A 72,089-nucleotide genomic window follows, 5' to 3' on the forward strand; every position below is an offset into this window, starting at 1 on the left:
GCATAAATTTTTGCCAAAGCTACGAAGTCAGATTCAAAGTCGGGAAGTCGGAGTCCGAGTAATTTTCGGGCACAGGAGTCGGATTCGGAGTCAGGAGCACCAAAATTATCGGAGTTGGAGTCAGGAGTAGGTCGTTAAGAGCTATTTCCAACAAAGTTTGTTTGAAGTAAATCCGCCTTTAAGTTCGGAAACTGTATTGACTTTCAGTTTCCCCGTAGGCGCTAATGTTAAGAGATTTGAACTGTTCAAAATTGAACGAAAACTTGTTCAAATCAAAAAGATATTTCGGATACATGTTTTCCATCAAAAACTTTTCCCTACAAAGTTTGTTTATTGTTTGCAGCCACTTCGATTCTAAGTTCAAGATTTATTTTTGCCTCGAATTTCCCCGTAGGCGCTAATGTTAAGTTTTTTTGAACTGATCAAAATTGAACGAAAAATTGTTCAATTCAAAAAATGAATTATGGGAATGAGTTGTCCTTGCCGAGATCTTTCTAACAAAAAAAAAATTGTTCGAATCGGACTATTCATTCAAAAGTTATTAGGGGGGGGGGGGACAGACCGACAGACATTTTCCCCCATCTCAATATCCTACTTTCCAATTTTTAATTTTTCAATATTTATCTAACTATTTTATTTATTTTTGACTTTTTTTCGTTTTTCGGGATATTTTTAAGATGCATTAAGCCTTCTTTCATGCTTTTTTCTTCTTTCTCTGACTTTTACTGGGAAAGTAGGCTAAAAAGCCAGTGAATACCGAAATTGAAAACGAATTCGAAACCGATTGTTCAGCGTTCAAACAAGGAATCACAAGTTAAAAAAAGAGCAAATTGAAGTTCAGGAACTTTTTCCCACATCTCGGTCGAACCTTGAGGTAGTATTTCGTCATCCATCGCCAAGTTGATAAGTTTTCATATTTTCAATACTTGTTAATGATATTGTATTCAGTTCCCCCACATTAAATTTACAGAAATAAATAATGTCACAAAAAATGTACCTCTGTTTTAGAAAAGTATTTTGAAAAGACAATGATTATTTTTTTTTTAGTTCAGTTATTTCCTTCCAATACTATCAGTTCGTTTCGTAAAAAGAAATGAATGACAAAAAAAAAGAAGGCTATTTCATTTATTTACCTTTATTTTAGTTTATAAGTGATTGGATGAAATAGCTTTATTATATTAGGGGTGCCCCCCCCCCCTCCAAAGTAAAAAATACCTCTAAAAATTTCAATGGCGCAGTCTGCCCCCTAGGTGGGCATCGCAGGTTATTTAAGATTTACTTCAAATTAAAATTAGGTATTTATATTTTTAATGCTATCGATGTTCATTAGAGCCAACTTATGGTTTTTTCATAGAAGAAAGGGAGTGGGTGGGTGGGTGGGGGGGGGGGTGATAGGTGTCAGTCAGTCTCTAGGAGGGTGTGATGGGCTCAAAAAGGTTGAAAAACCAATGGACTAGATTGACTTGCCTACCAAAGTGAAATGCACCCAACAGCTTTTTCAGACTTGGCAGCTTTTGTTCTTACTCCTGATGCACTGGATTCTCAGACAGGAGAGGCCTGACCTGGGAGGAGGTATTCTCAATTTACCGAATTATAAATACGAGAATGCTCACATACTTGCATCTGTTGAAGAATTGAAGCAGGGATGATAGTGGACTAAAGTAAATTTTTCTGAAGACTGAAATTTTTGGGAACTATGAGGAAGTTTGACTCCTCCCCACCCCCATAAAAAAATTCAAATGTGCACACAAAATCGTTGAAGACATTGGGAAAAAAAAATATTTTTTTTTTTTTTAAATTTTAATTTTTAGTTTTTAAATGTGTTATCAGCCCAAAATTTTCGGAAACGGCAACCTAAAATTTTCGGAAATTTTGGGTTACAAACACCCTTGATTGAAGTCATTAAGCATAATTGAAGAAAAAAATTCAATATTACACTACTGTCGCAAAATTTGCCAGATGAAATTTTTTGGGAGGTCGCAGTCACCTCCCATTAGAGCGCCCCGGCGCTCAGATCGTTGATTGGTTTAGATCATCTGTTCACAAACGGTGCTGGTGGTTCGCGAGAGGTATAAAGGGGTGTTCGCGAAAATATTATGCATTTGTTTCTTACTTCATTCAGCCCTCGACGAAAGGTTTCCAGTAATCAAAGATCACCAGAGGAGAACAAGTTGTAATAGCCCTTACCCCGTCTTCGTGTTGGTCATAACAGATTTACTCATAGGCATTTGCTTTAGACATCTGTCATAGACATATCTTGTGTCAGAAAAATACTTTTAAATTTTATCACCATTTTGAACAACGTTTCAATGTGAAAAAGGATTAATACAGAAGCAAATTAAATGCTGCACTTGATGCATAGTTGGCTTATTGGGGGGGGGGGCAGCTACCCCCTCACTTCCAAAAGTAAAGGAGCCTTGTCCCCTCACTTTCCACGGTTAAAAATTGATGATCGATTGAAATTTGATTTTTTTAGACGTATTGGTTTATTTGACGAAAGTAAAAAAGTAAGTCTCCTCTTATTTCATAAGAATGGAACTGTAAAATAGAAGAGTAAAGTCTGCGGTGACCATTGGTCTCGATTTTTGATGCAATCTTAAACAATTTTAGAAGTTATCAAATCAGTTTTTTTTTTTCAAAGCCAGTAATGTAGTCCAATTTTACCAAAAAAAACAAAAATAGCTCCAGGGGCCGTGCCCGCTAACCCTTACACTTCTTTTGACCCCCTACAAAAAGTAGGGGTTTGGTGTACCGCCTGTGACTTGATGTAAAACTGGCAGATATTTGAGCTAAACTTTTTGAACTTCTTTATTCCGCAAATATCTCATTAAGAGTTTCTGACTGAATCTCAATGAAGAATAATCACTGGGTTTGTTCTTTATAGAATTTGTATTGAACTATTTTTTCTTTTAGCTTGTAAGATATATTTGTGCTTTATATTTTGCAATTATGTTTTCATTCTTTTCATAAACTCTGTGAGGAATGTTACTATAAAACTCTCCCAAATTTCATCGTGTGTTTGATTCACTTTTTTAAAATGCTTGCTACTTATTACTTAATCCACAGGGGGTTCGCAAACTTGAAATGAAGTATGATGCTTTGCGATAACAGGGGGGGGGGAGGTCAAAAATGTTGAAAAAAACGAGTGACATTGGTGGACAGCCCCTTTAGTCCGGATAAACAAGGTTGTATTGTATATTCAAAAAGAAATCATTTCAAAAAACGAGTACTTGGTATCCTATAATGAAAATTGTTTCCCTTTTCCCTATTATATAATTTTGTACGATTGCCATTCGTGCTAAAAAATTAACACCAGTTCATTGTGCTCTATTTGTGTTTAAATTTCTATTTGATTCTCAGGCTTAAATCTTCAGACAGACTTAATTTATAAAAAAAACTGTGCCGCCCCCTGAGTGATTGGTGTCAAAAAGATCACACCAGTTCCTATCAGGAGACATTTTTGAATAACTGTTGAAGTTTTTAATTTAGAGGGACTCTAATTTTCATAAGACAATCCAATTCGCACAAATTTAGGCCTTGCTAAATATTTTTTATCCTTATTTCTTTTTGTTCATATAAAAATCACGTAATTTTCAGATCGCAAAATCACAGATATCTTCATTTTCGCGAAAATAAGTGCCTTTACAATATTTCGCCTATTCTATGCAGAACTTTTTGAGCTATGAATGTCTGAGAAAGTATTCACTCCCTCCAATTCTAAGGAAAAATAATCTTAGGAGGTTCAGCAAACAAATAAGCCCATCAAAACTCGAAAATAGTCATGAATTTGATATTGTTTTTGATATGCTTTAGAGGTCAAAGAAAGTATGAATTGAACATGAACAGTTGGTATTAAAAATAATTTATTCACATACAATTTAACAATATAAACAAATAGAGTATAAATAGAAGCTTCTCTTTACCATTCCTTTCTTTTTATTATGCAAAAACAAATACAGTAATTTTCAACAATCTGCAAATAAGGAAATCTTTTCACTCTCTAATGTAAAATAAAGTGATTATGCTTCAGTTATAAGGGTTGCTGCCAAGGGCAAGCAGGGTAAAGTTCTCTGTGGGACAATGCAGAAAATATGTCTACTGCACTTCATATTTTACTGAAATAAACAGCAATTTCATTTATTTCCACAAAAGATGAAAATATACACCAATTTCACATTAATACAATAATCTTTACTACAATGTTGCATGAACTGGAGTAAAAAGCTTTTCATGATGCAAAGGACTGTTTGTTTCATAGAGTATAACAATATAGTGGAAAAAATTTCACTTAGCTCCACGCATATTCCAATTTTTGTTTGAATCTTTGCATTACTTCTTGAGATATATAGCAGTTACACTGAAGGGGTAAAAAATCAATGGCATTACTCTCCTTGAAGTGAAAGAAGACAGAAACTAACTTTTAATCAAGAACCATTTTTATACCCTATATAATTGGATTCCTTGCACTACTTTCAAAATTAAGTGTCAAGAAAAAAAGAATAAATAAATAAATAACAAGTGTTAGACACAAAATCACCAACATCTTTATAAAAATGTTAGAAACCAGTTTTAGCACCAATTAAACATCTATATCCATCAAAATTCAGAAACTGTCATGAGTTCAGTACTTTCTTCTATATGTCCTAAACATAGAAATAACAACAAATTTCGTTAAAACTCCCCATTAGAATGAGAACACTTTCCAAAAACAGTCGAGTCCCGACTTACGCGAGGGATGCGTTCCAAGATCCCTCGCGTAAGTCAAAATTTCGCGTTGTGGAAAAGGGTATGTGTACAATTTTTTTAAATATTCCCGATTATTTTAGACATTTGTAAATACCACCTCCAACTGTTTTAATCCATTCCTTAACTCTACATTACTGTTCCTTACATAAAGCAATAAATTTTAACTGTTTTTTTAAAAGATGTTTTAGTGAACCTAAAATACTGTTATGCTGCACGAATGATCAATGGGAAAGAGAGACATAAAATAAACCAGTACAGTATGTAGTAATAATTAAATAATGCACTATAACATTAATGCGCAGTAGATTCAGTAATAATATTTGTAACTTAAAAAAGTGCAGAAGATGATGGTTTATGCTGCGTATCAAACCGTACTTCTAATATATTTCTTAATACAGTTGTTTCGCTAGCTCTTTTATAATGTCTCTATCTATGGTAACATTCCTCTTCCTGGTCTCTTCAATCCACAATACGAGAACAGATTCCATTTTCATATTGTTTTTTGTATTTTGCTTACTCTGCAAACTTTTGCGGATTTTCTTTTTCTTGACTTTTAATTGTACACATAAAAGATTCATTTATACCTAATTGTCGTGCTACCTTCGACGCACTTTTTAGTTGCTCAAGCTTGTCGAGAATCTTTAGCTTTTCTTTAATTGCTAGAAACTGTCTCTTTTTATATCTATCTCCACAAACTGTAGATGAAATAGCATTTTTAGGTGTCCTTAAATTTCATCAACTTTTGCATTTAGAATGAAAAAAAGAAAAATGAGGAGTAGCTATTTGTGTACACTAACAAAGCGATTTTCAGACTAGTACGATGTGGGAACTTCCGCTGTCAGTGATGCTAAAGGGATGAAAGTCTATTCACGTAAAGACAATTTTTAGTAGCCAATAACAAAACCAAAACTTACATACCGTGATTCACTTCCAAAAATTTTTGTCTTGCGGGCAAGGAATTCGCGTTAGGTCTAAAATTCGATGCTGGTGAAAAACTCGCGTTATAGCCATTTCGCGTCAGTCGAATCACGTTGCAACGCGAGTCGACTGTAGCTGGAAATAGTCTATGAAAATTCCCAGCAAAATAATGACACAATAGTCTCTAGACTCTCCATCAGCACTAAAGTTATTCCTAAATAACATCAGTAGTCTCTAAGAACAAAAATATGATTCCTTCATCGATTATTTGCAAGCACTCATAGTAACATCTCCCCCCCCCCCCCAACACACACAAAAAGGAATAAAAGGTAAGACAAAGAATTTTGAAAGTGAAAAAAACATATGATATTCAAGATAGTCTCCAAAATTTAGGAAACAGAAATTTCATTTGTCTGTTTCAGACGTTTTGTCTGCTCACTTAGACTGCTTAGCTTTAGAATAACATTTTTAAATTATAAGGTCTTTTTTTTAAAAGTGGTTTTCAATTAATATTTCTACTAATTAAAGCAATACAGATATGAAATAGGATAACATGGCTTCCCAGGAATGTTCTAATACCTTTAAGATCAGTGGCGGCCATTCGGGGGGGGGGGGGAGGTGTCCCACTTTTTATACGAAATTTATTTTAATTTTCAATTTAGAAACCAAAGCTAAATATTGTGAAAAAAGCAAAAATGTCAAAATTTTCAGATCATAATTATTTGTTTCACTTTGTATACTTATCAGGTTACAGAACATTATTTAGCACAAGCAATAACTTTTAGTTTATGTATTCACTATTTAGATATTGGTAAATCAATTGTTTTACTTAAACAACCCATACGTGCTTAATGACATTATTACCAAGTGTTTGTGACATCTCAAAATACTTCGGGGTAAACAATGTAAGTCTAATTCATGTCTTAGTGTTTCTTCAGGGAAAGTTATTGTGTACATAATTCAACAAAATCTTAAGAAGAATGAGAGTTAAGCTGCTAGGTTTCCATCAATTACCACTCATATTCTCCCAAAATCAGCCTTGGCGAAAGATCGTAGTTTTCCCCTCTTCCCTTCTTTTTCTTTCCCTTTTTTTGCTGCCGTTAAAAATCCAGTGGCTTTTAGACATCTCAGCCCCCCCCCCACTCTTCAGCCCCAATCGCAGCCTCTGTTTAAGATCAATCTCGACAACAGTCTCCCAACAGTTAAAAGAAAGCTGAACAAGTACATATATTTACTCTTGAATTCTAATGATGTAGATGTATATATAGATAAGATAACCATACAGCTTCTATACTTCTCCACAGAAAAAAAAATCAGTTTGCTCCACTTAAAATGCTTATAAAAAATATTTTCAGTTAGTTTTTATCTTACTGCAATTTCTGCTGGAACCTTCTGTAATTGAAGAGTATAGAGGAGAAGGGTGAAATGTCAATCTTTTCAGTGTTCGAGAAAATTATGTTTCAAAGTTCAAAACTCCAATCTTTCTTCATTATATCGTAAAATTTTGTGTGATTTTCTGTCTTGGTCCTTCTTTTTTCTTATCTGTTTAAATAGGGCAACAATTTCTACTCAAAATAACACTTAGTTGCCATATTGAACCCCATTCAAACAAAAAATTAACATTTCACATTTCTTTAGCCTATTTTTCAATTTTCTTTTTTTTTTTTTTTTTTCAAAATGTAAGCTGAAAGGATTGGCTCATTCATATTTTCCAAGCTTGCTTTGGAGACGTTTTAAAATTGGAAGTCAGTACATTTGCTTCAACAAAAGATTATAAACAGGTATGCAGCAAATTATGCCAAAATGCATAATGCAAAGGAACAAAATGGAGCAAATACTTTTACAACATGAGATTTCAAAATTATGGTGATATCAATCAATGCTGAACAAAGTTAACTGCTGAAGTTTATACCTGTAAAATAATTTTTTTTTAATGAAAGAAAGAAGGAAGGAAAAAAAGCTGCACATTTTATCATTAAAAAATTTTTAAGCTGAAGTAAAACAAAGTGGTGTAAGGATACAAAAGAGCATTTATGTAAAACATTTTGTATACAGACAAAAATATATACAGCATTTTACATATATACATGTTTTAGGCTGAACCGTTAAAGGTAAATATTTTACTGATTAACATACAAGGGCAGTTCTCAAAAGGTGGGAGCAAACACAAACTTCAACTTTGAAGCTTCAACACCAAATAACTTTCATTTTAATTAACTCTAAAATTTTTGAAGTAAATTATAATGCTGTATAGAGACAAAAATTGACATAAATTATGGAAAAAAAGCTCTTCAAATGCCCTTAAAAAATATTTTCTTTGCTAAATGGCACAATTTTGGACATACCAAAACGTTAACTGAGCAAATGTACCATTGAAAAATTTTTTTTAAAATTATTTCCATACGTTTCAAAAAAAAAAAAAAAAAAAATTAAAGGCATGAATCTTACAGTGAATAATTTTTTGTTAATATTTTACACAAATAACAAAAGTAAAGACAGATTATTTACTTTGTAAACGATTTTAGAAAAAAGTAAGTTTGAAATTTGATGCATGTCCAAAAGTTACGATCTTTACAATGCTATTATTTGAGATTTAAGTATATGATGTTTTCGTTTTAAAGGTATTTATCGATCCTCAGAATCAGTTTTTAATTGTTTAAAAGTGTTTTCATAAGCTTTTATGCAGTATCTTAAAAGAAAAATAATTTTTCTTAAACATACATGTGAGATGTCCAAATGGCGTTTCGATCTTGACGCCGATAATTCTGTCCGTTTATTTATAATTTTTTTATAATCCACTGTCTTCTAACATCAATAAAAAAGATTATTATGATGTTATCTTCTTTAATCCATTGGTATTTTGCATAATTAATACGTTACACATTGAACAATACATAAATTACAGTAGAAACATGGCTGGTTATGATCGAACGTAAGCCATTTTGCGCGAAAATCGCCAAGCAAACCTCCATTGGCGACAACACAGTATATGATAAGCTAAAGGTTACCAGAGGGGGATTCCAGTTTGACAAATGTAGTTAATTGTCAGCTGCACCAGTTTTGGCAACTTTATCACCTGCGCAATCAATTTTTTTTCCCTGCCGCTTTTATAATTTTATAATTTTTTTTTCTCTTTCTTTTGGAAACATAATTTAACGATCTCCAAATAGAAATACGAATTTCTTTTTTCAATAATTTTTTTTAGACATCGTTTTAATTCTTATGACATTAGAAAAAATATTCATTATTAAAACTGATGTCACTTTTTACATTCTTTCTTAAAGCATATTTTGTTTATTTTTCCTTTAAAAATATATATGTCGTATTTATTTGTCTCTATTTTTATTCCTTATTTGTCCTAATAAATCAAACTACAAGTTTGTATAATTATTTCGATGAAGCTTTTTTCTACCTTTCATCAACTTCTTCAAAATCATTCCAAAACTTTATTATATGTAAAGAGCAGTATGTATAGCCATTCAAGTACTTCATTAATATCCTCTTTATCATTAAATTGCAAAATTCAAAAAGTAGTAAATAAAATTTTCATTCGAAAAGTTAAAAATCAGATTAACAGTTGTCAAAAATGGTGAAACTTACACTATGATGATGTCCAAAATCCGTTACCTACAGGACAACAATGTCCAAAATCTGTTACCTACACACTGCTAATTTAATTTGCTAATTAACAATTTTTACAAATACCTGCTGTCTTTTCATGTTCATATATTGTGTTCTAGGTATGCATACTATAGAATAAAAGCAAAATTGATATCAAATTCGAAAATTTTTGAAATTGCTCAAAGTTAACTTTTTTGTTCCCACCTTTTGAGAACTGCCCACAACGTTTTGGAACAGCCATAAACAACAACAAACATGAATTAAAATCATAGGGAAATTGTTCACCATATGCTGAAGAAAACTTTTATAAAACAGCTGATTTATTTTTATCCGTTTTAATATGAATATGTATATATATATATATACCTATAACAATTTCAAAGGCACTGGGGAACATTCATTCGAATATGCACCATACATTCATTTATTAAATAGTTTTAAAGATACACATCTTTCTACTCATTATAATCAAAATAGTCTATTTTCTTTTTCTGAGTTGCTGCTGAAAGGACTGTGGTAGTGGCTGGCTTAGAATCTCGCTGAGACACCAGTGGCGCGGGTCCTTTGCGCATCCCCATGTCTCTTTGGACAATGGTCATTACACTCACAAAAGGAAGCCAACATTTATTTCTAAAGCAGAAAAAGTAATGCATCAAGAATAGTCACTTATCTCAGATCAGCTAGTTGAATTATATTGTATGCAAAGAACATCTTTAAGTAAATAACAGTAATGCACAATTCAATTTCAGCTTGTGTTTGTTTAATTTTAACCTGTAACGCCTAACTTAAAGCATTCTGACAGTTAGAAAACAGAACTTAAATTTAGGCACGATGATGACACTTAGGATAAGTTTTTAGGCGGTGAAACAAACAAGCAAGGTGCCATTTTTAATGAACCAAATGTACAGTAGGCGCCGCTTAATGTGATCACTTTGGGACAAATACAATTTGATAACAATAACCGACTGATAACAATAACTGAAAAGAATCCAGGAGACACAAAATAATGAATATTTTTCCAATTAAGGTTCATTTACTTTGGCAATATCAAATTAAAATCACAGTGACTCAACTGAACGCACTTTCAAATTATAAATTATTAAATTAACAGAATGGAAATATCTGAATTATAAAAAGTTAAAGCTAAATTATGCAATTTTTAATCACATAGTAATAGGTGAAGTAAAATATGACCGTTTTCCCTGACATTCATAAACCAGTTTCAAAGCACATTCAGCTTTTCTATCTTTTCCAGCATGATTTTGCTTATTGTTTAAATTTTAATTTAACTTTGCTTTGTTTTCAATCTCGACACAATTCTTTAACAGCTTACAAAGTAATAGAAACAATGGAGATCTTACATCAATGCCTGAAACATATGAGAAAGTGATAACAATAAATGAAGAAGCTGATTACAATATCCGACTGTTTTAACGTGTGTTAACATACAAGTGTTCCGGGACTTTGTGATTCTGATAACATTAAGCGAATGATAACATTAACCGTGATCACATTGAGCAGCGCTTACTATATACATCTCAGAATACAAATTAAAAAAACACAACTAAATAAATCTTTATATATAAATGCTAATAAGCTGTGGCTGTCAGCAAATAATAAAAAAACTAAAATTTACAGAAGAAAGGGGTTTTTAAAAACAAAATTGTACCTTAAAATTTGTTTAACAACTCGATTTTTCAGGTCAATTGCAGGTCTCAATCCTGATGAGTCAGGAAAGAAAAGCTTTAATGTAATCCAAAACTTTAGATGTTAAATTTGGTGCCTAGGTTCCAGGGTTGGATTTAGGGGAGGGCAGGCGGGGCTACTGCCCCGGGGCCTCCACAACAAAGGGGTCCCCACAGTAAAATTTTTACAAAATATCCTAATTTTCACGGGTCAGCAAATTTTACATTTTTTTTTCTCCCAGACATGTTTTTTTGTCTTTTGTATTTCTACAAAGAATGCTTGCACAAAAATAATATTATTATCGATATATCAGACAGCCCTGATTGCAAGTATCCATTTACTATCAATTTTTTATTTGATCGAGTATTTCAGTGGCAATATATTTTTTTATTCATTTAATTTGTACCTATGAGTTAAATAGAAATAAAGTAAGTAAAAAAAAATCCGAAAAATGATTAACTTTGCAGGTCATCCTTACAACTTCTCGCTTCTTGAGCTCAAAACTTCAAAAATTATTTGACGAAATGAATTGAATGGAAAATTTTTAAATCGAAAATATCGGATATATACATATATATATCAAAATCTTCAGATATATATCAAAGTATCGGATATGTTCAAAAATATGATGATCTTTTCAAACCCTGATTAGGGGCCTCCACTCTTTTGTTGCCCCAGGGCCTCCACACTTCTAAATCCGGCCCTGCTAGGTTCCTATATCTTAGTGTCAAATCAAAATTCTTGGTCTAATGACGGTTTTATTCTAACACTGATTTCAACCCAGGAAAATATTTTGAGGATCCTAGAGATAGAAAAACCCCACCAATTAGGCAACTATTCACAGGGTAACTTTGTGTCATTTTTTGATTTTTTATTGCCTCAATCATATTTCAGCAATTTAATTATTTTTGTTGGCGTTAAACTGAACAAAAACTCCATAAGCGCTGTTTTCCAAAATTAAGAAATAATGCTTGATGAATACATTTAAAATTGCATTAGAAACTTGCTTATCTGGATCAAATTTGTAGAGTTGAAAAATATAAATTCACTTAAATAACAATTCTAAATTATGACAGCAGGAACAGAACTATAAATGTGCCAAGTGTTTGCTCTTTATTTTGATAAAAAATACTTAATTCTAGCATAGGTTGCACAATAAATTATAGTAATCTAACAAACAACAAGGCACATTTCGAGTGTCAGTCCGACACCACTGCAGTTCAATTATAAATAATCAAGTGTTTGCGAGTAACAATCCAGTGTAATTAAGTTACAAAGCAATGTTTTTCGCTGTTATAAAAGATAAGTCTGCTTATTCATGAATGAGTTTTACTTATAACCCAGACTTTTGTTTATCAAGATTGCCTTTGGTTCCAGTTAGTCCGGATGAACGAGGTTGTACTGTAATATCATGGTTCAAAGGGATCCTGCTATTGAGTGACTGTGAGCCACATCCAGAAATAGGAAGCAAAATAAATTTAAATAAAAGAACTTCAACAGAAAAAAAATCTTCAACATTTCAAAACTACCTCTTTGTTATTCACACTATGAAAAGATTTCTTATCATTTATAACCTTGCACAAAATATTAAAATGTACAAGGGGAATTTCAACAACTTCTAAAATACATCCTAACAGTCACTTCAGAGTTATTCACTGATGTAATGAGCTGTGTACGATGTGACCAACTTTGTTTTTTGCACAATAAAGATTACAAAACTTCATAATTCTGCCAGAAGAGTGCAGCACTGGACTTTTTTTTTAAAGTCAAATATGCTAAAAAATGTGAAGTGGAGCAAAAGTACCCTAAATGTCCAATCAATAGAGCCCTAACTCCTATCCCAAGTCGACCTCATCCCCTCTCCCCAATTTTGGAAAACGGGGTGGGGAGAGATACATTGATCTAATCTGAAATCAAAAGTTTTTGAACATAAAAATCAAAACTTTAACTAACATCTTTATCTTTTAATGGTTTACATTCAGGGCATTATTTGCATTGGAGATCATGGGGGTTTAGCTCCTGTACTTGTGCTCAATTTTATGTGCATTTTTATACGAGATAACATTCAAACAATTTAAACAGCCAGAAAACTAGAAGGCTTTTGCACTTCTTTTCTTAAAAACTAAGCTATTTATATTAATAATTTGAAATATATACTCAAATTTATAAACGTGTTACTTATTTAAAATTATGCATTTGCACAATTTGAATTTTTTAGATATTTTGAAAAAGAAAGAAAGTTTTTCTCTTGGTTTGAAATTTAATTTTGCACCACTAAAGTAAACTTTAAAATTTTGCCCATGCAGGTTTTTTTTTTAATGCTTAAAGATGATTAAAATTCCAATTTCTTTAATATGTTTTAAAATATGTATGCATAAATATTTTAACCACTTAACAAATGAAAAATGCACAAAGAACAACAAATCATGAACTTTGTCAAAATACTAAGAGTTTTTGTACTTACTTAAATGCAGTGACAACAACATTTTTCTTAGGTTCTTCATCATAACTCTGTGTTTCACAACCAAAAAACTCTGCCAGCTCATGAACAATTCTCCTCTGATCCCGATTCATGGGTGGGAAAGAGTGACTCCTGCATTTCTGTTTTGACTGAAAGTAAAGGTGAGAAAGTTTTAAATTTGTAACATAAACATACGATTTTATTAACTATTAAAACAGTTGAAGTGAAATAAAATATGACAATCATATTTTAAAATTCTGCAGATAAAGTCGCAATTCATAAATGGATTTCAAAGCGGTCAACTTATTCAGCATGAAAAATCAACTTTCGTATTAAGATCAATCTCATAGTAAGTTACTAGATAAATTTACATCAAATATAACTAATAAATTTAAGGGGCTTAGCGGGCTACTGGTTTTTCCTGCAATTGTATAAACTCTCTAGTGATTCAAAACCTTTACCCTAAAACATCACTTTTTTTTCCTGTATTTTCAACCATTTTTAGGGATGTTATCCACATTAATGATTTTGAAGACTTTGTGTTGGCAAAGTTATATAAACTTTTACTCAGACTGTGACTTGGTGAAAACAATCAGCGTTCACTCCCTGCTGTAATGAATCAAATACACTGATACAATGACCAACATTAATGTAGTTAAATTTGATACAGCAGTACACAAATCAAAGACGTCACATTTGTCCAAAATTTGCAGATCTTGAGCAAAAACCAAGCATGATTCCCGTAAGAAAGAAAAAACACTAGAAAAATTATTAGAAGGTCATGAGGTTCGTGGAGATCTTTTGCTAATTGTTCACAATTATTTAAACTCTGTAAAACTAACTGCTGTGGAGCCATAGTCCTTGATTCATCAATCGCATTACTTTTTGGGCAAAAATCCTTTTCCATCTCATCCCATATGAAGCGAAGGGTACACTTTTGTATACTGAACGATAATTGCTTATTATGTGTTTTTGCAGTACTCTACAAATGGTGTACTGAAAAAACCTCCAGCAAAACTCATGCATCTTTTTAGAGCTGTTGAAAAACAGTAGTATGGAAAAAGTTTGATATAATATGACAATGCACATAATATTCTACATACCGTTTGGGGTTTAGTTTTTTATACTTAATTCTTGTAATAACATAATAAAATGAAAACGATGTTTGCAAGATTATTTTAAAACCTTTATTATTTTTTTAACTTGACAAAACTAATCCTACAATATAATCAGAAAATAAATTCAAATAATATTTATCTCTTAAACATAAAGATTTGTATCAAATTCATTATTAGCAAAGAAATTTTTGAACCAACATTTGCAAAAAAAAATTTTTTAAAGCTAATACATTTATATTGAGAATTCTAACTTGAACTTTTAAAAAATCCTTATTTTTGCATGCTATGCCCTAAATGTTACATGAGAGCAAAAGCTTTTATTTGACAATAATTTTCGGTTTTATTACGCACAATTTTAAACTAGAAAAAAAAGTTAACATTTTTTCTGTTATTAATAATAATAATAAATAAATAAATGATTTTTTGAAGAAAATTATAAACTTTAGGCCTTGTGTATTGATTCGGATAAAATTTTTTTATGTGAGATGTGGGTCGCTAGGGGCAACTTTTTATCAACTTGACTAATTGAATTTCGAAAAAAAAAAATTTTTTCAATACATCCTAGTGCATTTATGGTGTGGACTTAACTCTAAGTACATATTTGCTATTGCACTGACAATAACAAAATATTAAGTTTTCAAACCTTATTAAAATAGATTGAATACAAGAATATGTCATTGCCTCAAAGCAATAGTTGGATGTCTTACTGTTATTCCTTGGATTAAAAATCCTACTATTGCTCTGAGGCGACAATATCATAGGTATGTCAACTTATTATCAAAATAAAATAGTTTTAAATTTGTCTCATTAATGTGCCAATGGTGTCAATAGTTTTAATTTATTTGGTGAGTTTTTTGTCTATAATACCTACTTCTCAAAATTTTACAGTAATTAAATAATTAAGATGGAATGCCTTTATCAAGTCTATGTACTCTCTGATCAGTATTCAAAAACATTTTACAAAACACAAATGAAATGTACTGTACCTGTTTAGCAAGTTGAACAAGGTCAGATATTTTGTCGTAGACATCAGAGACAAAATGAGGATTCTTTTTGGTTTCATCTTTTAAAAACTCTGAATAGTTCGGAGGGCCTGGAGAACAAGACAGATCAGGATTTTGTATTTGTAATGCCAGAGCCAAACGTTTGTTTCTTTCGATTACCGCACACTCTTCACTGCATTGCAACCTGTTAAAAATGCTCTAATTATCATCTTATACAAAAATAAATAAATAAATAAATAAATAAAAATATCTCACTTAGACTTTAATAAACTAAAAAGGATTAATTAAAAAGCTTTGAACACCAATTTAAGCAGACTTCTACTTTAAAAGCCAAAAACACCCACACATAAAAACATCATTCAAACAAAAGGGAGTGAGATTTGAGACATAGTTGATTTCTATTTTAGACTTGTTTTGAAAATGGTAAAAAAGTTTTCATGCATTTTTAGCTGGTTGGCATACCATGGTTGGTAGAAATGAATAACAATAAAAATAAGTTGAAGTTTTGAAATCTAATTTTCTGAAAGAAGTCTGTTTGTTTGTTCCTACCAGAGCTGGGTATTGGCTCCTTGTAATTAAGAGAAGTTACCTTTACTATTTTGACAGAGCATACATTTAACACTTTAAATGACACAAAAGGAACTTACTTGCTATTCTTTGTTTTTCTACCTAACACATCATTTAGGTTCACCGACTGCCCATCTTTGATTTCTTGCATTTTGCTTGCTAACACAGAAACGGACATCAGCCTATAGGACCTTGTGCTGTCATGGCAAGTAGTATTTTCAGAACGATGCCCACAAGGACAAGTTAACTGAACCTAGAAAAGCCAAATTCCAAATTAGCAGCTTGTTCACCTACTTCATATAAACGCTGGGATGATGAACGGGTGCAGTCTGCAATGTCACTTGTACAAGACTAAAATTTATGCAAGAACCAGATTGCAATTTCAATGCAAACTTATGACTCCCAAGCAATGTCAGTTATTGAATGATACACAGTCATCCTATAAAAATTTAATTTTATCAATACAGCTGAGTTACTCTAATTCTTTGATTTTCTGCACAACTAAAATTTCAGAATGCTTAATTTGTTAAGCATATATGGTACATCCAAGGACAGCCAATCAACATGATGGAAATTTCAAGGTTGAACTCTCTTCCCCTCTGACAAAAAGCTTTAGGGCGATTCTCGAAAAAATGTCCCGTGCGTAACGCTAAGTTTTTTTTATTTTTTCCAGCTTACCAAAGCCTTCAAAAAAAATAGTGCTATTAGGGAATAATACATGCTTTAATATACTATCAAGGCATAACAGTTAATCAAATATTTAATTAATAGTTACTTGAATAAAATAAAAAAATTTAGCGTTACGCACAGGACATTTTTTCAAGAATCGCCCTTTAGAACCTTAAAAAAACACATTCAATAATTTTTCTTTCTCTCCCCCCCCCCCCCCAAAAAAAACAAAGCTTACACCAACATGCATTTTTTGATGCTTTACTTGTTTCTATCAATTTGACAGGAGCTTTCTCAATTCATGGAGAAAGATAAAAATTCTTAAAAAAATAAACAAATAAAAAATCTTCCTACGTAAGAGAAAATTGTTAGTTAATTCCATCTCCCAACCTGCACTCCCCAATCCACTTTGTTTTAGCTTGACTAGTTATGTAATCTTTTAAAGAATCACTGCAGTTAGTAATAACAATAAAATGCATAAATGTTTTTAGTTACAAAATCAGTATTATACATCAAAATGCATCATCAACATACCTGAGTTCTACAAGGAGTATCAGGACAGGGTCCACTATGACACGGGTTACTACAAGGATGACCGCAGGATGATCTCGTCAGTGAACATAATTGAGTGCACTTTGCACCTTCTGGCAAACATGGATTAGCATGGCAAGTTAGTTGACACTTGTGAAATCCACATGGCAATGGCTTATTACACGGCATTCCGCAAGATATACCATCGAGGAAGCACATTACACTACCACATTGCTAGATAAGAAAGAGAAGGAAATCAAGTGAAATTCTGCAGTTTTTCTTTAAATGTTATGCAAAAGAAAAATTTGAATTTGTTCTAAAATATTTTAATACAAACATAAAAAATCTGGTGTGGACCTCACATCCTTTTTCGTCTACTAAATCATGTTTTTTAATCACTGAAAAAAATGAGTGTGTATGCTTAAACACAATACTTCTTAAATGAAAATCTTTTTAGACATTTTCCTGCACATAAAAAAGTCTGATAAACAAAGAATTGTAATTTCAAATGTATAGAAAGTTGATGTTGTAATTAGCCCCTGTGATCTAAAATTGCATAAAGCTATATTTAATGTGTATAAAGAACAAGAAAACAATATACTAGAGCCTTAGAGTGACCAAAAACACTTTAAGTAATTGCACCAATAATTTGTCCAATGGTGCTGTTTCACCATGTATGATGAGTTTACACAAAAGTCAAATGAGTCAACACAAAGAAGTGTTTTACAGAAATTCAACTATTGGCAATTTAACAATGTTTTGCTGAATATCTCCTTAAATCGCCAAAACCCTCTGAATCTCTTTTGCTTAGGACATTGCATTAACTTTGTAACGTATCCAAACACATTCAAATTTTCACTTTTTTTTTAAAAATAAATTTTAATTGTATTTCATTTCAATGATGAACAATTTCTATGGCTTTGAAAACTTTTATGCATTGAGATTAATTGAATTTTATTCTTAACCTGGCATACATATTAATACAAAAAAAAAAGAAGGCATTTTAATTAAAATGAGTTTAAATGCAAAATTCGCACTCCTAAATGAACTAACTCAAAATGTTTTTTCTCAATTTTTATGAAGCGTTGCCTTGTTTGTCTCTGAACTAGTATGACTAATGGGCTTCAAAAAAACATGTGCATGGAAAATTCTCAATAAATTCTGATGTTTGAATAAGCTAATTTATTACTCTTAACAGTTTGCGTAACTTTTTTTAAAAATCTTCAACCTGTTTTTCTTTTTTTTGAAAAGTGAGTGTAAATTGATACTTCAAGAAAATGTATCTTCTAAAAGTAGCGACCACATTTCAAAAGTAGTTTGTCGTCGCTACTCCTAAAATAAGTTAGCTGTAGTTAACTCCAAAACAAAAATGTAGCTTTTCCAATCTGAGTACCCTTCCCTGAATCCTATGTACACAATAACTTGCAATTGACTTCTTAAATTTAATGCTTCATTAATTTTGTTTATAAATATTTATTTTGAGCTCAAAAGGAATTCTTTTATTTCATAACATAAATTTTGTCATCATTGACAATAAGAGTAATTTCAATTTAGTAGCCTGTTTTATTCAAGAGACAATACTGCTAGCACTGCAATTACTAATTCAATTTACAAACTTCTGATGTTCTTTCCATACCTTATGCTTCCCAAAGCACCATTTCACGACAAGAGAAGTACAAGGGGGACATTTCTCATCACTGTGACAGGAATGTTTCACCTCGTGGTCACAGGGATGACTGCGGATGCAGGGCTCTGAGCACTCAGGAGGTCTGGTCCCACAGTGGATGGGGGGATACAGAACAGATGCACCACAGTGGCACCGTAACTCATCGAAACCTTAATTGAAAAGGAAACACATGAGCAACAAATAAATAAATAAATAAATAAATCTAGGAAAGAATCTAAAAAGTCATTATGAGATACAACACACGAGATATAGGTACTAGTACAGGAAATATAGGACCAGTAATTGAACACTTCAGCAGAATATTTTCAGAAATTTATACAATTGTTGAAAACTAGCATTTGGTACATGATATGAAATTCTTTTTATTGGTACTTTAAAAACTTTCAACCAAAAAAATAAATAAATAAATAAATAAATAATAATAATAATTAATAAATAAATAAAATAAAAAGAGAACTGAACTTGTCTGATTTTGCTTCTAGTTTTTGGGGGTTTGAATGCAAGATAGTGCAGGGTTGCCAACCTTGGAGGAAAAATTTGAGGAGCATCTGTGGTGGTTTTGAGGAGCAATTTGAAATTTTTTGGAATGAACATATTTAAAACCTCTTATTTTAAACTGTTTTTGAGCTTTAATAATCATTTTAAGCACTAGTAAGAAACAATATTAAATTAATAGAACAGCCTTAAACAATATTTCAATCTTTGAGTATAAGCATCTTTGATTTCTCATTTACATGTTTGTCATGATAAAATAGCAAAATATAAGCTTGAAAACGTTCGGGCGGGAAATGTGGAGCAAAATAACTTCATTGCAGAGCCGCGGGGTTTCGCCATTTTGAGGAGCAACTCCGCAAAATGCAGAGCAGTTGGCATCCCTGGTAGTGCAGTAAATGATCATGTCTAATCCTAACCAGTGAACAAACAGGAAATTTTCTAGTTCATGTAGGGGTTTATGCTCTAAACCAAGGTTTCATTGTTTTCTGCTCTTTATTTATTTTGTACCCTCTGCTTATCATTTATCTTCTGCTTTCATTGCTATGTGTGTGTGTCATCGTTTTTCACTCTTCATTTTATCAGAATTGCTTTTTCTTCATAGGCAATTCATTTCTCTCCTTCCCTATCTTTCTGAAAATTGTATAGAAGAAAGTGACTGTTGCCAATTCATCCATGAAAAAACCTTTGGAGACCTTATTTCTTATTAAAAAAATTATTGTTCACTCACTGGGGTTATGATCAATCTTTCCTCCATCTAACCAATAACTTCCAAAATAAGCTAAACATGCTTTGAAAACAAAGTGATTTCAGTTTAACATTTAGTACAAAAGTTCTGTATTGTGATAAAACAAATTTATAACAGAATATTTCTAAAAACCTTATTAAACGAGAAAATGAATTAATTGTTTAGAATATTTTCATGACTTATTGATGAACACAAAAGTTTTTTGTTTCATAAGGATAGCTAACGAATTCTGACGGTTTTCTTGAACTACCAACTCCCTTACCTCAAAAAAAACAGGTCAAAAGAAAATAACACCTCTAGTAAGAAAAATTAAATCAAATACTTACTGACATTGTAACAAGTGGGACAATTTCCACTGTGGCAAGTCTCTTGACATTGATGCAAGCCACAAGTTAACTTTCTATTGCAAATAAGCTCACATTTATGTTCTGTGTTTACACAACAATTATTTAGACATTTATGACGGCCACAGTCCTTGCGACGGCTACATCGCTTCTCACAGAGGAACACAAAAGAGGGACCAATTTCGGAACAAGGAAATTGCTTGGTGAAAGCACCACAGCGACATTTGTACGAACTGGTTAGTTCGCAGGGAGGGCACTCGCCTTCATGACATAGGGATTGGCAAGAGTGAGGATTGTCTGAAATATTAAAATAACATGAATCAAAACATAAGTCAAAGATCAATTATGAGCTTCTTATGGTAGCATTTCCAAAGATTTTAATTCAATTTGAAATAAAAAAAGAAAGAAGAAACAAAATTCAAACAATCAGTATCATAAGAAAAATATCTCATGTATTTTTAGTACTGTAAATGTGGGAAGCATTTTATTTTCTTTTTCTTTGGACTGCTCGGGCATATAAAAGTGCATTTAGTGAATCCAGTATTCATGTAAAAAAGAATTATTGGGGTGCACATGTTTGTTCTACAAATAAAAAACATATTTGGGTATAAAGAAAGATCTTTAGCTAAAAAATTGAAGTAATTTTCCGTTTATTGAAATGTTTCTGAACTCCCACAACTAAGGGTCATATTAACATCAAAAACATAAATGAAACATACCAACAAGTGCAATAAAAACAAGCACAGTCCAATAAGGGGGGGAAAACATTCTTAATCAATTATTTGCACATCATGTGCAATAGAAAAACCCGTAAGGGAAAATCAATACAGATTTCAGTTCTCTCATAAATTATTGAAATAAAAATTATTTTTTTCCCACCAGATCACTTGTTAAGAGCTACTACCACTTGCTTTATTTTTATTACTGAAGGTTTAAATGATTTTGTAATATTTTATGATACATATAGCAGTGGTGCCACCTACCCATCTCCCCAAGCAGTAATGGCAGACTCATACCAGAATAAGAGTCAAAAGAAAAAAAAAATCCTTTACCACCCCCCCCCCAAAGAAAAAAAATTAATGCCAAAGTCTGCACCATGGATCCCTCTCATGGGCACCCTGCAATAATGGAATTATATTTTCAAACTAGCTTTAATTGACATAAAAAGTAAGTTTATTAATTTACTCCACAATGAAACCTGAAATTGAATTGAGAAAAAAAAAATTGAATTTTGACCTTTTGAATTCAAATTATGTTTTTTGCAATCACAAGTATGTGTGTATGTAGGCATGTGTGTTTATGTGTGTGTGGGTTATGCGTGTTTGTGTGTATGGGGGTATGTGTATGTAGGCATGTGTGTTTGTGTCTGTGTGCAGGCATGAGTGTGATGAGTGCGTGGGTAGCTGTGTGTAGGTGTGTGCTTATGTGTAGGTGTCTGTATGTATGCGTGTGTGTATGTATGTGTTTGAGTGTGTGTATTTGTTTGTGTGTGAGTATGTGTTTGCGTGTGAGTATGTGTTTGTGTGTGTAGGTGTATGTATCTATGCGTGTCGTAAGAGGCGACTAAAATGGACACCTAGATTACACATTGAAACGAACCAAGGTTGCAGAGTTGGAGGGAAAATAACCGATTCTAGCTCCGAGTTTTGAAGCCTTCGACTCTAACTACTTTACCCCAAAATCAGTCTGATCCGCTCCATAACTCCAACTCCGCAGCCTTGAAATGAACACATGCATTCTTTTGTTTGCAAATGGAAAATTAAGTTCATACAATATCAAAGTGTATCATTAATCGAGCAGCAAATTTTAAACATCTGCTATTGATATTACATACTATTTAATATTTCTTAAACAGCAGGCAATATAAAGCATGCTGAGTGAAAATACTAAATTGTTTTTTTTTATATACAAGTAACTGTTGTTGTATGTTAGTACTTACTTTTGCTGCAGTATGTTTTTTAATTAAAATAAAACTAAAGTGTGAACAATTTCTTATCATTAATCAAGTGATACACATCCATTACCTTTGGGTCCACAGAGCAAAACTTTCCCACATATTTCTTCACAGCTCGGGATTGGATCTGTGCAAGATTTTCTTTCGCTGCACTTTCCAGACGCGACGAGGTCTGCTATTGATGATTTTCCACAGTTGCATGTCTTAACAATCTTGGTGGAAAGTCGACACGTCTGACAACTGCCAGTATGACAGACGGCATCACACTCATGAAGGGAGCAATCCAGCAATTTCTTACAAATATTACCACAACAGTACTCAAAACACAAAGCAGTGTCAATTGTGCACGGGACAGATTGTTCATATTTTCCACAAAAACATTCTGGAAAATAAAAATAAATATGTAAAAATAGCAGTGAAAGCTTTTAAAGAAACAATTTTGCAATGCACTGGTTGCAAAGAAACCAGTGACCTCAAATCAATAGAACCCCAGATTCAATATGCCAGTGATTTTCAAGCTTCTTATACCTCTGTGTCCCTTTTTTCATGAAGTTGTTCTGCTCCCTACCCCCTCAATCTCTGTAATAACCCAATTTCATAAATGCTATCCTGAAGTAAGAATATATTAATAGAGTAGAAAAACAACAACATGTTTGAAAAAACTAGTTTTTGTGCAACAAAGTATATTTATTCATTAGTATGCTGTATTAATAGTTTCATGACATTTAATAAGTCATACAAACTACAGAAAAATATGTTTTTAAAATACAGCATTAGTGAAACTTTAATATAATTTATCGCAATGGATGGGCGAATAAATGAATGCAAAATTTTCTCAAATTCTGTCGTCATTAAAAAAATGTTGATGTTATTAATATGGGTGATAAAACCCAAATGCCATAGGGATGACATTTGGCTGATTCTTATTTTCTGACATCTATTTTATTTTATTATATAGTCGGACCCCGATTTAACGAATTTCGCGAAAAAGCAAATCGTTATTTTACTATGACTAAAATGAAGTCAAAAACCCCTATTTAACGAATAATAAACATCGATCTGACAAATTATTTAATCATCCAAAAAGAAAAAAAAATCTTTTGTTAATTTGAATTGAAAATATTGGATTGCTATCCAAATAACATATCCATATTGTCTGAAGCAGAAAAGGAACTTTATTGGAATCTGCAATTTCTGAAGGGCAAGGGGGCAACCAATGAATAGTGATTCTGATGCAGAAAGTGATAATGAAATTCCCATTAATACTTTTTTAAATGGCTTACATGGCCTGGAAACTAAAAACGTATCTCAAGCTTCATGCAGCAGGCTGTAAATGACACAGTATTTTCTTCTCTCCATCAAGTCGAAAGATAACTATTTTGAGTCAGGTATCAAGGAAATTGTCAATCATAACTCAGTACTTTAAAATTTCAAATTCAAATAGTGTGTAATAATTTGTAGAATGCTGGGATATTTTTAAGCAATTGCTTAATAGGGCTTTTAGATAAAGTTCGTGCAATTTTTTTTTCACACCCCGATATCACGAATAACTCCGATTTAACGTATAAAAGTTTCAGTCCCGATGAATTCGATAAATTGGGGTCTGACTGTATACATATATATCTATATTTTTTTTTTGTATGCGTGTGTGTGTGCATTAAAAATGGTATGTTAGTAACAGCAGCATGCCACACTTACAGTTATTCTATGCCTCCCTAGGGAAGCGCGATCCACAAATTGGAAAACACTGCAGTATGTAATTCAAGAAAAATTTAAGAATGATAAAAACTGATTATACTTACTCTGAGTTACATTAGCTTCACATTCATCACAAACCCCAGAGTGACACAAACTTGTGCATCGATGTGCACCACAATTCAGTATTTTCTCACACACATTTTGACAAGTAAGGTTGGCACTTTGACTGCAGGGAGATTTCTATTAAAAAAAAAGAATGATATGATACTAAGCAATAGAGACATGTATTATGCAGAATATTGTATGCACCGGAGCCTCTGTACAGATTAGTTATTACCAATTGATAAAATAAATACAGATGTAATTAAAACAATTCTGTTTGTTGAAACAATCCCAGGGGTCTGTCCAGGATTTTTCACAGGGTCCGTTTTTTGTGAAAAATAAAATAATTTTGTGAAAAATCAATTATTTTTGTGAAAAATCAAATAATTTAAAAAAAAAAATTTCTTGTAAAAACGAAAGTTTAGACTCTTGAGATGGTGGAAACTGCATCATTGACACTTAAAGTTGAGCGTTTTCTCTCTTTTCTGTTGAGAATATCATTCTTGAGTGTTTTTCTAGTATTTGAAGAGAGGGGGGAGGCATCGCTCCCTTGTAGATGGGCACCCCTCAAGTATCAATATTTATCTACCATTCTACATCATGTTAAATTATACTAGAAATGTTTTTTGTATTGTATTTAAAATAGCTGTAAGAAAAAAAAAATAGGCACGGGTTCAGCATTTAACTTTTTAATCCAAGACACTGTTTAAGAGCACAGAGTTTCGTTCAAACCTTATAAACTCCGGGATTTTCACAAAAATAAAAAAATATTTTATTTGTTATTAACTAAGCGTACTAAACATCGAAAATTCGAAAAATCAGATTTCCACAGCGGGTGCAAAGAGATTGCAATCCTCAAAGTGAAGGAATCAAAAGCATAAAAACGGCTTGTAAAATAAATATTTTTGATAAAATTACTTTTAAATTGCATTTTAGAGCCCTATGATAAACATATCATTAATATCTGGACACAGTTGAAGCAAAATAAATAAATTAATTAATTAAATAAAAAATAAACCGTCGATTCAGCATTTTAATTATTGACTCATAAAAGAAAATGGAATTCCCCTTTAAAAACTTGAAATAAGCTTTGTTACAAAAATAAAGAGACTTTTCATCTATTTGCATCCTAATAAAGCGAAGCTAGCTTGAAAAAAAAAAAAAAAAATATGATTCTCATATCGGATGTAAAAAGATTGCGTTTTTCAAAATGTAGACATCTATAGAAAAAAATAACAGTAAATAAAAGTTTATTTAAAGTTAATTATCCTTTTTAGTATCGAAAAACCAAACCCATATAACTTTCTCCCAAAATAACAGTTTAACATCGCACCACCAGACACTAAGTGGCGATAAGTTTAAATATTGTAACCCTATCTGAAGCGATCACATCCGCCCCACCCATACTATCCTTTGCAGTTCTAAATTCATTTCGCTGTATATTATTGATGATTAAATCATGAGTGGGGAGAAAAGTGCTTACTACGCCTATTCAGAGAATGTTGACGCTTTTCCAAAGAAGTTTACAACAACACCGCTGCATAAAACAAACAAGCAAAATTATAAACCTAACTGACTTTCAGCTGTTAATTTCTTTCAAAGAAACCAACAACAGGCATTATATTTATTTGGCGGTAGTAATTATTTATGGCTTGCAGGAGCATCACAAGAGTGCCGATTTTTTTTTTTTTTTTCCTTTTGCAAAATTAGCTGATTTTGTATAAGTTGATTTTTCTAATTTAACTTTAAATATGCTGTATTATTTTAATTTGAGATTTGCTCTTTCAATAAACTATTTGTGAAAGATCCGTTTTTGTTTACCAGAATTTTGTGAAGGGTCCGTTTCGGTTGATCGGATTTTTGTGAAAGGTCCGTTTTGGTTGATCGGATTTTTGTGAAAGTTCCGTTTTGGTTGATCGGATTTTTGTGAAGGGTCCGTTAACGGACCCAAATTTGCTCTGGCCAGACCCCTGAATCCTGCAGATGCACATTTTATTTCATTATTCAAACAAGATGCAATAGAAATTTGTAAACAGATTACATAACAGATTAAAAACACACAAAAAATTACTTTCAACTGCGCATTTTCATCATGCAAAATTATTTGGTTAAAAAAAAAGGGAAGATAGAAAAGTAGAATAAAACAATAATCATCAGTATTAAAAAAGCACGAATTGAAATTAAAGAAGCTTGGCAGTTTGTGGGTTACAAGGAACTCATTTTTCAATGCAAAAATGATACGAGTTTATGGATGCAAAGACATCTTTTTTTATGCTCTGACATATTTTTGCATTGTAGAGGCATTTGAATGAATATTTCATGGAAACCCTGAAACAAGTTTCAGCTTTTTTTGTTTCTTAACATTGATGACTATAATATTACTTAGAACAAAGCTATTTATGTATTTATTTAAAAAAAAAAAGATTATTTAATGAGTACCCGCAACACTGAGGAAAATTGTACGCACTATTAACTTGAAAATCAGAATACGCTTTTAAGTACAAAAGTAGAAGAAATTTAAAATATGAATAGAATGGAATCATCCTTGTCACAGTGCATTAAACAAATTGTTTTTCATGCTGATTAATATTCTATAAACATCAACGAACAACAGCTGCACTTGTTTGATGATCGATGAACACTTTAAAAAGAAATACAACAAGAAGATCAAAAGGGGGGGGGGGGTTAAAGGTTGGGGTCGAAAGTGAAGAGCTCATTGATCGACTTAAAAATTAACTTCCAAGCCTAGAAAGTAAGATTAAATTGTTATTTAAAAAGCAAGCCAACAATTATTGGAAAGCATTTTAGAGTGAAATAAAAAAGTATGAGCGATTTTTTTCCCCTTTATGATGTTAACCTTGTCTGCTATTATTTCAAAACTATGTTAATTGAATCTAATTCATAAAATCAATTTATTAACTGATTTTTCAAATGTGCAATTTTATAATAAAACTAGCTGCAAAACCCGGCGTTGCTCGGGTTAAAATACATTGCATGTTTAATGGTACATAAAATATTTAAGAATTCTCTTTTTAACGTAGATTATATAGATTTCTATTTTAAATATTGAGAGACTTTGTCGACCATTAAACATGCGATATATAGAGAGTATAATAAATTAATTAACTAATTAATTAAATGAAATTGAAATAATTATAAGTTAAAATACGAAACATCTTAGTAAATTGAAAAGTTATGTTTTATTTTCATAATTATTTACATACTATATTGAACATACAACATATGACAAATATATATATATATATATATATATATATATTACATACTATTATTATTACATACTACAGGGTCCATTATGAAAGTAATGAGCATTTACTGATAAAATATATTTATTGATCGTAATTTGTACAAATGTTCAATATTCTTCAAAATACATTCCTCCTGCATCAATACACTTGCGAAGACGTGTTTGCTACGCCTGAAAGGCACCCTGAAACTCTTCCAAGGGAATGCCTCTCAGGAGCGTTGTAACAAGTTGTTGGATGTTTCCCAAGGTTCCCCAATGTTTTCCTTTCTTCTCTCTCTCTCGAGTCGTGGAAACAAACAGAAGTCACATGAAGCTAAGTAGGGACTGTAAGATGGTGAGTGATCACCGGGGGGGGGGGGAGGGGGGACATCCATAACGGGGTTTGTCGGCGACCTCCTCCTGGCTCTCTTTGAATGCCTTGTGCCACTTCCCAGACTGTGATCTTGAAATGCAATCGTCCTTGAAGGCTTCTTGCAGCATCTGGAATGATTCGGTTTCATTTTTTCCAAACCTCACGCAAAACTTTATGGCGTATCATTGTTCAAGCGAACGCTCTATTGCGTTATGTTATAAAAGTTGAAAACATACTTCAAGCGGAGGCGCTTATCTCCGCTCACACTGCTGGAAAGCAACTGACGACTGGATGCATTGAAAGGGCATAACCCGCACCACATTTCCCAGCCGGTTTTACCGTGCTGCCATCTATCGTCGCGTCACAATAACATTATGCTCATTACTTTCATAATGGACCCTGTATTATACATTGACACTTTTTAGTTTATCTTTACAATACTTGTTTATAGACTACATTTATAGTTTTATTGTCCGGACTGTAAATGAACAAATTTCGAGGTGATCCTACTCGTGAGCATGCAACGTATAATTGGCCATGTGCAAAGCATGGTTCCTTTAAGTCAACGACACAGATTTGAAATGTTTGACCCTGTGCTTTGTTGATAGCAAGGCTTCACTTGATACACGTCTTATCAGGCTCAGTCATTTCAATAAAAGTTGTAGTATGAAACCAATCAATCAAACAAAAAACCCGGTCAGGCTCCAGCGACATCTGTTGGATTTTAAGGCAACTTTAACAATATAAACATCAGATAACTTTATTTTTAAAGTGAATATTCAAAATTGAGTTCAAAAGAGTTTGATTTAATTTTAAAGCGGTTTTTTTTTTCCTTTTCAAGAAAAATGTTTGAAAAGCTATTTGAGGTTAAAAGTGAAAAAATATGTAACTTTGTTTTCAAGAAATATTAAATTTTGAAACAAAATCACATGAGTATAATAAGCTGAGGAAGGTTTTATCTAGTACTAATTAAATCAGTATAAAATTCTGTTAGTGAAAAATTTTTTGTGATAAACTATTCCATTTTTCGCATGAAGCATTTTCAAAATTATCAACTACATTTTCAAAATTTAAATAAAGCTTCAATAAATATAAATATGAGTTAGTAAGATTGAATATTGATCCTGCCTTATTTATTTTAATTTATACATTAAATAACAATTTCAAATAAGCGAAAAAAGAAGTTTGCTGTTTGAAAACAACTTATGTGAGTAAATGTTTTGGTTATGCTGCTTTTTTTTTGGGGGGGGGGGGGGGGTAATTTGTTTTAAATTTATAAAAAAGTTCATTGAAAAGTGTTATGAATGATATTATGTGCAATATCATAAAAACAAACATAACATCTTTTGCACGAATTCATACTGTTTTTTAAACATATGAACTATGCTCAATAAATTGAATCGACAAAAAATATTTTTTTAGTTTTATTATGCAAGAGTTAATTACATATGCTACCTCAAGCACAACTGTTAAATATATTTATGAAAACATTCAAAAAGCTTTTAGTTTTTTTTTTTTTTTTTTTTTAACTTTAAAGTCATTCTAGAACCTTTCAGAACATTCTAGATCATTCTGGAAATTTCTAGAACCTTCTAGAACATTCTAAGTCGATTATAACGTTCACAGACGTTTTGGAACTTTCTAGATCACTCTAGAACCTTTTAGAACTTTCTAGATCATTCTGGAAATTTCTAGAACTTTCTAGAACATTCTTAGTCGATTGTAGCGTTTGCGCATGTTTTGGAACTTTCTAGATCATTCTAGAAATATTGAGAATCTTCTAGAACAATCAAGATCGATTGTAACAGTTGCACACATTCTGGAGTTTTCTAGACTATTCCTAAAATTTTATGAACTTTCCCGTAGTTCTCATAAGTTAGAAAAAGACAGACATATACTTTTTCACATTTTTGCCATCCACAACCACCCACTTCCACCCACCGCGATCAAACTCTCTTATTCCCACCAGGAGACCAAAGGGTGCTTACAACCCCAAGCAGAAGTTGATTGGAATTGGTGGTGATAGAGAAAACCCTGTCTTTACGTACGCACATTAGCATTTTATATATATATTAAGATATTGCTAAATTATATATTTTTTAGACATCACCGAGGTTATGACGACACTCGACAGTCCCCTCGAGGGTAAAGTGATAAGGAAGTTCAAGAGTAGACGCTTTCATTTAATGATCTTTCGAAATCAATCTGGATAGTAGCACCTCTTAGCACTGCCATTTTATGTCACAAAACAGATTGGCATCTCTTTTTTCATCCTCAAAACTTTCCTTTTACTATTTATGCCACCTTTGCTTTTCTAGGTGCCTCATGTACAATATTTTTTTCGGAACATTTTCTACTTCACTTATTTAACACAAAAGTTACATACTGCTCTGAATAAATGAGGTTTGTTTTCCTGAGACACTGTACCTTTGAAAGTTTCCCACAAGGGCAAGCTTTCTGAACGATCACCCTACAGGGTGGGCAGGGACCTGGATGACACAATTCTTTGCAAAGATGGTCACACTCCGCACCTTTCCGACCACAAATTTCTCCACAGCTGTGAGGTGTCAAATGGTAATCCACTTCAGGGTTTTTGTGCTTTCCACAAAAGCAAAAATAATCATAGGGCACTTTGGTAGTTATACTCTGACATGCTGGACAACGCCAGCCCCCATCTGTGAAACAAGAAAAAAAATTTTATCACAGAAAAATAGATACATTTAGAAATGCATATGAAAAGATGAATTTAAGAAATTTGATCTAAATTTCAAACTTATTTATTGAAAAAAAGTTCCGTAACACTTTATTTAGAGCGCAGTAGAACCTCATTAATCCGGACTAATAGGGGTTTGATTTGTACTTTCCTGAACTAATCAAAGTATGGATCAAAGAAAATAACCTATAAATTGAGCCAAGGTATGAGTACACCAAGAACTATATACACAATAAAAATTGCATTTTGAACTCAAAAGAATTAAATATAAAACTAAATAATAGAAAAATACAAAATATAGCCTACAAACTCATTATTGAGCTGACTCGCCTTTTATTTATAGAAAATGCACATCTATATGGCTGTCCAGACTAAGTAAAGTCCAGTTTAATCTGGTTCAGATTAATTATGGTTTTGGTTGTGGTCTCCTTAGCTCAAGAAAGATACTTCTTCATTAGAAAGGGTTCAAGAAGGGACACAAAGCTAGTATGGGACTTTCATATTTAGATTGTGATATCAGATGTAAAACATTGAATATGTGCAGTCTTAAGTAAAGGATGGACAGAGGGGACATTATTCAGATATTGAAGTTAGAAAATGACGGGTGGAAGTAGCTTAATTTTTTGCATGGAAGGGCAGGACCTGAGGGTGTTTTAAGGTATTTTATTCTAAGGTGATCTGTGGATATGAGTAAAAATGAATATTCAATAGGGTTGTAGGAACTTGGAACAGCTTACCGGAAGAAGCTACAACAAGCAAGGGGTAGATAGCTTTATGAAAGTTACTAATCTTCACTGGTATTTGATTAATTGGCTAGGACCAGGGACCAGCCTAGCTGGGCCGAGAGCCTGCTACTGGTAGTCACGTTCATACTTGTATTTGAAAGGTTCAACAATTTATAATATACTGTTGAGCTAATGACTAAAAATAATCATCTATGTAAAGGATTATAATAGCTAAACATTAATAAAAGCAGATTTGAAACTTCAAAATACATTTTTTAAATATAAAAACAGAAGTGAATATTATTGCATGCACTTAACTAAGGTTAAGAAAGTCCCGATTGCTTAAAAGCAGAAAAACTACAAAATACTTGTAATATTTTTATTTTTTAAAGCCAGGGTATGAAAGTGCACCATTTCATTGATTGCCCATGCCAGCACTAATAAATATAAACATGAAATTGACTTTGCTTGTAATGTATTTTGTTTTGTTTTTACAAATTATTTCATATTTTGTCCTTTTTCAATTAAATTTCCTTTTTTAAAGCCAGGGATGAAAGTGCACCCTCCAGTTGGCACTCATAGACAAAAACAAGAGATTAATATTTTTCATGAGGAATTTTGTAGTTTTAAAAATAATTTGTAATCAGTCGGTTTTCACTAATATTTTTAAAAGCCAGGGGGTGAACGTTCACCCTATTGTACCCCTCTGTCAGCTCTCATGGGCATAAACATGAGATTAGTTTTTGTGATATTCTGTAAATCTTTAAGGATTCTGTAGTTTGACCTTTCTTTAAAATGAATTTAACTTTATTTATAATATTAATAATTAGTAAACAGTTTTGAAAAGTTTTTCAAATAAAAAAATCAAATGAATATTAAGTTCAGTTTTTAATTAAAAAAACAACTAAAATTTTTAAAATCTAGCGGATGCTACTTTTATTCCTTGCCATGCTCATGTTAAGTATCACAATTTACTTGGATAATGTTAATCTTTTTAATACTAATTCTTTGACATTTGACAAAAATTTACAAGAGGCTATTATAAGACAGTAACATTAGTTCAAAATGAGCAATACAAAGCAATATTTAAATTCACATCCAAAGTTTTACAGGAAAATACATTATACTTAATGATTGCACAAAATACCTTCAACAACAGCTGCTGGTGATCGAGCCCATTTTCTGATGCAACGTAGGTGAAAAACATGAAAGCAATTTAGACAGTGCCAGATTTGATCTTTGACTCTAATATATTCACAGCACACTAGGCACTCACATTCTCCTTTGTTTAAACGTTCCATCAACAGTTCTGGAAAAAAGGTTACACACATTAAATTCAAATTATATTTACAGTAGAGACTATAGATCTTTTTTGGACTACATAAAACATTGCTTATTTATGGAAATTAGTTATTGATGCATATATTTATGTATTAACTATAGAGAAATTGAGACCATAGCTGTGCTTTGAAGGGGAAAAAAAAGAAAAATAATTATTTTTTTGATGAACCAGCGTTTTATTGAGTTACTTAGAAGTTTCATCAAGTTTAAATGTTCAATGACCATCAGTAATGTAGTAAAGTTACAGTAAAAATATTTCAGAGGAAAAAATAAATATATACAACGAAAAAAGAAACATATATGAACGAAAATTTTACATCTTACAGACATAGGAATGATTTGCATTTCTATATTACACGAGAGCATGCCAGCTTATTCTTTGATACATAAGTTGAATATCAATGTACATGAGTCACTCAGAAGCAAATACAGTTATGTCAACTTTTTGGCTTTCATCAATTTTAATAGAATAAATAAAATTGTTCAAAGTGTCTAAAAAACTTACTTGCTGCTTCATTTTTGGTAGGTCAGAAGCCCCTTTTTAAAGTATTGAAATATGTCAACTAACAAATATACTAAAAATATAAACATTCACAAACTTTTTTTTTCTGAACTGTATTGGATTCTGAATGACCCATATCATTGGAGTAAAAGTATGCACTCCAATAGTTTAATGGAATATTCGGCAAATACTAAACTGCCTAGGTTTCATTTTCCAAATTAACATTACAGAGCAAGGATAGTTCGGAACTGGGATAGTCCTTGTTTTAGCTTACAGATACAAATATGACAATCCAGGCTTACCAACCTTCTTTTCAATTTTATAGCACAGCCTTCATCTTTTTATCAATCAAGTTTTGACTTATGGAGCAGTATATTGTGTACATCAAAATATTAAAGGAACAAGCTCAGAGCCAATATAACGAAGAAAAATTTTTTTGCTTAACCTCTGGACTGCGGTTATGTGCGTACTTTGTGCCTAATGATATGTGGGATCCATATGTAGTGTCCTTATTTCACTATACACAAAATAGAATCATATTATTGCAAGGGCAGAATTTTTACTTCCTTTTAGAAAAAAGGAAGTATTGTATTTGAAAAAAAAATTTCACTCAAAAATTGGCCTTAATTTCCATTTTGCTCACTCCCAAATGAATGTTGAGTTTTTTTTTTTTTTTTGACCTGACCACACGTACATATGAACCTAAGAACGTATAGACGTCCGAAATAACCATTTTGACGTTTCCCGATTTAATTATAACGAGTTTTCTCGCGACGTCTGTATGTATGTGCGTATATCACATAGCTCACAAGAACGGTATGTCCTAGAAAGTTGAAATTAGGTATGTAGACTCCTAGTGGGGTCTAGTTGTGCACCTCAGCTTTTGGTTGCATTCGGGTGTTTCTAAAGGGGTCTTATGTCCCTTTTTGGGCGGAAATCATTGTTAATTTCAATGTAAATTCAAGTGGTGTTATAATTTGTCGGACACTTGGCAATATATCGCCCGTCTTTTGGTCGCCAAGTTTTGTCGCCAACTTGGTGACAAATTTGGCGATTTTTTTTTTAAAATTTGGTTTCAAATTGGCCACTGTTGGTGATATTTAGAGAGTAAACTATTGAATCACATTAAAATTACCAATAATGGGGAAATGACATTGAATTGGAGTAAAAGGAAGTCATGTGATGCACACCTCAGCTCGTTTTTTTTTAAATGTCTCATAAGGAAGATACTATGCTTTTTCCACACATGATCAGGCTTTGTATCTGCATGTCTCCTTGAATTGTATTTGCTTTCCTGCATATCTTAGTAGTGGAAAGCCCAAAGTCTGTTTCTTTCAATGACGCATTCAAGAGGTTAAAATAAAGTACAGTACAACCTTGTTTATCCAGACGAATTTGAATCAATATAATCCCGAAAATCAAATATGCAAAACCAATCCTCAAACAAGTAGACTCCTTCAATTTGAAAAAAATACGGTATATAACAGAGCTACATAGTTTTACACGTGTGAAACAGGCGACCTGGTACGTCTTTGGACTGATTTCCGGACATGTTTTTTATATTTTTAATGTTTTGTTGACGAATGGATAGGCTTTTTTATCAGGCTGAACAAAGGACAGGATATGTTTACGCGGATTTCAAGGTAAGACAATTTTGTTATTGGCAGGTACTGTCCCGTGGAAGGCTAATTATCGGAACTTGTTTTCCTAATTAGTCGAGGCGAAACCCCCTGCTTTTAGTTTTAGGTTTGAGCTCTAGTTTATTGTTTTTAGCTTAGCAAGTGGTGCGTTTGCCCATTGTTACTCTATATTACATGTACTGGAGCTTAAGCATTCTCTTCTAGTTTATAGTTAAAATTTTGGTCTTTTGACCATAATTAATGAATCCTCCACGGCTGATGAGCTCTGGATTCACTCTTTTTCTATTCCTACTTAATAGCTGTTTGCATTTTTCCTTTTTATCATCATTTGTTATTTACAATTTGTTTAATATTTGTAATTCTGTTTGCTTAATTTTATATTTACTTGGCTTTTTCGTTTTGCTGCGTTGCGCATCTATGGGCTCTTGGTGTGGTCTTTTCAATATTTTTCACTTTTATTATTATTTTATATATATATATATATATATATATATATATATATATATATATATATATATATATATATATATATATATATATATGTATGTATATATATATATATGTATATATATATATATGTATATATATATATATGTATATATATATTTATATATATATATATATATATATATATATATATAAACAATTTTTTACACCATTTCTGAACAAAGTATTGGTCAACCATCTTCAGTTTCAAACATGTGAACGGTTTGAATGAAGCACAATCAAACATACACTAAATCATTAATAGTTCAGCCGAGTGATGTCCGGTCCACAATCTGAGTACATCACAATGTTTACTAGGTTACCATAATTTATTGTACAATCTAGTATATTAAGATTGACAATTTAAAAAGGAATGTATCTTTTACTGTCATAATTTAAAATTATTGTTCATGCATTTTTTTAAAAAATAAGTTTACAAACTTGATCCATCAAAGAGGTCCAGATAAACAAGATTCTACTCTATATTGCTGATACTTATGTTATACCACACAAAATATGCACTAAGTAAATATCAAACTATCCCAAAATATCATTTGAGTATAACCTAATGATTAGGTTATACTCAAATGATATTTTGGGATAGTTTCAATCAATTAGTTATGAATAGAATGAAGTATTAGATAGTTTTCCTAATCAATTTGTTTCATATTAGCATGCATGTGATAAAGCAATGAAATTACACGTCAACTGTGCATGGTTACATCACAGAACAAAGTTATTTTCTAATCACATAATACAAATTTCAAAATTCAATATTTGAAACACATTTAAAAATTTGAGTTAAATATAAAGATAACTTACCTCTTTGAGTAGCATTTATTGGCATAGATTTCTTCTCAGAAGATATTTTAAGATTTTTCTGAAACCTAGTGGAGGTTTCAGAATAAAACTTTTCTTGTTTATGAAAGTTACGTGAACCGTAAGTTGCTTCATTTACAGTAGAATAATTGTGATTATAATCCTGCAACCTCTGTCCATTGTATTTCCTTTGAACACTTGAACTGCCAAATTCATCAGAATTCTCTGAGACTTTACTGAACTTCTTGTTGTAATTTTTGACAAAATTATGCTTCTTTTTAGAACAATCTTCATAATTATTTAAATAACTGTTTTGAGGATTATCAGGCTGCCCTTGAGCGATTGGAGAATCTTCAAGATTGAAAATTTTTTCTTGAAATTCTCCATGGCTACTATGACCTTGTGATCTAAAATATACTGAATCATTTCTATCAAAAGATGAATTTCTAAAATTCTGAGGAACATATGAGTCTTTTTGCTTTGCAGATCTACTATTAAATTTTTTTTCAACAAAAGATTCTGTGGCAGTTTGATCTAAATGAGGCTTAAAATGATCAGATGGAGAGGAATGTGTAGAAAAGTTATTAGAATGTTTTCTTATGTATCTACCACCTATAATTTTACCTCGTTCTGATGATATTGAGTTACTAGCATTAGATGCACTGTTACTGCAACCATCATACTGAGAATTTTCATAGGTATTATTTTCATTATTATCATTACTTTTTACAGAATTGTTTCTGTCATTCAAGTACTTTGGAGGATTATACCTATTCCTGTTCCTAAACTGCCCACTAGAATTACGGGACTGAAAATTTTGGAAAATGATTTTGGGAAGGATTTGAATCCCTAATTCTTTCAGCAGCTTCAAACGTTTGACTTTGTTCTACATTACAAAAGAATATCGTTCAGCACCGCTTCCTGAGAATAATCTGTATCGCGTGATCGGCGAAACTGGTTAAAATATCCTCTGCTTCTATTGTTTTTCAGATATTTATTTTGGCTACGGTTAGGATTTTGATTTCCAGAACCAGAATCTTCCATGCTTTGTACCTAAAACAAAGACTAAAAGTTCAGAATTATAAGGCTCAATAAATATACATAGATACAATAAATATACAGTAAAACTTCGCTACGTCGTCACTCAAGGGACCAAAAAAATTTGACCACTTATGCAGAGTGACCACTTAGGTGGAGTGGGAAATAAAAGAAAGAAAAAAAAACGCCCAAAAATCACTGAAATACTTTCGTGAATTGCTGTAGAATTCGGCGAGAAAAACAATGATTATGAAATCAATAACTTATAAAGTGGAAAAATAAAATAAAAAGGAAGACAAAAAAAAATTACCTTGTTATAATTACCATGTCTTATTTCCTCTTACTTTGGTACATTAAAATAATCTGTCAATGTTGATTGATGAAGCTGTTGATTACTAGAAAAAACTCTTTTTTTTACCATACTTAATGCTTTAAAGTCTGCGTCTGTTGTTCCTTGAATGGATGTTAAATACAGTCGAACTTTCTCCAGGTGTTAAATTGCTTCTGTTTTACTGGGTGATGGAGTACTCATACACTCGACATCACTATCCTCACTTGAATTACTGTTTTTCTTTTAAATATTCAGTAGTCAAAGCTTGTACAGTCGCTTGAGAGCAGATTGCAATGTCGTTGTCAATGTTAACAAAATCATTTACATCATTGACGCTGCACCCCTTTTCATTTGCGATTTGTAGCAAAGTTTCTAGTGGTTGTGGGTCGATGACGGCTCCTTCGTTAAAGTTATCTTCTGATTCTGCTTTTACCACAAAACCTGCATGCCGAAAACAATTTGAAACAGTTTACGCTGTAACCGAACTTCAACTTTTGTCAATGTAGTTAATTGCATCTAAAACTGAAACTTCTAGTTTTTTGTTTCTATCCAATGCTTTTATCAAGTCCTGTACAAGCATTTTTTTGTACCTTCGTTTAAAGTCTCGAATTATGCCTTGACCTAAGGGCTGTAGAAGAGCAGTTATGTTTGGGGGAAGAAAAAAATTTCAATTGTTTTTAAATTTTCGGGCTGATTGTGGGTTCTACAATTATCAACAATGATGACAACCTTTCTTTTCTGCCAAAAAAACTGAGAATCCAGCTTACGAATATGTCGTTCCCAAATTATTGTTCTCATCCACGCATTTGAATTTGCCTCATATTCAACTGGCACGGATTTAACATTTTTAAAGCAGCGAGGCTTTTTGCTTTTGCCTATCACAAGTGGTTTCAGTTTTTCATTTCCGTTCATATTTGCTCCAAGCAGAACTGTTAGGCGCTGCTTGCTTGCTTTTCCAGAAGTGCATTTTTCACCCTTAAATGATAAAAGTTTTGTCGGGCAAGAGACGGTAAAATAAACCTGTCTAATCCAGATTAAAAATATCTGAGGCATCAAACTTTGACAAAATGTCCTTGAGAACACTATTTTTCCAGATTTCTATAGCATCACCTTCAACAGATGCTGCTTCTCCGCAAATTGTTTTAAAGGATAGGCAATGTCTGTCTTTAAAACGTTCCAGTCAACCATAACTGCCGCTGAAATCTTCTATGTTGAACTCCTCGGCAATTTCCAAGGCTTTTTCTTTCAGAATCACAGCAGAAATAGGCACATTTTGTGACCTTGCACGTTTTAGCCAGCGAACTAGAACCTCTTCAATCTCGTCATACTTTGATTTTCTCATCCTCTTTCTTTTGTCTTTGATGTCAGATTCTTCAATTATTTGTTTTGAGGAAAGAATACTGTTTAAAGTGGTTCTGGGAATACAGTGTTCTTTGGCAAAAGCTGCTTTCGAAACATTCGACTTTTTGAAAATGGAAATTAAGTCCTTCTTTCCTTTATAAGATAAAGAGGTAAGTTTTCCTTTTCCAGACATGTTGAAAGCTTGATCGAAACACGATGCTGCAAGAGAGAAAACAGCCCTTATAGCGGGGCTTACTCGCTGTGAAATGCAGTCACAGTCAAAAGTGGTCACAAATGACTAAGGAAAACGTCTACACTAGGCAGAGTCGCAGAAAGAACTGCTGCTTTGAATAACCAGCTAAGAAGAGCAACATTTCAAGCAAGGCTAGGATTCCAAGAATCGAATATCCACCCCTAAATGGATGAAATGCAGCAATATAGAGCTATTGTCACTCATCAAAAACTCAGAGGCGATTGCACTACAAAACCTTTTGTTCCCAAATGGAAATTTTTTCAATGCACCTGGAATTCTGGTCACATGACCGAGTTTAAAACTCTGCCTTCCCTCTTGTCCCTTTGTCCTCTCATCAGTGTGCTACTCAGTTGCTAATCTTGTCGCCTGTGAGTAATGTGAATGAAACTTCTTACCTTTTTCTTCTCTTTCTGAAAGAGCTACACATTCTTTTCTATAATTGTCCCTCATATCACTTGGAGCTTTCTAATCCTCTACCGAAGGGTGGAAGTTTTAAACTGAAATTTAGGTTTAAGAAAATAACCATCACATATCATTTCTACCTAGTCCGATGCTATTTTCTAAGATCCGATAAGAAAGGAAAATTTTAGAAAACAATTTTTGGGTGACTAGTTAACCGGGGTAGAATTAATTTTGGTGACTTCTTTGGAGCTCCCTTCATATCATGGGCGACCATATGGGAAAGGGCAAATGAGGGCTCAAGCCCCCCCCCCCCCAGAAATTTAATACCTTTTTCTTTGCGAAAATGTAAAAATATGTCGTCTCCAGCTATTAATGAATACATTATAAAAAAATCAAATTTTAATAACTCTAATCCATACTAGAGGGTGCAACATCAATGTGGATGTTTTTGGACCATCAATGTTTTGGTTTTGATGCTGATGTTTTTTGCATTTTAATTGAAAATTATCATAAAACTTGCTCCAATTTTCTCACTAGGTAATTAAGTTTACTTATGGAGTTGCGAAAAAAAATCATTTTTTTCACCCATTTTATAAGATTAATTTTTCTTTGAGTAGAGGATGATTTTTGGGAAGATCACTACAAGTTAGTAGAAGATTAACTAGAGAGTAAGGAAGAGGTCAAAGCTATTAGAAGAACTCAACACAGGTAGTCTGGTGCTAGAACTTGCAATTTATTTCAAGGCTCCAGTTCTTAAACTAAAAGAAAATCCTATACATTACTAAGCTGATAATTATAACTTAAAAAATTCAGAGCTTATGAAAGTTGCGTTAAAGTATTTGATAGTGATGGCAATATCTGTTCCATCAGAAAGAGATGTTTCTCTGACTGGCGGTAGAGGTGTAGACTGGCATTTTTCTTTGGTAGCCAATGGCTACTAACACCAAAAATTTCAGTAGCCACTTCAAATTTTTGGTAGCCTTACACATACGCGTATCTTTCTATATATATTTATATACGTGTAAGGTAAGAAATTTTACCCTACTCAATAAAAATCAGTACCAGTCATTATTTTCTTTTTCTCATTGAAGAGATTCGAGTATGATTTGGATTGAAATATAATGTTGCTTATATCAATGCTAATTAAAATTTCAGTTTACAGATCTATTCAATAGCTATAAAACATGATATATTAGTGCAGTAGACAGGTGCAAAACAACTTAGTATTCTTTTGGAAAATATTCTGCAGAAATTAGTCACATCTTGTGTGTGATAATGTATACATGTGTAACACCATTGTCACATTACATATTTTTGATGTGGAGAAATAATTGTACTTTATAAAAATTATTTTTGAAGAAGAAATTGGCACTCAAAATTGTAATGCATATTTTTAGTCAAAAACTTAGTCAAAGTTTAAAAAACAATGTGATACATTTACAGAATTAGTTTATGTTCCTCAAAAAGAATAAATGATTGAAAGTTCTAATAGCGAGGACATTTCACTTGAGATATTAAAATATTTTGTTAAAAGCAACAAAATAAGCTATTTTCTTTGATAGTTATACAACATCAGTATTAAAAAGCATCTACTCCAGTGATCAAAACAGAAAAATTAAGAATTAGTATATTTTGAACTATTTAATATAATTCTGCAAAATTTGACGCCTAGAGCGACTGGCAGTAATGGATATCTGCCACTATAAGTTTATAGCCTTACTGAAAGCCTTGTTTGCTACTTTTGGCCAAATTTGATTTTCAACCTTGCTTCAAGTGCGTCTCGTTTTAAAGACATGCTCTTCATGACTATGATATCTTTCCTGAAACTCCACACTCTCTCCACCTCAGCATTACTAGAGGTAATGCAAAGCATTATATCCAGTAATTTTTGCATTTTTTTGAGGTGACCCAGTTGGTCACTGCACAGCATTTTTCATTAGGCATTGCAACATATAATAAAATATCCCTTGTTTCCAACATTTGAGATATTTTTGCAACAGTGTCTAAAAAATCTGCAAAGACTAATTAATATATATATATATATATATATATATATATATATATATATATATATATATATATATATATAGGAAAACTTTTGAGTTAAGCTTTTTGAAAAAAATTTCACTTCTGATGCGTGGTATTACTTTTAGCTAAAAATAATTAAAATAAAACTTGCAAAAATAACTAAATAAAAAACAGAATTTATTCATCTTTAGTTATTAAAATATAGTTTTCAATCTTCAAAAACTTTGAAAGGTACTTTCAAACACTGGAAGTAATTTTTCGTGAATCCCGTTTGCAATGTCGGCATGTCTCCCAAAAATAAATATATTTATTATTTATTAAAATAAAACTTAAAATAAGCTAATTTAAAGTAGCTTATGCCGAAACAACGTCCGATTGTCAAAAATATTAAAATATGTACAAGATGCAATAGGATTGAAATCCCAAGCAGCATGATGCAATTCTCCACGATGTACGATTACAAAGGAAGCATGGGTTCAAAAATAAATCCATTCATTAAAATTAAACATAAAATAAGCTTATCTAAAGTAGCATGTTATAAACAGGGATGAGAGTGGTCAAAGAGCAAAAAGGAGGAAATCCAAAAAATTTCGTAAAAGGGATGATATCCAAAAAATTTTCGTGAAAGGGATGAACTGCATCAAAATAGAACCTAGAAGCCATGATATTGAAAAATTCAACAAAAATATGGCTAATTTACCAGTTTTAAAGGTAATACGTATTTAATTAAGTATGAGTAATAATTTTGTACAATTTGCTGCATTGTACCATTTCTTGCAAGGGTGTTTATTCCTAAATAAATCTAAATTTTGAAAAAGAGGCAACGATTTCTAACCCCTGAGTCCTTGAACAAAGGGTTGGGGGAGCCAGAGTTCAATCTTGGCTGCATCACACAATAGTGTCAACTTTTCATATTTTTTAGAGAAAAATACATTTTTTTCATTAAAAACATTTGAGTTTATAGTGTTAAACCAGTGAGAACATAAATTTTAAAATTAGATCTGTTTGTAAAGTAAAAATTTACAACAAAGAGAAAAATCTAAAATTTCTTTATGTGGTAGAACATACTTTTCATAGTAAGAATTGAAAATAAATAAATATATGAGTGTATAAACGATTGGTTATCTTTTTCCTTGCATTGGAACCCAAAATTTGTTTTTGAAAACTTGCTAATACAATTTTGGAATAAAAAGAACAACTTGCAGTTACCTCATTTAATCATGAAATCTCAAAACTTTTAACAGGTTGTAAAGCCTAAACCATTTGAGATTCACCATAAATATTTTTCACTTTCTTAAATACACAAAAAAAGTAACCATGCCAAGTTTTTTTTTTTTTTTTTTTTTAATCGAGACTGTGGGTGCTAAGCTACATTGGTTTTTTTTTTTTTTTTTTTTTTTTTTTTTTTTTTTTAGTTTTGAGTTTTGCATTTTTTTCTAAAATAAATTAAAGAAATAAAAATATTATTGAAATTATGAATAAAATAAGCAGATATAAGGTAGAAAATAGTAAAAAACCACACAACATTAAAAATAATTGAAATACTTTCAGGATGCAAAAAGATTGAAATCTCAAACGAGGCATGCAACTTTCGGCGCAGCACGTGTTTGACGTCATTGGCACAATTCCAAAACGTGCGTTTTTGGCAGATATCGCGGAGGATGAAGATTTAAATGAAAAAAAATTGAACAAATAAGAAATAGGGGACCGAAAATTTAAAAAAATCGTATTTTTTTTTTCCGATTTTTGAGAAAAGTAAGGTCTGAAAGAGGCAAAAAAGGAGGAAAGGTTTTGAAAGCCAACAGAAAAAGCCGGAAAAATCTCATCCCTGTATAAAATAACTTCTGATTGCCAAAAAAGTTGAAATATTTACAAGATGCAATAGGATTGAAATATCAAGCACGATATGCAAATCTCCTCGAAGTACGATTTCAAAGTTCAGCTTCAAAAGCAAATTCTTTTATCAAAATTAAAATATGAAACAAGCAAATCTTTAGTAGCATATGTCAAAACTTTTTGTAGCATATGTTACAACTTTTTCTTGTCAAAAATATTAAAATATGTACAAGATGCAAAAAGATCAAAATCTCAACCAGGTGATGCAGTTCCCGGCGATGTACGATTACAAAGGAAGCATTGGTCCAAAAATAAATCCATTCATAAAAATTAAACAGAAAATATGCTGATCTAAAGTAGCCAGTGTCAAAATAACTTCGGATTATCGAAAATATTAAAACATTTACAAGATGCAAAAGGATTGAAATTTCTACCACAAGATTTTTTGCGTGAAATATGATTTCAAGTTCAACATGTGTGTGTGGCTTTCTAAATAAAATAATTCATCAATCATTTGACTTTAATTGGGTTTGGGTAGCGTTTCTGCTGGACTGTAGGGGGTTTTCATCCCCCCCCCCCCCGAATGCGCAGTGTCTAGCCACAAGCAGCTGGTTTTGTGCATCAAATGCGAGGCATCCGAGAATCAGCAAGGGGAGAGGGGCGCAACATTTCAACTTTTCTTTCAGGTCAAAATGTGATTTTAGGCTGTAGAGGAGCATGAAAAACTGCTACTGATGCACAATGCAAGCAATAGCGAAAACTTGGGCAACTAATTTATTACATTTCTATGACAAAGTTACCATGGCTTTGGACAATAAGAAGCCTGTAGATGTTATTTACATTGATTTTCAAAAAGCTTTCGATAAGGTACCGCATGTTGCTCTACTTAGCAAATTAGCTGATATAGGAATAGGAGGGAAAACTTTCATTTGGGTAAAAAATTGGCTGACCGGAAGGAAACAAAGAGTAGTTGTAAGGGGAAATTATTCTAATTGGAGTGAGGTCTTAAGCGGGGTTCCTCAAGGATCAGTGTTAGGACCTGTTTTGTTCATTGTCTTTATGAACGATATTCACAAAAATATTTCTGGGAACATGAATTGTTTGGCTGATGATGTCAAAGTTATGGGGACTGTAAAAAATGAAGAACAAGCAAATCAGCTGCAAGAGGATCTAGATCATATTACGGAGTGGGCTGATAAATGGGGTATGGCTGTTAATGTTGGGAAATGTCAAGTGCTACATTTAGGGCATGGAAATAAGTGTACAAGTTATTATTTGCAAGGTTCAGTCATTAGTCAGGCAGACAAAGTTACTGATCTGGGGGTCCTAATAAGTCAGGATTTAAAGTTTAGCCAACAGTGCAGCATTGCTAGCAACAAAGCCAATAAGATGCTTGGGTTTATCAATAGATCTATTTCAAATAAATCTAAAGAGGTTCTTCTGCCCTTATATAGAAGTTTGGTAAGACCCCATTTGGAGTATGCTGTTCAGTTTTGGTCTCCTTATCTTAAGAAAGACATTAATGTATTGGAAAGGGTTCAAAGGCGGGCTACAAGGCTAATAAGTGGACTTTCCCACTTAGATTATGATTCCAGGCTTAGAAGGCTAAAAATGTACAGTCTTGAGCAAAGAAGAGATCGAGGGGACATGATTCAGCTGTTTAAATTTATTAAAACGAAAGATGTTACGGGGCTAAAGTTTAGCACTGAAAACAGGACAAGGGGTCATTGTTTTAAGCTATTTAAATCTCAGGCTAACATGGATATTAGGAAAAATTATTATTTTAGCAGGGTAGTGGAACCTTGGAACAGCTTACCGGAAGAGGTGGTAATGAGCAAAGGAGTAGACAGTTTTAAGAGGGCCATTGATCTTCACTGGGGATTGTAAATTGACTAGGACCAGTCTAGCTGGGCCCAGAGCCTGTTGCTGGTCGTCACTTTTGTATTTGTATTTGGGAGAAGCTTTTAATTTTTTTGGTTACCCAATGGCGATCGGCACTGAAATTTTTGGTCGCCATTGAAGATTTTTGGTTGCCATTTGGCGAGTGGCGACCGCTAATCTGCACCTCTAACTGGTGGGATAGTCTGTGAAAAGAGAAATGCACTTCTGGGGGGAGAAAGTAAACAAACTTCTTTTTCTCCAAACTGTTCGTCCCTTTATTACTTACAATTTCTGTTTGATAATTAACTAACTATACAACACATATTTCTTGCTAAAAATAATTGTTAGAATTAATTTTGTATTTTAAAAATAATTAGCACAACTTTTTCTCATCATTTGACTGACAGTAAGTGCTACGATACATTTTTTCTTAGGTTCTTTTTTGATGTAAATTTACTTTTAGTTTCTTTCAGTTTGAATATATTTCCTTATTACTATAACTACTTTGTATTAGTCGGTGCTTGCCTTATTAATACCAAAATGTTGTAAAATTATTCTTATTAAATTATATTCGTGATTTGAGGTTCAGCATTTTCAATATATTCCTCGGGTACGTATTCTTTTGTATTGCTTAAATTAGTGTGGTATATTCAAAAATGTATGTTATACATTGATAAAAAGATTTTGTTTTTTGGTCGATGCATCAATACCATCAATGTTTTAATTTCTAATATTGATGTTTTGCCATTGATGTCGCACCTCTAATCTGTATTGAAATCGGTTTCAATGGGGGAAAATATCCTGTGAAACCATAGGAAAATTTTTTGAGCCCCCCTCCCCCTTTAAATTTTACATGTGGGGGCCCATGCTTTATAATGTTTATTCCAGCATCCTTACATGCATTTTGTACTGTACGTACAATAAATGAATATTAAGAAATGAACTTGATTATAAAAAGTAACGTATATATTATTTAACCTCCAATTTTTATATCTAACAAGCCATTTTCATAATTTCAATCTTAATCTGTTGCCACTCATACAATATCATTATTTAGCACGTTATGGTTATTTTTATGACATGTTTCACCCCTAGTTTTCAAAATCTAGGGCCTCCTTCAGGCTCAGGTCAACAGGTGTTCTCCGCCCCCCCCCCCCCCCGTGCATGCCCCTGCTCTCATCAGATGTTATACAATCTTCTACAATAATGTATGCAGTTCATGGATACCCTTTAAAAATCTAGTTAGCAACTTTTTTTGTGATTTTAGAATGAAAGAACCAACCATCATACTCATAGGTGTCTCGTACAGTGTAATCTCACTTCCAAAAGTGAACGGGCCTAGCCCCCTCACTTTTCAGCGCTAGTAATTAATTATCCATTGTTAAATGAGTTTTTATAGGGTGGATCGATTGATTTTACGAAAGAAAAACTAACGTATCGAAATAAACTTTTTTCACCTTTTTTCATAAGAATGAAACTTTAAAATAGAAGGGAAACTCTGTGACGGCCATCCTCCCTATTTTTGATGCCATATTCCACATTTTTAGAAATTATTAAATCAGTTATGTTAAAAGCCACAATGTAGCCAAATTTTACAGAAAAAAAAATCTGCTTTAGGGACAATGCTCCCTAACCCCTACACTTCTTTTGACCCCCGCTTTCTTGGTGCACTAGTGTTTGCACTCAAACTGAATCTAAAATTTACAATATACTTCCACTTACTATCATCAAAGTTGATTCATCTTTGTGAATGTGAAAAACAAAACATATGTCATAATATGAAAAAGATAGGTAATGAAATTCTTGTTTTCTTTTTAGATACAAAAAAAAAAAAACTTATGCAAACAAAAAAAATAACATTTTTTCTCGTTACACAAATTTGATTAAGGTCATACATTAAATTAATGTTATTTTAATCGATAATTTCAATTGATCCCTTAGAAAGTAGAATTTTAAGCATCAAGCAATGGAAAGAAAGAAAAGAGAGAGATCAGATTTGATAGCACAGGAAGACTATTAAAACATTTAATTTTCGTCTAAGAAAAAAAGAGTTATATTTTTGCATCTGCAAAAAAATTCATAGTTTCAAAAAAAGTTTTCAAAAGATCCTAGTTTGCTCAGTGATATTATTGAGAAGATATTTATTTTGAAATTCAACATGAAAAAAGAACACATATTGAAATTAAACTTATAAAGTTCACTACCACAAAACTTTCCTTCAAATATAATACTTCACTATACTTTTTTTTCTTTTTTGCTTGTTTTATTTTACTTATTTATTTGAACATAACTCGGAATTGTAAAAACTTGTGTTGGGAACTACAAAACAAAGTTAACATTGATCTTCGATCAAAATATATATATGAAAATCGTGGCAAAGAGAAATCAAGATATTAATCCAATAAATCACAATGATGATGCATTTTAGCTTTGATGGAAAAAAGCGTGCACTAATCTAATCTTTCTTAATTTAAAAACCAAGTAATTTTGACTCCTATTTTTTAATTTGAAATAGTTGAAATAATATAGAAGAAAAAACAAATTTTAATTTCTCATTTACAAACTAAGAAGTAATTTCTCGACACTTTCTGTACTTCGTGATATTTTTGTCAAAAATTTATAGAAAGGTAGTAATACATAAAAAAAATTCAAAAGCATCGAAAACATCAACTCTTATCAAACACTTACCTGAACAAATTTAGAATTACAGCTGAAAATCTCTCTTTAATCTCTTTCCGGCCTGATATATATCCCCTTTATTACGTATGTCGTTGCACAATGTTGCGTTGAGAATGTTTTCTATTTCTATTTAAGAGTCACAACTGACTTCAACTGTATTTATGTCGAGGTCTGCATACTAGTGCCTTGCCTCCATTATTTTATATACCGATAGATGGCAGCACCAACACCGGATCGAACAGTTATTGAGAATTTAGAACTAGTCCAAGAGCTAATAGCTACCTGGTACTAGCACCCCCAGAGGTATCGTTTCACTTGGAGGACATTGAGACCACGAGCATATTTAACGTCGCCCAGTCCCCTTTAATGACGACGGTGGGTCTTCGACTAGCGGGGATCGAACCCGAGCCCCTCCGGCCCCGAGTCCAATGCCCTATATCCCGTTTACACTGGCCGAGATATACTAGTTTATTTTTAAACGGTGTTAAAGTTAAACCGCGAGCCGAAACGGGCGTTTACACTAGCGTTAGTTTAAACACGTTTAACCGTAACTTTTTGTTTGTTTACATTCTGTCATTCTGCTGTAGCGTCGCTACTTTTTATTTTCATGCTCGCTTACACTGTTTTTGTTATTAAAGAAAATAATATTCAGGACTGAATCATATTTTCTAAGCGAAATATATTTAGCGACGACGTTTGTACAATTCTTATTTATTTTTAAGCAATTTATGTTCGAAGTAGTATTGATTTTGTGCACGAAAAAAAAAAAAAAACCCCGTCAAAATCAAAGCTTTGAACTTGAAATCAGATTAAGAGTGTTTTGAAACTTCATTATTGGGAAATAAATGATTTCCTTTACATTTTCCTTCATGTTTACGTTTCATAGATGAGAAGAAAGTAGATTTTGTACATCAATAACAATTCAAAGGTGAAACGCACTGTCTAGTTTTGACACAAGTAAAATTTTTCGGTTGATAAATATCTCAAGATGTTTAGGCCAGAATAAAAGTGTTCTTAGTTACCTGGAAAAATTTAGGAATTTAATTACAAACGAGCCACGATTAACTTTTTAATTTTTTTTCTAAATCTTGAAAGTGAAGCTAATATTTTGATCAGTCACTCTCATGAATACATAAAAATAATAATAAAAATGTTTGCTTTTTCTTTTTTTCCGAATGGAGAATATGTATTTATGAATTAGTACTTTTTCAGTTCTAGAGATCATACACTGATCTTTTTAATTTATCTACAGTGCATTGGTCTACATTTTGCACAGCTGAGTGCATTTGACATGTATCCAACTAAGGTGAACATATCGGTAGTGGCCACTGCTTCAATAGTGCCCACTTCAACGTTTATATTTGAAAAAAATAGGGTTCCAGGTTTTCCAATGGATTCAAACATGCAGGAGGTAATATCGTAAGTGCACATTTGATAAAATTGTGATTCCATTGGGATACCTGGAATCCTAATTTTTGAAATATAAACCTTGAAATAGTCACGACTGAAGCACTGGCCACTATGGGTGTATTTACCTTAGAACCTGTTTTTATTTGTATTTCTGTTCAAAAAGCTTTCGTAGTCGTCAATCACTGCTTTCGGGAAGGATATAAATCCTTTTCTTTTCCTCAACACAATTATTTCGATTTGAAACGGTTGCTTTTCAATGTAAGTACTTATAGTTATTTCAAGTTATTATAAGCCCCCCTTTCCCTTAATTAGCCAAATATAGCTTAATTCTGCCTTTAAGGGGTTCTTGTTCACCAACTTCGTACATCTCAAATATTGTTTAATAAGCAATTTAAATGAAGACCATATTTCTTCCGTGAGTGCTCACGATTTCCCCACAGAAAAACATTTTAAAAAAGTCTCGGTTATGAAATGCTATACAAATCATTTGTTTCAAGTACACAATAAAATTCACTTTGCGACATATTGTCAGACCACACCCATCTATATTGCAACCTTTCACTTTCATGCTCATTTTTCTGCAAAAACAATTTTTTTATTGCGAAAAAATTGCATTTTTTATATATTTAGCAAGGATGTCTCTGAAAGGAGAACCAACTGTATGAATGTTTTCTTAATTGTTACACGTAGAAGTACCTACTAAATTTATTTCCCAAGCAAAAGTCTTGTTTTTTCAGTGTAATTTTCCTAAGACAAAAATTAGGACATTTTAGCATAAGAGCTGCGCCTTTAAACCTGTGCGACTTCGGTATATTTTTTTCCCGCCTTCGAACCCGAGCACCTTTTTTTTTCTTCGCCTTTGAACAAACCTGTGCACCTTCAGATGTTATGCACCTGTGCATTTTTTGTTTTTAATTTGCGGCCTTTTAGGGTACCCAGTCTGCCTCTGTGCATATGCGTGTGATCCTTCTGCAATGATGAGCCTATCTTTCTTGTTTTTCACATGTTTTGTTTTTAGTTTCAATTAGAGACGTACCGAGTAGCACTTTGGCCAAGTTACCGAGTACTCGGCCTTTCACCACTCGGCCGAGTTACCAAGTACCAATTATGTTTTAAGAACCACCGACACAGATGTGATGAATTTTGAACTTATTGGAATAGTAGTATAGACCTCCTGGTCCATATAATAGTTTTTAAAACTAAATTCCTGCTGAAATTTAATTACGCATTACATAAACAATTTTGTTTGTGTCAAAAATTTTACAAAAAAATTATTTTTAAAATTAAAAATAAATAAATAAAAGGTATGATTAATCAAGTTGGAATTAAAACAAATTACAGTAAAATCCCTCTAATGCGGACACTAACAGGACAATTTTTTTTGTCCGCAATAGAGAGGTGTCCGCAGGACAGGGGTTTAATAATGTTATTTTCATTGGAACTGGGGAATTAAAAATTGTCCGCATAAGAGGGGTGTCCGCCTTTGAAGGGTGTCTGTTAGGAGGGGTTTCACTGTATACCAATCATAGTTCTAGTCCGCCAAACATAAATAATTCTTAAAAGCAGATAAAACAAATGTGCAGAAACACTGCAGACACGTGTTTCTGCCCCCCTCCCTTCCCGTTACAAGGAACGTCTTTTTCAGTGCATAACATGTGAGTTAAAGCATGTAAAGACATTTGACAAAAAAATCTGACTTTTGTCGGATGCCTTTAAATCCACGAGCTCCCATTTTGTGCATTGAAAAAGAAGTTCCTTGTAACGCCAAAACACATGTCTGCAGTGTTCATGCACTGTGCTTTTAACGTTGTTTTGTTTCCTTTTATTTTTTAAGCAAAGGTATTTTTATATTTTTATAACTAATTTTTGTTTGTAGCAAAAATCCATTTTTAATATAAAAATTCCATATTTTCTATACTTACCTTTTTTGCATAATTTCTAATAAAAAGTTTTATTTACTTTGGGGACATTAAAATAAAGATTTATTTTATTGAAGCATTACAAACTGCATTACTCTCAAAATTTAAATTTGACTTACAAATTTTAATTGTAAATGATTGCAGAATATAATGCTTGCTCTTTTTTTTAGACATTTTAGTATCTGTTATGGACAATATTCAATTTTTTGCAACTACTCGGTATTGGCCAAGTTTCTGATCAGAATTTGGCCGAGTACCGAGTAGTTACCGAGTACTCGGTACGTCTCTAGTTTCAATGCATGTGTTAATGTTACTGGTAATCTAAGCTATTGTATATATTAGTTTCTTTTTTACTTATTTCGGATTATCCGGCAAATTCGCTTATCCGCTGTTTTTCTTGCTGCCCTGTTCTAAGAATAACCCGAAGTTAGCTGTATTTTCATATCTTGAGAAGAAAAAAGGGTAATGAATGTACAGTACAACTGTGGTTTAACAACACCCGATTTCCTCAATTTAATGATACACTTTTCCGGATTTCACTTGCATTGAATGTCCATGCTCCTGGATTCAACGATTCCCTTGGCAATTGTTAAGTCGGGGTTATACTGCACTTTTTTCTTAAAGAATGTAAAATTAACTTATTAACAACTTGGTTTTAGAAAAAGGAATTAAATAAAAGCTGTAATATGTTTAACTTGAAGTATAAATAATGATTTCTTTTAAAACAAGCAAAAACAAAGTCAGCATTTCAACAAAAATTGATACTCATTCTTTCATTTAATGCTTATTTCCACTGATATTGCAACTCTTGGGGGAACGTACTCGCTTCACAAGGAACTATATGTATTCATTCTGGTTTCCAAGCAGTGGGTAAAGAAAATAACCTACTTACTGCTGCAGTTTATGATGCAAAAGATGTTCTTCTAGGTGTTTTCAATTTTATGAGTTTTTTAATAAAACAAATAACTTTTCCTGATGATTCCAGGTTCTCGCTGACAAAAAGGAACCCAGAATGTTAAACAATAAATTTTAGGAGATGTAATTGATTATCAAAAAAATAATCAAAAATGAATTGAAATATCAAAACATTTTCACCATTTCAATATTAGAGAACATTCATACATTAATCATTTGAGTAGAAGTGTGCTTTGACAGTACCGGTAAAAAGTCTATTTGCAATGAATTCGAATTTGCACCATGCATTGTTTTTCTATGATCTTCTGAAAACAGTTAAATCCTCATTTCCTGAGTTGATAAAAATCTACACCAGTTCAGAAAACTGAACGCCCAAAGTATACGGATGACATAAAAAATAGAGAAATATTCAGTTTTGTATCAAAAGAAAAGGGGAAAATATCCCCAGGGAGATTGTTGTGAAATAATAATAAACACACATGTTTGCAATTAAAAAAATATATTTTATTAGCATCACACATACTTAAAAAATAGATCTTAAAAAGTTTAATGGATCAAGTTTAACTTTTGGTCTGGGATTCTTTCTTGCTAGGTACTAGGTTTTTGAATAACCTTTTTAAAAATAAGGTGAAAGATCTGGTTGTTTGATATAAAGGGGAGTAACACAACTTTGTTTTATTATTTTAAATCTTCAGTGGCATCAATTTCTTCAGATGCTGCAATACAAAGCTTCTTTCTTGAAATCCATCCGCTTCTTTCTGTAGAATTCTTTAAGGTCTATGCAAACTGAAAAGTTGGTATTAATTAAAACCAAATCTCCCTGTTATATGCCATTCGGTAATGAAAGGAATTGCAAACAAATGGGATAAAAATGTTACAATTTTCCTTCACACTTTATCCAGGCTTAGGACTGGCAGCTGTCAATGCTGGCGTGTTTAAAAATTGTTTTTACAAAAACTAAATTTTAATTTTTAAACTGTTGCATGAAATAAACTAATGCGTAGACATGTGCTACGGTTAACACTCTTCTTCAGAGTAGAATGGATGTGCCTCAGTTTTAGGAGTCTCCTTTCTGTAATAAAAAAACTTGATTAATTTTCTATTACAGCGAAAATAATATATGATTAAAATAACTGTAAAATAAAATTAAACAGAGCATTTTGGGAAACAAACATGTAGAGATGAACTGCAATGGCTAGAACTTCTAGAGTTATGTTGTTAGTGAAGGAAATTTGACAACAATCGTGAAATCAAATTCGGCTTATTGAATATTTCGACTTGACGAAATTCGGCTTATCAAAAATAAGTAACATACGTTAGATATTCAGTTAAACGGGAATAAATATTCACTTCGACTAACCACAGTTTTTGTCTTATCCAAGGTTGACTTAGGTAAGTTTCACGGTACTTGGCTCTAAGTTTGTAACATTGCCATAAATCGTTCTTTTGGATCTGTAACTCAAAGCAAAACATAATGCCACTAGGATCAGATTTACAGGTCGGATGTGGCCTGCGGGCTGTAGGTTGGGCATCATTGCACTGGGTAATATGAATGGAATGATGACTAAATTGTGCTATTTCATGTGCAAAGAACTTTAATAATGTTGAAACAAGGTATTTAAGGGATCGAAAACAAGTTTTCCACACTAAATACAAAAAAAAAAAACCTCTGGCTTGGAAAAAAATTCACATATTGTGCTAGCGATTGGAACTAGATAAACCACAATAAACAATGTCAACTCTAGGGGCCTCCTTGACAGAAACTGAGTCTTCTAAGCCGGAGGTTATGGGTACGATTCCCACCTTGCCTTGGGTGTTCAATCATTCTAATGTATTGTAAAACTTTCACATCTGTTGTCCTGAGAATAAAATTTGGAATAACGTTGCGGATTATTAAAGGTACAAAGTTTCTCTACAATGAATAGCTAAAGACTGCAATGGGTGTAATGAAATCGAAAGAAACTTCGATTACTGAAAAGTTACGCAGGAAAATAATAAATTACTCCGCAATTCATGTTGTAACTCTGAGAAGTATGTGAGCAGGATTATTTTCACCAATATTCAAGATATTAAAACTGAGTATTAAAAATGAGTAAGGAATAGCAAACAAAAATTTTCATTCATAGGAACAATTTAGTACTACAGTCAAACCTCGTTAACAGGAACTCGACGAAGACGCCAAAATATTTCGTGTTAACCGATTTCGACATTTACCGGATTTTCTCTAAGCTGACAAGCTTTTTTTTTATGTTTGCGACTCAGAAAATATAGTAACCAAAGTACATTTGTACTAAAATGTTCGCCCAAGCATTTGTATTTATAGTTCAAGTAAGAAACACAAGTAATTCCAAACAGACAATGGCTATTTGGCGCATTTCTTTACGACAGTGCATTTTCAAACATGTGATCGAAAGACTGGATTTTTGCTGCAGTGTTTAATTTTTTCTTCTTCCTTTTTTTTTTTTTCAAGACCTTAAAATTTTCTTTGTCTTATGCGAGAATTCGTCTAAAATCTCTTCGTGTTAAGTGAGAGATTTAACACTAATTTGTAGCTTTATCTGATGGGGAGTGGCATTTACTTTGTGCTAAACGAAACTTTGCGATAATCAAGTTTGTGTTAACGGGGTTTGACTGTACTCACTATCTAAGTAGTACATAACGTCTCATAGAACTGTTTCCAAGGTCACTACTTCAAATACGCAAGGCCGTCTGGAGGCAAGGCTGGGCCCTCGTCAATTTGGTTCACAGGGGTCCCTCTCCCACATAAACTCATAAAATGTATAATGCTCCGATTCCAAGCCAGATCTCTAGTTTGTGACATAACCCTTGTCGGCCCTGCAAATAAGTTTTTCCATATGTAAACATAAGGAATGGCGAAGAGTAAATTTTAGCAAAGCTTTGTGCATTTTTCCAATTCCATTATCTGTAAGAATTAAAATTTTCAAGGCGTTATGTATTATCCTGGATGCTGGTCCGCAACACACAGAATATCAATTTATTTTTATTACTTTTTACAGAAAAGTAATTTGAAGGATTTTACAAAGAATGATTCCGAAGCTGGTTTGTTTCAAATTTCTATATCATATGAGACTTTTTTCTGTTAAATAATCATGACTTATTGGAACAAATTTCAAGCTGAAGTAAAATCTTGCCAAAAAACAGTTCTACTTTAAGGCGGTATCTTACTTCTGGGCAAAACTAATGTGGAAGCAACACATTTAACAAATTGTTAAAATATGACTAGTATAGTTTTTCTTTTAATAAGTCACAGTAGTTTAATTTTCCTTTTTAACCCATTTAGTACAGATCAGTAATGAAGATTAATTTAAGATTCTTGAAAAGTAAAAAATAAAAATTTCAATAATAAACATCTACCACAAAATATTTTGTACTTAATTTCAATTCATTCTCAACGAATTGAGCTTTAACCAAAAGAAACTATACAAAATGCTTTGAAACATTCAATGACCTATTTTATGAATACTTTACAAATATATTATATATTTACTAAAAAATTAGTACTATGTACTGGTTTTTTTTTAGTTAAGCATTGTGAAAGGTAAAATATAAATGAAATAAAAGCATTCAAACTTACCAGAATAGAGGTGTCAGATTTTCTGATTTTGTGTTGAATTTCATAAAACTTACAATTCACTTACTTTATACAATTCCTTTAATTTTTTGTAAATTGTAACATTAAGCACTTCCAACGCTAATCTATAGGCTTTCATTTTCCGATCACTTCAGCGATTTTTATTTTTCTTCACCGATTAATTCAATGAAAAATAGTAGTAAACATGAGCAGATTTCTGCAATAAATTTGGTCTCAAGCACTTTGAAATATGATGCATCATGCATATATAATCATAAAAACATAAATAATAGTTATAAAAGCATTAAAAACACATCTGACAGATTTTCATAAATTTTTCAGCAACTTAATGTCTTTTTCCGACGAATTTCCTTTTCATATTTAGCAGTTGCGGCGGCCATATTGTTGTAAATAAACGTGTTTAAAGCAGTTAAGAGAGTTTCCGGAAGTCTCTTAATTTTAACCCGCTTCCGAGGAACGTTAAACTATCACGTGACCGAACGACGTCATATTTTAAACCAACTTCGCAGTTAAACTAGTATAACTCGGCCAGTGTAAACGGGGTACTACCGATCAGGCTACCACGGCCCTTGAGAATGTTTTGTTGACAGTAAAAAGACTCATTGCCAGATCTGTAAAATTTCTTTCAATCGCAATCTGGAAATGCACAACTTTCGGATGTGTCAATTTGGCTCATTTGAAGAATCCATATCTGTTTTTAGCTTTGGCATATAATGATTTAAATATTTGTTTGTATCATTGATATTTTTTTATTCTTTTTATTATTTATTACTTTTTTATTGGCTGCAAGGCAAGCATCCATTACGTCACCATTTGTTTATATTCTTGATTTTGACATGTGTGCTCTGAAAAAAAAGCCACAGGTTGCTGGCCAGCCAGAAATATTACGTTCATTTCAAAAAGATGAAGAATATATTCATTCCTTGAGAAGTGCAATTTCTGATCTTGTTCAAAAACTTACAGGTTCGTATGTATGTTTTAATTCTACCATTAGTTTATGAGAGTCATCCTTCGTAATTCGACTTTTTCCCGTAAGTTTAATTTTTAATGCACATTCATAAAATATTTGACATTGCAATGTTTTCCATTTGACAATCTTTTGTCTAATACTTTCTGCATGTCTATTTTTTGAAAAAATGTGAATTCTCATTATTAAGGGGCTCCAACTTCACGCTTTTTGACATTGTCCCTTTCTCTGGCTGCGCGTCCTGCCAAACTATCCCACCCTTATTTTAATGTATCGCCGAAGTCCTGTTATCTTCTAACGTTCCGCCAAGTCAGAAAAATGATGGAAAACTTGAAAAAGTATGTGAAAGGATATCTGTGGCGAACCTGCATCCAGGAGACCCCATAGCTCCTACAGCCTAAAATTTGGTGCAAAATTGCTCCAAGCTCCAGAGAGTGGCACCTCAGAGCGTTTTTTGTTTTGTTTTTAAATTTCTTATAAATTGCCCATTAAAGGGATGAAAGATTTCCCACACCCTAAATGATCTATGTCACTCGAAAAAGCCTTTTTCTCTACATCAGATTAATCTTGTTCCAATCTTCTCAATGAATTAGAACACTAGATAAAGGGGGGTTTTTTCAGCAAAAATCCTAAAATAAACTTGACCCAAGGCATAGAATTAAAGCGCAAAATGTTACTAAGGACTACAAATTTGAAAACTACTTTTCAAATGTACAAAATTGCCGTTTCGTATTTGGTCATGCACCACAGCATCTGTAGCTGTGCAAGTTGATACAAATTAGTTTGGAACCTGGGAATGGGTGCTCTTCAAAGAATTTTAAAAAATAATTATTTGGTTATGCATAGTTTTTGTCAAGTTACATTTGTCTTTAGCTGGAACCTGGATTTTAATATTGTTGTTTCTTTATTTGAATTCTGTTTTCTACAGGAGGGAGCGGGGTATTTTCATTTTATTTTAATCCTACTGCACATTTTAATCTGATTCTGATGATTTAAGTCTTCATAAACCAAATAATATTGTGTACCAAAACAAGTTATCTTTAGGGTTTGGTGAACATTAGCATGCAGGGAGCTTCCTGTGGTATTTTAAAAAAATTCTCAAGTGTTCATTGTTCTGTGCTAAGCCTGCAATACAAAAAAAGGTTGAAGAAATACAACTTCCTGTTCTAGGATCCAAAATAAATTCAGTCTGTCCAATTTTCATTTGGGCAACCTGTACAAGTAAAAGTTACTTTAGATTAAATGCATCCAAAAGTTTTAGATAAATAAACCTATTCTCCAATGAAAGTTTTGAAATACGTCATTTAATAAGAATGCTCACTAACAGTTCTGCATTTTCTTATATATTTACTGCCTGTTAACTCAACTAGTAAGAAAAAAATTGATGTTTTTTTTCTCCAGGCATACCCTTTTGGATCAAATGGAAGGATTTCATTGACACATCATCTGATTTTTTATTTTTTAGTCTGACTACATTGTCTGGTACGTATTGTTAATTTCAATTTTATACTAAATTTCTTCCATAATAGATTTTGTTGCTCATATCACAAAATACAAATGTATATTAACATTTAATTATATATTTTAAAGATTAATTTATTGATTTGTTTATTTCTGTTTTAAATTTTCATAAGTTATATATTTATTGATTATTTCTTACATTTTATTATTTACCGTCTAATTCTTGATTCCTTCTTAAAGCTTACATTCACTACTTTGACTTCTACTATCAAACTACTGTTTGTATACTGCCTTATTCCAAGCATAATAGATATTGAATATTTTGGGAAAAAATTTTTTAAGTATCTAATTAATGTATATTCCTCAGAAAGGTTGAGCACTTATTATCTTATGGACTAAAATTAATTTCAGTGCTCAACGTATTGAAAAATAGTTGATCAATCAAAGGTAAATTCAAGTCGTTAGTTTGAGTGCATTGAAAATGCAATTTGGTAAAACAAATAAAATTTCTACTATGTAACTAAATTCATTTATGTTGAGATTTAGGTCTATTGATAAATTTCATCACAAGCAATATAATCTTTGCTGGTGCTATTTCTGCTTCAATAGGACTCCTGAAATTGAACAACAACCTTATTGTCTCTTGAATGCAGTAGTTTTCAATCTGAGGCACAGCTCCTTAAAGAGAAATAGAACTGTTCTAATAGGGCACGTTGCTCTTACCAAAATTTTTTAACTAAAAAAAAGTTTTTTTACAGTTTATACAAAAAAATATTCCATGATTCTCATTACGCAAAATTTTACTAACTAGCTCTAAACTTTGACTTTAGGAAATGCAGGGAAAGATTTTAAATGCGCCTTACATCCGTTTACTAATTCTTTAAAACAAATATTTTCCTTGCTTGTCTTAACCTAAGTATTCTAAAAGTTTCTTGCAAATTCATTGCAATATTATATTTTTTACAGCTAGCTTTGAAAAGACTTTTAGTAAAGAACCTCTTTCTTCAATCAAAGAAAATGATATATAAATAAAGAAATACCTTTTGTGCTGAAAAATATAAACAATGCTTTTATGTCTTTACAACCACAAACTCGTATTATTTTGCATTGAAAAAGTTGTTTTTATTAGCCCAAAATCCCTGTCTGAATTTTTTTAAAAACATTTACTGTTCAATGTTGGATCTTCGATTTTTCAGAACCAGGGCAAGTCTCAAAACTGCCACCTGTATCACCTTTCTTCAAGCTTTTATATTAAGTTTCTATGAAAAAAACGTAGAAATAGGGTGAATTTGGTGCCTTCAAGAAGTTTCTGCTTGTGGGGCAAGGATCCCGGCTTTCTCCCCCCCCCCCCTCCAGATTTGACACTGATAGTACTGTTGTATGTTATTGTTTGTAGTTTTAGCCAAATGTTGGATAATATTCTGATTCTCTTAGGTTTTCAAACTTTGGGAGAAGAATATGTGAATGTAATTCAAGTTGATAAAACTTTAAGAACAATTCCTTCAAAGACGGTAATATTCATTTGTTTATTTTAAAATATCTCATTCACAAGTATTTTTTCTTTATTTTAATATGCTTATTTTTATGTAAACTATATAAATCTTGAAGTACTATGCTATACTGAAATATTTTTAACATCACGTGAATATTGAACAAACTGGTAATAATATTGAATTTTTTAAAAATTGAGTAGATTTCAAACTAATATTTGAAGAAAACTGTTGTGTTTATTACAGAAAAGGAAGCTTATAGTATATATTATAGTATTAGGTAGTTTATAGTATTTATTAGTATATAGAGCTGATCATTAATGTCAGGGTTGGCAAGTTTTTGACATTTAATGGATTTTCCCAGTTTTAATCGTGGTTTTTACTGTCATACAAAAAACCCTTTTTGACATATTTTCCAAAACCTAAATTTGTGTCCAAATTCTATCGAAAATTAATATTGATACACAAAATTATCTTAATAAGTGATTCTTAGCTTTATAAATTTTGATTTCAGACACTACAGGAAACTTTAGCAGTTTTAGATTTTTGAATGACAAGCAATAAAACTACCATAAACATAATTTTTAATTCAAGAAGCTGCTTGTCTCTGTAGAATTAAAGAGGTGAATAAAAGAGCTATTACTGATGAGAATAAAAAGGATTATATATAGCAGTATAATAAATAAAAAATAATGACTTCATTTCTTAAATGTTTCAAAGCTGAATTGCATAGCATGCCTTTGTCTGGTTTGACTGTTTTTCCTATATTATAATAATTATGTGATAGGGCCACCTTTCAACCTTTCCCCCTTAAAATTCTCTACTTTTGAAAGCTATTTTTATTGTGTTAAGAGAGAGCAACTATTTAATTTAATGCTAAATTTTCTGAAATGGAATCTTTATTTTCTGAAAAATAAATTCAATAATAGGAAAAACAAATTTAGAGTTGCTGATTGTATTTTCATGAAACTCGTCAACATATGTAAAACCCTATTGTCAACAAATTTTCGGTGCCAGGGACCGGTCAGCTAATTGACTAAAAGAGTACCATTGGGCATGGGTGTCACTTTTCAGTACTGAATTCTGTCTTTTAAAAAAATTGGCGGAGGTATTTCTGTCCTTCAACTAAAAAATGTTTTTTTTTTTCTTTTTGAAATCTTAGGGAAAGTAAATTTGAAAGTAAAAATTTTTTGCCAAGAAGAAAATCATGTCCATTTACAAACTATTTCTCTATTATGAACTAAATAACTAACTTTAAAAATTGACCCTTCATAAAATTCTAAATTTTTTAAACAGAATCAAGCAATATCCATCATAAAAATTATTCTATTTTCTTAAATTTGTTTGGATTGAATTTGCTTGCAATTATTATTACTTCAGTATAGAACCTCTTGTTTTGGAAACTGCAGAAGTATTATTTTGGATATCAAAATTAGCAGGTTTTAAAATCTCGATCAAAAATTTCAACATGATAGACATACAAATTTACCAAGTTATCCCCCCCCCCCAGATTGTTTTAGAAGATGCACAAACTTTTATGGGAGCAGTGGCGGATTGGTTGGAAGAATCGGCCCTGGCATTAGGAGATGTAGCGGCCCCATAGCTCTTATAGATATTAAATTTCCCTTAACGATTGGGATATCACTTAAATAAGAGATTATTATTCTTAACAAATAAATATTTTTATTTAAACAAAATTTAACAGATAGGAACACTTCTGCGCTTTAATGGTGAACAAATTGATACAGTATTAGTTAAACCTAATTATGGGGGAAAATTGTGATTGTAATTATCCATTTAAGTATTTTTATAATGCCCGGAATTTGACTGAATATTTCCGTAATGATAACACTGCTTAGCTAGTATGCCCTTTTCTGCAGTCATAACAAGTAACTTAATTAGACCGGGATCTGAAGGGGGTTGAGCATTCATGGAAGACCTGACGCAAAGATATTTCTGATTTATGTCACAGGCACTATAGTGATTATGAAACCACATGTCGTTGCCCCCCTGGGTCGTCGACAACCCCGGGGGAGGGGGAAAGCAGTGGGGGGAGCCGTTTACTAAAACACTCATAACTCGCGAACTATTTGAAATAAAACACTGAAAAAAGTGGCAATCGACGCAACAGAACAAGGGCTTCATAAAAGTGAAATATGACTATGATCATATCTTTGTTAGTTTCTGAGTAAAATTCTATTTTTCGCAAACAAGCAAAAATTTTGAATAAAATACGCATTTTTTTTTTTTTTTTTTTTCAAATTATCAAAATTATTTTTACTGTTTAGGGAACCAATAAAATCTGAAATATCATTATCCAGTTTATTTAAAATTACTTATTTATTATCAAAGCGTTGAAAAGTGAAATAAAAACAAGCTCAAAAGGCATTTGAGGTAATTCACAAAAAAACAAAAAAAGTTTGCGGAATGTACCTAGAAGACTCGACATAAACCAAAGTAAATTTTGTGGCTCTCCTGTTTTGGCGGTTTTATTTCGTAATATTATCAAAACAATGTCCCAGTTAAGTAATTACTTAATTATTTAACCTTTAACGCATTATAGCTGCTTCGTATGGGTCACAATGTAAGTTTTTAAAAATTAAAACATGCAAGTTTGCAAGTACGAAGTAATTACGGAAAGGATAAACTATCAGGATAACTCTTTTGCAGATTTTACACCTGAGTTATGAAGCAAAGTGAGCGAGGCTATTGCCACAGAAGCAGCATCAAAATTTCAGTGGAACGTTAAAGAAAATGTGAATAGTCTCTTATCCAGAGATCTCCTGCAATGGTAATGTCTTCAATAGCGACTGCAAAACAGCAAAAGCGTTCACTGAAGCAAAGCGAGAGGTCCAATTTTGTGAATGTAATTGAAAATGATACTTCTTGCAGCAAAACTCTAGAAGAAGCACCCTATTTTAAGAACAAAGTTCAAGTTATCGATGGAATGACTCTGGTCCATAATGTCCCAAACACTACTTTCAAATGCAGCAAAGATTTTGCAGGTCTCCAAATAAAAAATAATAAAATTTTCTCTCCAATAATCAGACTACATGAGTGGACCTTAAACACGATCGGTACATCTCACTGTCGTTTTCATAACTTAAAAACCAGAAGTTCAGGAAAGTCTCCTTCACTTATAAAAAAAATCACTAGGTACCAAACCAGTGGTTTCGGGTCATAGCCATTCCTGAAAATAAAAAGAACCTTTAAAAGTACATTTCAGAGTATGTTATATGTAACATATCCGTTCCTGCATCCAATCAGCTTCTGCTGTCTGGTAACTCGGAAAACGAAAATGAATATTATTTAAAATCTGAGTGTCAAGTAATAAATTTCTCTGAAATGCCCGAGTCCAACCAGGACGAAGCACGCAACAGAATCTATCTTCCTGCATATGATTCAGTGCGAAATAGGGGAAAAAGTAACTAATAGTTTATAGATCAGAAACTAATGAATTCTTATTGGCAATCTTTGTTAAAGGACAGAGGTTGCCATTTCATGTGCTGGTGTTGTGGAAAGGAAAAGAGCTTTAGGATATCATCTATCTTCAGGAACACTTACGGAAAAACATCTAAAATTTTACAAGCTTTTGATGCATTTTCCGACTGCGATTCAACAAGTAAAATAGGAACAAAAAAGTATGCTTTCACTTTACCAAAAAAGTCGGAAACTGTTTTTTTTACACTAGAGTTATCATTAAAACAATATCCGAGTGCTTCAGAATTTCAACTGTTAGACGCTGTATTATAAAAAATTGTCAAGAAAATAGGTATTTCTTGCGAATGCAACCATTACAATAATTTCTTATAATTTCCATCAGAAATAAATATAATATCAGCTCTCTACCATGCTCCTTCAATTCTTTCCAACATGTGCTAAGAAGTATTGCTCAACTGTACTATTGAATCAATTTCCCTGTACTTTAGCAGTGCCTTTAGATGTAACCAAGTTTGGGTTTCACTTGGATGAAAATAAAACAATAAAGCCCCACACCTTATGATGCAGCCAGAGTTACCAGAGAGTTTTAATTCCACCCTGCGCAGGCAAGAACTGTAAATAATCTTGTAAATGTTTTATTAATAATTCATCTTGCTGGAAATACTGTTAAGGCTAAAGCAAAAACCCATAAACTACAAAATACTCGAAGTAGAACGAATCAACAGAACAATTACAAGTCAACAAAAAAGAGCATGATCCAGCTTTCAGAATTTCTGATATATTAATGCTTTATGTATGCATATTGATATTCTGCAATTATTTTTAATACACATTATTTTACTAATTTTATTTAATTAGTTTTTTTAGAACTCTAGTGTATAATTTTATATTTATATTCGTTTTCATGAAAGCTCACAGATGCTTCTCATTTTTTATATTTATTTAGAACATATTATTTCTTGTATCATTGTTCTTTGTTATGTAAATTATAAAAAACAATACCTGCAATATTCTTTTGTGCAAATTGAAAATATAAATCAATAGAAATAAATTAAAATTATATTTGAACTGAAACTACTATGGGCCTGGTTCCCTAGTTCCTCTCAAATTTAAAGCAGTATATAACAAAATTAAAGCCATAATTGAATACTTTGCAATTAGAATAAGTTTGTAAACTGAAGAATGAATATACTTCGTCATAAGGATGATAAGGCTATTTTTTTTCTCCTTAGCATACTGCCGTTTTATTCAATGCGCTAACTTAGGCAGTGCTTGCATTTTCTATTTCGCTTTTTAACGCTCACTTTAGTAATAATTAAGTAGTTTTAAACAAACTGAATTAAGAAGTTTCAGATTTTATTGATTCCCTAAACGGTTGAATAATTTTAAAAAAGAATTTATCTTTGGAAAAAAAAGCTTTTTGTATTTTATTCAAAATTTTTGCATGGCTGTTAAAAAAGGAATTTTACTTATAAACCAACAAAGATAGAACTGTAAACATATTTAGGTTTTTCAAGCCCTTGTTCTGTTGCATTTTTTGCGACATTTTTAGTGCTTTACCTCCTACGGTTGCGAGTTATGAGTATTTTAGTAAACGGCGTCCCCCTACTGCTTTCCCCCTCCCCCGGGGATGTCGACCGCCGAGGGGGGACGACGACATGTGTTTTCATAATCACTATAGTGCCTGTAACAATAATCAGAAATATATTGCGTCTTCCATCCATGCTCAAAACCCCCCTTCAGATACTGAACTATACTAGGAATAGTGTTCGAGCTTGCTACTGTCATTTTTTTTTCAACGCGTTAACAGTACTTAAATAGTTTTAACGAACTGAATAATGATATTTAGGACTTTATTTGAAAAAAAAATCAAACAATTTTGATTTAAAATTTATTTTGGTTAAAAAAAAGTTTGTTTTGTGCATTTTATTCAAAAATTTTGCTTGTATGCGAAAAATGGAATTTTACTCAGAAACCAACTAAGATAGGTCCATAATCATATTTAGCTTTTATGAAGCCCTTGTTTTATTGCGTCGATTGCCACTTTTTTCAGTGTTTTATCTCAAATAGTTAGCGAGTTATGAGTGTTTTAGTAAACGGCTCCCCCCACTGCTTTCCCCCCTCCCCCGGGTTTGTCGACCACCCAGGGGGGTGACAACATGTGGTTTCTTAATCACCATCGTGCCTGTAACAATAATCAGAAATAATATTGCGTCAGCCTTTCCATGCATTCTCAACCTCCTTCAGATCCTGGACTAAATTGCCCTGTTTTTGAAACTGATTTAGCGATGTTCATGGGTAAAAGACTACCTAATGCCGTCTTAGAACGTGATGGGTCCCTCGGCACAAACATACATTACTGGGCCCTGTTATAAACATTCCCTTTTTTATACTGCCATACACTGTCGACCCCCAGACTTGATGCGAGGTCAAAAACCTGGTGGGAGGGGTCGGGTACGAGTTTGGCAGCCCCTTAATTTTTTTTTCAAACGCATGTATCAATACAGAGAGAGAGTGTGAGTGGACTTAGCATTCTGGCTTCTGGGAGTCATCAACGTATTAGCAATATAAACTTAATGGAAAGATTAACATTGAGTCTGAAGAAAAGGGGTCTCTCCCCCGGAAAATTTTCGAAATTGTAGTCTCAAAAACTCAATTTTATACAATATTTGGTGATGTTAGGGGAGCGTAGGTTCAGGGTTTCTCCTGCTGCAATTTTTCAGAAGTGGAAATCCAAAAACAGAATTTTAAATCATCTTCGAGTATATGGTATGAAGAGCGGTTCCGTGGGCTCTTTTCTGAAATTTTGAAAAAAAAAAAAATATTAGCTCTGAAAACGCAGTTTTAGAAGACCTTTGGTGATTTTAAGTCGAGATAGGTTCCCAGGCCATCCACCAGAAAATTTTAAAAATGAAGTCTTAAAAGCCTTTTTTTTTTGGTAAAGACTAGGGCACCGGCAGTTACTCGAAAGTTAAGTTCCAAAAACGAAATTTTTGCTGATTTTCAGTGATGTTAGGGAAAGGAGTTTTCAGGAGGCTCACCCAGGAAAATTTTCGAAATTGAAGCACTAAAAACGAGATTTAAAACGTTCTTCATTGATGATGCCGAGAGAGAGGAGGGGATGGAGTACTTTCCCAGAAAATACTTGCTACTGTTAATTTAAAAACGAAGTTTTGGACCATCTTTGGGAATTTTAAAAAAATGGGAGAGACTCGAGTACTTTCCTCCAGCAAATTTTCGAAATTGGATACTCCCCAATGGTATTTTAAGATTGCATATTTTAAAATAATTTTACGGAAAAAAATATTTTGTTACTTTTATTCCAATTGTTATAAACAGACTCGCCGAGAGCAAAAGCGGATCCGGGGGAAAAAATGCGAAAGGTCAATTTTTTCACAAGCCTCCTTTTACACCTTTTACCATTAGGATATTTTACCCTCTGCACGAGTTCAATTCCAAGCCGGGCCCCTGTTCTCCAACTAAGCTGACATGACCTCACGTCGGATCTTGTTGTAAGTTGCATTTTACAGCAATTGTGAATTGTCATTTATAAATAAAAGCGTCAAAAAGACCAAAAGTGTTTTAACTTTTTACGACCGCTAAGGTTTCCCTGTTTTTTAATTTATTCATTTATTTTTTATCATACCACTAAAAATATATTGGCAGCCCCAGGGCCCGACTAACTAAAAGTGAGGCCCTAGGTCCACATTAATTTGGAGGCAACCTGAAGACTATGAAGTGTTTGATTTACAACTTTAAAGTACGAATGCACTTAGGAGGCCTCTTTGTCTAATCACACAACTATGTATGCACTTATGTGCATTTATGAATCCCTTTGGGCCCCCTCATAAGCGTGACCAAGTAAATTCGTTACTGACAGAATGATTAAAAATTCCCTTTAAAGAAGTTTTTTTCGAATTAATAAGTCAAAATTTTTTATTTTTTAAAAATATCATGTACTTTTCATATCGTTGCAATGCTATGCATAATTCTTTAAAAAATGTGGGGCCCCTTAGAAAAATGGGGCCCCAGGCCTAGGCCTAGTCTGCCAGTGGGGTAATCAGGACCTGAGCCGCCCCATTTCAGAAATTCCCCCTCCCCCCTCTTGTGGTGACGGCCCTACTTCCCTCCACCCGCAAGCTTTAGCCCATGCGTAAAGAGGAGCCGAGGCTGTGTTTTGCAAATTTGCGTTATTCTAAACACATGCGCGCAAAATTTACATTTTGCTGTTAGCAGACAGGCCCAAAAGACTTTGCTGTTAGTTGATCGGCCCGAAGCATGACCGGCCCACTGGGCAAATGCCCGGTTGCCCGCCGGCTGTATCCGCCACTGTATGGGAGTAATTATCTTATATACTCCTGTAAAGTTTGAGTAATTTAGAACAAATTCCAGAACAATGATAGAAAATTAGATTTTACTTCAACCTTTTAAATGAACACTAACGAAATTAATGTAAAACAATCTGATGTACTTTTATATTGTCTGTTATTTCTGATACTTGATTAAGATGTTGATTACCCTCCAATCTGTAGTATATGAAAAGAGCAAGATACCCTGAATTCTGGTTTGCAAATATTCTGTATAGTAAATTGCTTGGAAATTATAGCTCATTTTTAAAAAAATATGTATTATGACTACAAGAGATTAGAAAGCAAAATTGTTCTGTGTCAGTTTTTTAATAGAAGTTACATTCACCAAAAATCGCAATTTCAAAAACTAACACTTTTCAAAAGTCACAATTATAACAGCGAATAGGGGAATGAAATGTATATCTAGCCTTTGTTTTTAACATGTTCATTATATTTCATTTAAGAACAATTATTTTCTTAAAATATTAGGGACAAACTTTCCTGATGTCTAATTCTGCTTTTTTTATATTTATTTGAACCTTTATTATTAAGGTGCTTAAATATTCAAGGTATTTTATTCGGTTGTAATTTAATTATATTTTTCTGACAAAAAAATCAACTCAAGACCGTGTTAGTTGCCTTCCCCCCCTCCAGAATTTTTTTCCAGTATTACAGTTTTTTAATAGTGGCACCCATGCCTAGGTGACTAGTTCTCCAAAATAAGAATCTTTCAAAAGCCATGTTAGATTTAATTTTTCTGTAAACTACTGTGTTACTCTGCATTAGCCAGTATGCCACAAAATTCAAGGGTTACCTGATTTTCAATAACATTTGCCTGGTCCTTTCCGGGGTGCCAGAAGAATCGAGATCAGGAAAATAAAATACTATAAAAAATACATGTTCAGCGAAAAAAATTGCATAAGTTCTATACATACCTTATTAGTATTGATAAATAGTTTAATTTTGTAAAAATATTAACTAACAATGTCATTTGTTAGTATAACAAAAAAATATTGTTCAATAACAAATAATTTTATAAAAATTAAATCATAACTAAGCAAACATTTAAGCAGTAAGTTACCACCTCTAAGCCAGTGCTAAAGAATTTACCATAGCTATTCAATAAATAAAAATTAAACTTACCTCTCTAAAAGGAACGAAAAATAATTTATTTAAAAAAATTTTGAAGTAGTAACAGTGGTTTGCTTTCTGATTGGAATTGAATGGGGAAATTTACTCTTGTTTTGTTGCAAAATAAACCTCAAACAACCCGGCATATCGTAAAATTTGAATTTCCCGGCATGCCGGTCAACTTCGCATTTTTCCAGTATGCCGGCTAATTCGGTGTAATACGGTATGAGAAATAACTTTCTTGGCATGTAAATTTATTTTTGCTGGTTTTTACGTTTTAAATTTTTATCAGTCTCTGCCTTTTACACTAATGCTTTGAATGTGTGTGTATGTTAATGTCTGAAAGTAATTTATTCAGTTTATTTGCTTGTTTTTTAGAAAAGGTTCATAGATGTCTTTACAAAAACTTTTGGACACTACCTGTTGCTACGGTTCCAAAAATGGATTGAAAGTCATCCTAGTTTATCATCTGAAACTATCATGAAATGTGATCCTGATTCACTACTTCCAAAAATTGTGCCTTATCTGCCAATCGTGTTCAGAGCTCTGACTGTTGTGCAACGATTGCATTTAATTGCATTTTACTTGAATGGAACCTACTATGACTTTTCAAAGCGAATAACTGGCATAAAATTTGTAAGTGTTACTGCTCAGGAAAATTGTTTATAAAATTTGATTTTAAGCTAAGTTGCTCTTGTCATTTAGTTTTTGTATATATTCAGTTATTCAGAGTAACTTTGATCTACATTTTCTCTATTTTCAACTTCCCTACTCATATTTCTATAGTTTTATTGTATCTAATGCAAAATAACTAAAGCAAAACTGCTAAAGTATGATAAAGTGTAAAAAATAATGGTAATAAAAACTACAGTATAACCTTGTGGAAATTTGGATAATCTGTATAATAAGCAAAACCAATCCGTTAATGGATTGGTTTACCGTTTACTGCTATTAAAAAAAAAATGGTCTGTTACAAAATTACATAGAATTGTTTACTAGCCATTGAAAAATGTACACATATTATTTCACATCGTTTCTTTAGAAAGAATTGGTTAACTGTCTTCAGTTTTTAACATGAGTGGTGTTTGAATGAAACAGGCTTTACCATTAAACATCAATTATTATCTGCGTTAAGGTAAATGTAAAATTTAAAAGTCTACAAATTTAAGCTGGACAAACAAGATTCTACTGTGCTTAGATTAGAAACAGATTCATTGCTCGCATTATAATTTGTATGATCCATAGTCCTTTGAATATTTTGTTCATTACTACTTAAAAAATGCAAGTATGACGCATATCATGCATTGATGTTATAACTAACTTGTTTTTTCTGTGTGGGTGGGGGGGGGCAGGAAATATTCGCCCCAGTCGCACTTTGGATGGCCCTGTCCATTGACTCACTTTAAAATTGTCGATATTATTCTGAAATGTAGTCTCTGTAAAATGTTTTTTTTTTGCATCTGTTCTCAACAAACTAGGGGAAGATATATTTAGTTAAGTGTTTCCTTGTTTTTTAAGTTATTCCAAAAACATGCATTATTTAATAGATGTAAAAGGAAGTAGTATGGTGCCCACATCAGGTTTTTTTATTTTATTCTAAAATTTTTCTAGTAACCAAGAATTTTTTTATTTTACCGTTTGCTTCTTTTTTTAGCCCCAAAATACTTATTTTGTGAAACAGACAGACACTTAAAACAGGCAGTTTTATTTGGAACTTTAATAGAGATTTTTAATTTTATCTTTATTTTAAGTCATATTTAAACATAAATTAGAAATTTCACCTAATGTTCTCTGCTAAGATCTGAGCTTTCATAAGAAAGCTTCATATGACCACAACATTCTAGATAAGTATGTCGGGAAACTAAGTGGCACACATATGTTTTTTCGCTGTACCCAACAAGGTCGACCATCCTTGTTGTATATATTGCCTCAAGCCTTTTTGTGAAAATTCCAGTCATAGATGTTGTTAAAATAAAATATTTTTCTACCTAGGAGGTTCCTAATCAATGACTTTTTCAGGAAATTAATATTTAAAAGGTTCAAAAATTATACTACACACATAATTTTCACAGAATTTATGTTTTGAATCACATAACATATTTTTATTACATATCAAATTTACTGTAGGTTGTTATTCGACGATGGCTGACTAATCCAGAGTACCAGAAGCCGTTCAAATTGCTTGGATGGCTAGCTGCTTCACAACTGCTCATTAGTTTGTTTCTTGCTGCATACTCTGTTCATATTCAAAGAACAGCATTATCTTTAACAGGATCAAAAACGTAAGTTCAGGAAGTTTCATTCAAGTAGTATGTAGCTGAAGTTTTCTATCTAATGAAGAACACTTTCAGTAACTGCATTTTCTGTATCTTTCCTTCTACAATGTCATTTCACTCCTCAAAAAAAAAAAAAAAAAAAAAAAAAAGTAACAATAGTTATTACAAATGAAATAGGGGTGCTCATTCCCCCAAGAACAATGGCACCCTCCCAAGCACGACAAAGACCCCCTAAGAGCAAGATCACCCCCCTCCAAAAAAGAGAGAAAAAGACCCATAAACCCACCCTTCCTAAAAAGTTCAATGTTGTAGTTTGTGCCATGACCCTCCCCTCTCCCCCCGGATTTGATGATTTTATGTTCATGCATTCAACCAGGGCTGTATATAGTGAAAAATTGGGGGGAAACCCTTTTTGTTGGGTAGATATTGTGAATGAATTTATTATTTGGGTAAAAAAGCTTTGCTTAGATATTTACGCCATTTAAAATGCAAAATCAGACATTTGTTTTTAGAAAAGTGGTTTGAAACCAATTTGTAGAGCAAATTTGTATAATTTTACAATAATAAATCAATTTTGGGGGATGCCATTCCTTCCCCCCTCCCCCCACCCTCAACTAGAGCATTGATTGTAACTGGTGTTCTACATTTTTGAAACTTAAAATTTAACCGTATCTTATTGATTGATGCAACTTAAATTTCCTGGATTGACCCAAAAGCGTTTATAAAATTGACACCAACCATGAAAATCCTAGTTCTTCTAAGATTAGATTGTTTTCTTTTAATCTTCCCAATAAAAAATTAATATTTTATGTAAGTTTTTGTTTTCTTTATTCATGCTTTTTTTTTTAAAGTCTATGTGCTGCTATACAGGCTCGGATCCAGAATAAAGGAGGGGTCATGACTCCCTTATGTGATCAATGATAACTAAAAGCAAGATTTTGGGTCTGATATTTTTAGAAAATTCTCCCCACGTCCCTCTATGCCTAGACAAAGCATTTATGACCCCATCTAAAACCAGAAGCTGCATCCGCCCTTGTGCTAATCAAGTAAAATGCAAAATTTTGCTAATGCTATATTGAGGTAGTGTGGATAGGAAAGGCTTTTCTACAAAAATCTGCTCTACAAAAACTGCTTTT

The 72,089-nt window shown here is 32.4% G+C and overlaps 3 protein-coding genes across 3 annotated transcripts in view; 1 reads left to right on the forward strand and 2 right to left on the reverse strand.

The window, feature by feature from the left end:
- Positions 1-8,938: 8,938 nt before the first annotated feature.
- On the reverse strand, positions 8,939-48,040 carry LOC129219960 (transcriptional repressor NF-X1-like). Its single transcript, XM_054854277.1, has 13 exons — positions 47,991-48,040; positions 36,196-37,245; positions 32,552-32,713; positions 30,394-30,641; positions 24,349-24,484; positions 22,617-22,928; positions 20,575-20,889; positions 18,958-19,157; positions 17,325-17,555; positions 16,202-16,374; positions 15,537-15,738; positions 13,436-13,581; positions 8,939-9,915 (listed from the first exon to the last, which is right to left on the reverse strand). The coding sequence occupies exons 2-13, from the start codon at positions 36,218-36,220 to the stop codon at positions 9,741-9,743; spliced, it is 2,325 nt and encodes a 774-aa protein (XP_054710252.1). The 5' UTR covers positions 36,221-37,245; positions 47,991-48,040; the 3' UTR covers positions 8,939-9,740.
- LOC129220613 (major centromere autoantigen B-like) lies at positions 38,742-39,605 on the reverse strand. The gene is made up of 2 exons (XM_054855043.1): positions 39,551-39,605; positions 38,742-39,121 (listed from the first exon to the last, which is right to left on the reverse strand). Exons 1-2 carry the CDS (start codon positions 39,603-39,605, stop codon positions 38,742-38,744), a joined length of 435 nt encoding a protein of 144 aa, XP_054711018.1.
- An 8,497-nt stretch (positions 48,041-56,537) lies between the features above and the next one.
- Positions 56,538-72,089, forward strand: part of LOC129220536 (peroxisome biogenesis factor 10-like) — a 17,109-nt gene continuing 1,557 nt past the window's right edge. Inside the window, exons 1-5 of the mRNA XM_054854965.1 lie at positions 56,538-56,801; positions 58,207-58,287; positions 59,701-59,777; positions 69,056-69,313; positions 70,805-70,959. Coding sequence (XP_054710940.1) covers positions 56,675-56,801; positions 58,207-58,287; positions 59,701-59,777; positions 69,056-69,313; positions 70,805-70,959 — 698 coding nt within the window. The 5' untranslated portion in view covers positions 56,538-56,674. The remainder of the gene's footprint in view (positions 56,802-58,206; positions 58,288-59,700; positions 59,778-69,055; positions 69,314-70,804; positions 70,960-72,089) is intronic.

The sequence above is a fragment of the Uloborus diversus genome, chromosome 4, assembly GCF_026930045.1.
Source record: "Uloborus diversus isolate 005 chromosome 4, Udiv.v.3.1, whole genome shotgun sequence".
Taxonomy (NCBI): Eukaryota; Metazoa; Arthropoda; class Arachnida; order Araneae; family Uloboridae; genus Uloborus; species Uloborus diversus.

Bases quoted from the DNA above. Each gene is read 5' to 3' on its own strand.
- LOC129220613 (XM_054855043.1), bottom strand. From the start codon at position 39,605: ATGAGGGACAATTATAGAAAAGAATGTGTAGCTCTTTCAGAAAGAGAA. The intron at 39,122-39,550 runs GTAAGAAGTTTC...TCTCTCTTGCAG, and splicing joins TTCAGAAAGAGAAGAAAAAG to CATCGTGTTTCGATCAAGCT.
- LOC129219960 (XM_054854277.1), bottom strand. From the start codon at position 36,220: ATGCCAATAAATGCTACTCAAAGAG. The intron at 24,485-30,393 runs GTACAGTGTCTC...TTTTTTTAATAG, and splicing joins CTTGTGGGAAACTTTCAAAG to AAATCTCCCTGCAGTCAAAG. The intron at 22,929-24,348 runs GTAAGTATAATC...TTTATTTTCCAG, and splicing joins TGAAGCTAATGTAACTCAGA to AATGTTTTTGTGGAAAATAT.